This window comes from Syngnathoides biaculeatus, chromosome 2 (assembly GCF_019802595.1).
Source record: "Syngnathoides biaculeatus isolate LvHL_M chromosome 2, ASM1980259v1, whole genome shotgun sequence".
Lineage (NCBI taxonomy): Eukaryota > Metazoa > Chordata > Actinopteri > Syngnathiformes > Syngnathidae > Syngnathoides > Syngnathoides biaculeatus.
This window is the reverse complement of record NC_084641.1, coordinates 3120002-3173019: the sequence shown is the minus strand read 5'-3', so window position 1 is coordinate 3173019 and position 53018 is coordinate 3120002. Positions and strand designations below refer to the sequence as shown.

Genomic DNA, 53018 nt, shown 5'->3' with positions numbered 1-53018 from the left:
CAAGGACTGCTGTGCTGTTGGTTGTCACAATAGACGACACAGTTCTTCAAATAGATCATTCTATGGAATACCAACTGAAAAGATGAGAAAAGATCAATGGATTTCGGCAACTAAACGGGAAGGATGGTGCCCAATGAAATACATACCCCTGTGTAGCATTCATTTTATTTCAGATAGGAATTATTCTTCTCAATCTCAAATTATCAAGAAGTATTTATAACGGCAAATTGAGAGAATAATGCGTACTTATAAAAAAAAAAAAAAAACTTACAGAGAGGTTCACGGAGGTTAGCGTGTGGCAGGAATATGGTTCCGTGTACGGATGAGAGGACTCCCTGTCCTAGATTTATTTTTTCCATTCATAGGTAATAAATGCGAGTTTGTGTAAAACCAGGAGAAATATTGGTATTCGTATTGGAAAAAAATCGAAGTGGGTCCATCAGTATGTGGGATTTATTCTTGATTGAGAAGAGATCCAGCAACGAAGTATTTGTATGTGTCCAGACTTTTATACGCTTTGAAACTCTTCTGTGTAAATCTCGATGACTTTTTCACCAGATCCATGTGTAGATCCAGTTGTCCAAGACAAGCGGAAGCCAATTAACAGGCCACTTTCTTATTGACGAAAACATCAACTTCAGCATTAAATATGGATCCTCTATGCCAAGTGTATCTAATTTTTCCACATACCTTCGTCTGTTATCACGTTTTAAATGTTTAACGGTATCGGGCAAAACTCTGCTTGTCGTTCTATAAGACATATCTTCGTTTCGTCTCAACAAAATTAACTATCAACAATGGTTTGTTTGACCGGCATTATGGCGACGTAAACAAAAATAATGTGATTTTATGACATAGAAGCACGAGCTTTATAGGTGTGAAGTAGACATAACACAAACACTCAATGAAAAAAATATTTATTTTGCAGAGCAGAATTGTTTATACCTGAGCTTTACATCTGATGTACTTTTCAGTATGTTATATAAATAGAAAATAATTTAAATGTGTAGAAAAAAAATAATTCTGGAGGTGCTTTCAAAACAATGGAAGAATCTACATTTTTTTTTTTTTTTGGTATGGCTTCCCGTTCCTCAATTTTGTTATTCTTGCGTCGTCCTCACAGAGCGCTCGTCCTCAGTGCTCAGCTTGTCTTCTCTGACTAGAATACACAAACGCTCGTGCTAGGATCACGGTAGCTGGTTAAGGCAACTACTGAGTCGTTACCTCTCCCCCGAAGACTTGGAGGTCATGACCCAAAGTAAAAACTCCTTGGCTGCCATGGAGTCCAGGACCTTGTTGACGTCGCTGGTGAAGCTTCCGTCCACGTGCCGTCTGCGGTTGGACGTCTGATCATGCATCTTGGCGTCCCATCTGGGTACACGCACAGCATGGAGACCATTACAGGTCAGTTACCTGACCCAAAGAGTGTCCGGATTTTTGCCCATGAGCAAATCACAACTGATGTTTCACTGATATACTAATGACTTTGTAAATGACTAGTTTAATATATATCTTCTGGGGTCAAGACATAAGGAAAGATCCATACTACGTATTCAACACAAAACATATGCCAATGTTGTTTGTGCTGCTTGACGGGAAAAATAAATATTTGATATTGATCTGAGTGTCCTGACTGAAGGATGACCAAAACCTGGACTGGCATCACAGACAACATTTCATGTTTGCAATTTCACCACCAGTGAGAGAGAATTGAATCTACTTGGAAGTCAGGAAAATAACCTGTCACACATTCATTAATCAGAGGAAAAAGCAGTTAAAAAGACAAAGCGATCTGAATGATTTTGAAGCTGTTAGATTTGAATCTGTCCACTCATGCGTTTACATTAGTGCTTGTCCTCACTAAGGTCTCAGGCGAGGTGGAGTCGATCCCGGCTCACGTTGGGCAAGTCGAGTCAGGTTGTACGTACCAGTATTGTATTTGAAGCTACAAATTGGATGCTAGAGCAAGAACCTAATCTTTAGTTTATCTTGCTTGTTCTGAAAAATACACCAGCCAATTACAGCGCACATACGAATGAAGCACCATTCACAAGTAAGGAAAATTAATGTTCCACGCATGTTTTTGGAAGCCGGAGTACGCACAGAAAACTCACACACGCACAAGGAGGACATGCAAACTCCAAAGATGAAGGATTGTGAGCCTCAACAACAGAACTGTGAGTACCATTTGTGTTCACAATCTAATCCTCAGCTTACTTTGTGTTGCAAAGTACAACTTCACTCAACACGTTCATGTGATTTATTTTTGCTTGAGGAAATCATCAAGGTCAAAGGTGGAGGGGGCGGGACAAAAGCAGCCATGGCTGTTGCCATCACGCGAAGGCAAAGAAGCAGGAAGTGACCCCTACTCTCTTCGGATCTGTCCCAACATGAGCCTGGTGACAAAGTCTTTGACGACCTGGTCCTGGAGGTACGAGCTGACGTCGCTGGTGTACGTCCCCTCGGAGTGGCGCTTCTCCACGGCGCTGGGAACAAGACAGCCACGTTCGGTCAGGGCCTCTCAAACTACTTTGTGATATTGAAAATGTGCAGCGAGAGCGTCGGCAGGCTATGCGTTCCAGACCCCGGGTCTTCATTGAGGACTTACACCGTTTAGTCCGCCTCTTAATACCGCCACTGTTAAAAGGCAATTATGGAAAGCATCAATGCGAAAGAAAACTGCAATATTTCAGAACAAGTATGGCATGTTCATTATCTGGAGCAGTTCAGAATCAATATTTATTGAGTAACATAACAGTAACAGTCACATTTGATTTCAGGTAAGTCATACTCACCAAATATCCCAATTTTATTCCCGGTAATGTGCTAGTTGAAGTTAGATGTAACGAGTATTTCAATCAGACGGAGTTAACAACTGCTAAAATCTCATTGGTTAAAGAAATAGTCCCCAACATTATTATTGTTCCAGAAGATAAATCAGACAGCAGATTGTGAACGCAAATTAAACTGGTTGAAATCTGAATAGCCTCAAACCAAAAAAAAAAAAAACAAAAAACCCGGGGGTCCGAGGGCGGTAGTGTGAACTCTGCAAAATAATTGGTTCTCATTTTGAGAAAATAAACATAATAAGCCAATAACTTGTTGCATAAACTTGGGACCAATTAAAAGCTTTGATGTGATTGTAATGTAGTATCACAAAAACCTGATATTCCTGCAAGGGTAAAGTCCATCCATCCATTTTCCTAGCCGCTTATCCTTACGAGGATCACGGGAGTACTGGAGCCTATCCCAGGCATCAACGGGAAGGAGGCGCGGTACACCCTGAACTGGTTGCCAGCCAATCGCAGGGCACATGGAGACAAACAGCTGCACTCACAATCACACTTTGGGGCAATTTAGAGTGTCCAATTAATGTTGCATGTTTTTGGGATATGGGAAGAAACCGGAGTGGCCGGAGAGAACATGCAAACTCCACAGAGGCGGGGCGGGGAACGAACCAGGGTCCTCAGAACTGTGAGGCCGCTTTAGCAAGGATAAAGTATTTTTTTAAATTCAAATAAAAGTTGGATTATGACAGAGTAAAGTCTTCAAAGGACAAAAGGCGTATATTTTGTGAACATCCTATTTTTTTTAGAGTAAAGTCTACTTTTCAGAATAATGTTTGTAATATTTCAAGAATAAAGTTGTTTTTGAAATTTGTACATAATATCGGATTCCGAGTTTATCTCAGAAAAAAATAACTTCAATCTCATAAGTTTCTTTTATCCTGACTAAATGTCTACATGTTTGTCAAGACTAGCATTTTTTTCCTGTTAAATAAAAATCCAAGTTTGTTCTCATTATGTTCATCTTTCAGCAAAATATGAATTTAGTCCAATATTTTTTCCCCTTCTTCTTATAAATATGAAACACAGTGGTTTTGTTTAGTTTTAAGGATTGTGAGGTCTCCTGGCAGGAGGTTTCTGGACTTTAAAAGTTTGAGAACCCCTGTCTCAGACCACTACAGTAGTTGCGCTGCGGTTTCCCTTGGTAGCGACAAGCTAAAAGGTTCAGACAACATGTTCAGGTTAGCTTTGAAAGTCAGCTCAAGCCTTAGGGTGTAGCTTTTACATCTTCTCTGTGTGTGCTGCTGTGGGTTCTGGTTCTCCACCTTCAGTCCTTAAACATGTACAGCATGTTAGTTTTAATTGAATCAGCTGGGAGAAACTGCAATGACCACATAATATTCTGGACAGGATGAGTGATGAATAAATAAATAAATTGTTGGATGGATGGATGATTTTACACTCTGTCAATTATATTTATTACATTATACACACTGAAATAGTCCGACAATATTGTATACTGTTGTTGTTTAAATGAAACATTTTATCACGAATCCCGATAAACATAGCATAAACATAAACCCCACTGTGATCGATAGGTATGTCAAACTCTGCAAATACTGTAAAATTTCAATTCATTAAAAAAAAAAAAAGGGCTGCAAGAACATTAAACTTTCATATTAAGGTGGGAGCCACAAAATATCATCTTGTGACCCATAAATGGCCCCCGAGCCACCAGTTTGAGACCACTGGTTTAAGGACATCCATTACATTGAGAAAAAATAATACAAAATGACAAATTCTCATATCAGAAAAAGCCGATGGGTTGTATAAATGGACCACTAACCTTCTCCGCTTGTTGTTCATTAGATGGGGAGCAAATTCCTGAGCTTTCTGGTCTTCAAGATATTTACTATAGTTGTTTGCGAACATTCGCTCCAAGTGTCTCCTTACTAAATCATCATCTGCCTCCAAGCTTGAGGAAGAAGATCAAGACCTTCACAAAGCCATTCGGGGACATGTATTCTGAATGTTGAGGTTGATGTACCTTGAGATGTCTTGAAGAGGAACCTGCCAGCTAATCTTGACAAAGCTAAGAATGACAACGAGGCCAGCCAGGGAGCGAATGCTTGTCATTGCTACGACCTGTGGCACAGCACCAGAATCAGAACCGCGCATATACAGTAAGTACTATAAAACTTGCATAATATCAGTCAGGTTGACTCAAAGGCTTCTCACCGTTTTCCTCTTTCTGAAAAAGGATGATAGTTCCTGGATGACTTCTCGTCTTTGCTTGTAGCTCTTGAATACCTGAAGGTGGATCTGCTCAGTTGTGATGGTTTCACCCCTATTTACAGCCCACAAATTACTCTCGTCCCATTAGTCAAATGTGTTTCAGTCTCTGTCAAGAAGCCATTGGAGCGTGACACCATTTGGGGCATGGGTGCGAAGTTCAAACAAATGAATGCAACAGTCCTGCAAACAAATCACAGGATGTTGTCCTTTAATGGGCTACCGTGATAACCAGTGGACAGTGAATTTGTGTGTGTGTGCCTGTGTGGGTGTCATGTGGGCACAGTGACTCAGTATTTGAGGATTTTTTTACAATTTGTGTTCAAACAGATAAGGAATCATTGCTTTTGCATTACTGGACGACATGAGTGGGTGTCCAACCAACAGAACCTGCAAGCACAAACAGAACATTTACCGATATGACCTTGTGCTTCTCAACTAGGTGTAGCTTTGGAAGAGATTGGTTGAACCATTGAGGACGCCAGAGAGGCAATGATTCACTGATTTGAATTTGGAGATGGAGAGGAAAGGCCGTGGCTTTCCAGATGGACCTTAGCCTTGAGTCCAGGAGGAGGACACATTTATAAATGAGAGTGTGGGTGCAGAGTCATATACAGTGGCATCTCTATTAACAAGCATCTCTAGTAATGAAAAATTCAGATTACAAAACACCTCCTCGGAATGCGTAATTACGAAAGAAAACTCAGAATACGAAAGGAAAAAATGGGGCATTGCATTCACAGCTCCCAAATTCCACCGAACGCAAACATCCTATATCTTGGTTTATGCAGCGCAGCAGAGCTGTTCTCCCATTGGCTATCGCCGTAGCATCTTCCTGGCATCCTATTGGCTTGGGGAGACGTCAATCTTTACTCATAATGCTGTCGACTGTCGCTGAATCAGGATACTGCCAACTGTGTGGTCTGCATGAAACTATCTCAAAGTTCAGCACCACAACAACTCTCATCAAAACCAGTCACTCCTGGTCAGTGGGTACAGATTCTAAACAGCCAACCACAGTATGAGTCTAACAGACTGAAGTTTTGAAAGCTTTTGAACAGGTGGACCACTGCCTACTGCTGTAACATCAGGCTAACATGAAGATGTGCCCTAACGAACTGACTGGCTAGGATTATGCGTTAGGAATTTAGGGGAGTGTGGTCTGCACATACTTGTTCCTTATAAACATTTCTCCTCAGAAGACAATCTTCAGCAACACCTGGAGATCAGGTATGTGGACAACGTAGGGCTATTTCAATCTTTCGCCATTACAGACAACACCAGCAGCAACACCACCAAGTCCAAGGAGGCAGAGTGTCTGTCAACAATTTGTTGCTCAATGGTGAGAGATCAGTGGAGTTGAGGCTTTCTTTCTCCAAAATTCCACCATGACCTGCTGCTGTCTCTGGGCAGACAAGAGCTCTAGTTGATTTCCACCACCAAAGACCTAGATTTCTACCTTGACAGCAACCTGAGTGGAAACACCCAAAGAAGAGCCGATACTCGGGTAATGGCCCCAAACAGCTCCACTTCCTGTTGGCCATTGCCAGACACAGACTAATAAGTGAAATTCCAGTCTTTTTTGTCTGAAGTATGTTGGTGTCCTCTTTCTCTGATGGAGCAAACAACAAATATTCTTGAAGTTTCAGAGGAGAGCTTTGAGGATGACCTTCAGAGGCTGCTCCACACAATTGGACCCCTCAAGACTCCCAACAATACAAACCAGAAAGGAAAGGGCAGCCATTCATGTGATCAAAGACACAACAAATATCACCCAGCACCACCTGGTCTGAAAAACAAGGGCCACCCACACAGTGACTGCTGAGAAATTACAGCAACATCACTGAAACTTAAAACTGAATGAAAAGATAGAGCTGCCATCGCTCCTCTACCTGAATCTTCTCCTCCTAAATTCCACAATTTGATATTGGGTGTTCCTCATCCTTAGTAGACCCACCACAGCATTCTCCTGAAAGTCTCAGGTGCTACCCAGGCAAATTAGGCAAGGAAGTCCTTGTTGTCTTCCAACATTACCAAAGACAGAATCTGAAAGGCTGCTGCTTAAGTAGTGTCACACGAAACTCCTCCATGTCTGACAAGTAGTCAGTGATCCAGGAACCTGGGGCGGTAGTATTCATCTGAAGCAGCTTGTCACTCATCTCTAGACTAACATGGTAGGTGAACTGCTAAGCGTCTAGAGGAGAATTTACCTGCTCCCACAGGAAGGCCAGTCCGTCTTACCTTTGAGACGTGATGCCGGTGTGACAATTCTATGATTGTTGACATCAGATGGAGTGGCTTGCCTTAGCTACAAAGTAAGAGAGTACAAGACAGGACCTGACATATTTTTCTGCATTAGGCTGCCGGTGGATACGACGATCCAGGGACTGATGTGATAACATGCTGCCGACAAAAATGGTTTCTCTGAAAAGCTGTCCAACTGATTAGTCTTGACCAGTGTGTCCTCTAGCACCCAAGTAGTTTTCATATGACTATTACTTGTTTATACTACTTCACGTAGCTCAATTTTCTCTCCTGCTTCCTATATTGGCCTTCTCAGTCTCTCCTTATTTAACCCTAGAGAACCCAAGACCTCCAAATCCTCTTTTAAATATGTGACCCCATGCGTTCTCTAGGGTTAAGTATCATGTCACCATGTCCGATCTTAAGGCCGTCCATCTTTTACTTCTCGTGTTCTTTATTTTTTTGAGCCATGCAAGTCTACGTAGAAGATATGAAGCATGAAGGCAACCGGTTTAAGACAGTGCTAAAACACCAGAACAACAGTGGCTGTAAAGGGAGGCTTGAGAACAATGGTACAAGCACATACAAAAGGTAACAATGGATTAAATAATTCAAACACTATTCCTTCCATCCTGCTCATAAAAAAACAGTATTTTGGGAAATTAGAAAGATAGGAACATCTTTATTTTTGGATTTCATTTGTACATTACATTACAATGTCCACCAATAGTTTAAAGTCCACGAAAGTGTGTATATGGACAACCACGGTAACATCAGAGATTATAAATACAAACTAGTGTAGCATCCAAATGATTTTAAGGTCACAGAATTAGTAATTATTTTGTTTGACTGGGTATGTATTTCTGGAGTGCTGCTTTTACCTGTTTTTGCTATTAATGCTGCAATGCTGGCCTCCATTTAAATTACAGTACATCATTTGAATAACCAAACAGGTAAACGTGTTACGTGCAATCTGCTTTGTATGAGCCACTGGTGCTCTGGAGTGCTGGTCCAGTCAACTTTATGCAAAGCATCTCTGTAGGAAGTGACTCATGTGGGTGTAGACGTGCTGATACGCAGAACCAGAAAGCCCATGGTTCTTGTCTGTGTACCACTGAAGGACAACATCAACCTGTTATCAATTCAATTTTGACATGATGCTTATCAACACCAAGGTTAGTCTGCTTACCATTGCTTCAAATTCCACTTGCTCCTTTACTAGAGCTTCAGAGATCTCAGCTGCCTGCTGGAAATGCACGTTGTCTAGCAAGAGTAACCAAAAAATAAGGAATGGGAATTGAAAACTGGTTCTTTCTGAAAACCAGTTCACAGTAATTTGGTTCCTAGGAATTTTGCTTGCTTGCTTTCCGATTCCGCTTATTGTTTCCTCAATTACAAATGGCAAAACATATTGGCATCATGTGATATCGGACCCTCTCCCAGCTGACAAGGCCAAGAGGCAGGACACATCCAAGTCTGGTCAGCAGAAAATCACGGACCACATGCACACTGCCATTGACGATTCACACCAATGGACAAACAAGTCACCAGTTAATGTACCACACATGTATTTATTTATTTTTAATCCTTGTTTTTGTTGACTTTGTTTTGATTAGATTGAGTTTCTGTTTTAGGTCACATCATGCTTTTCCCATGTCCCTTGTCAATGTTGTCTTTCTCGTTGGAGTTTCATTTCCTCCTGTTCTCATCAGCACTATCCCATGTGTCTACCAATCAGCTTCCTCCAGCCACTCGTGTCTTATCCAGGTGTGCTTCGTTGTCGTATTGGTTTGCTTGTATTTAGTTCCGTGTTTCCTTTCAATCGGTGCGTTGTCATCAGATGTTTGCTGAGTTCTGTCACATTTGTAGTAGTGGGTGTTTGTTCCCATATGTTTCTTTGTCGCTTTGAGTTCAGATTTGGTAAATTAACATAGTGTTGGGTCCTGAGCTTTGTTTCTCTGTTATTTATTCATTTTTTTTAACCTAACATATTGAGAAACCTACTTTGACTCCCTGCTTCCCTGCACTTAGGTTCTCCAACTTTCACCACCCTATCAAAGCCACGAAAACCCAATTGTTACACATCCAGACCTTCGCCCGCTTGTGTTACATATTTAGAATACGTCAAATTTATCTTGATTTTGAAATCATTCAGCCTTTTACTGTCCTGCTTGTCCTTATTCAGGTCATGGGTAAGCTAGGTGTAGCCTTTCCCACCTGACTGGGTGGAGTGGTTGGTCCTCAACTGCAGTTCATGTTTAAAAGGCACCTAGTGAAAACTCACAAGCATGGCGACAACAACCAAACTCCACAGAGGATGGCCTTATCTGAAATTCGAAGCCACAAACCCTTGACTGTGAAGCAGATGTGTTATGAATTACTCCCTCCTGCTGACCATTTTGTGCTAAATAACCCGGTATAACATGACTCACCATCAGCTGTTCCGTGAACCAGCAAATACTGCACGGAATGGAAGTTCTTGGCCCGTGCAGTCACTGTTGAGTTCTGCGCAAATCGGGATTGGATTGAAACATGTAGCTGGACAGCTGAAGGGTGTGCGGAAACTTACAGTGTAGGCTTCTTGATTGTCAATTGGCTTTGTCATGTACCGCTCGGTGTAGATAGAATCTGGAAAGCACCCAAAGTGGACAGTTGTTAATTGACGAATTGTAATTATTGGAATGCTGTAAGAAATAGATAGATAGATAGATAGATAGATAGATAGATAGATAGATAGATAGATAGATAGATAATAGATAGATAGATAGATAGATAGATAGATAGATAGATAGATAGATAGATATATAGATAGATAGATAGATAGATAGATAGATAGATAGATAGATGATAGATAGATAGATAGATATATATAGATAGATAGATAGATAGATGATAGATAGATAGATAATAGATAGATAGATAGATAGATAGATAGATAGATAGATAGATAGATAGATAGATATAGATAGATAGATAGATAGATAGATAGATAGATAGATAGATAGATAGATAGATAGATAGATAGATACCAACCATAATATTCCCATTTGGAGACTGGAGCAACTGCCATTCCACATTTAAAGACTCCACTTCCAGATCCCAAAGCCATGGAAGCCACATATCCGCCATAAGACTAACGACAAAAATTATTAAAGTCCCATCAGGTACAAAGTGGCTTAAACTTTGTCTACTACTGGACTACTTACCCATCCCCATATTGCAACTCTATCTTTGTCAATAAATCCCATTTTGATGAATTCACTAAAATAGAAATTTAGTTAAGGCCTTCTCATAGGAGGAGTAGAAATGGTCATTAACCCTTCATGCCTCCCTACCTGGCTGCTGTTATCTGATCTTCCACCTCAAAGGTTCCAAGACGTTTATAGATTTCATGCATTAGCTTGTCACCTCGGTAACCACTGCCTCTCCCATCAAAGCTGGCAACGATGATTTTCTCTGTGCTGGCCAGGTAAGTGGACCAGTTCACTCTGTAGATAAAGTCTACCTTCTGGCTGCAGGGACCAGCATACCTGGAGGGTTGATGAGTGGTTTAATCTACAACGTCTGTTGCTTACAAGTTTATCCAGAGGCTGCTGATGTACTCTTACACATCCAGCAATAGGGGGTACTTCTTGGAGTCATCAAAGCCTGGTGGCAAAAACATCTGGTACCACAGCTCTGTCGTGAATAACAGCATAGAAATCAACTGAAAATTAAGTGAAATTTTGTACAAGCTTAGCACAGTAATTATAAGCAATAACTCTACAGTTGTGCTAACTCAACAAGCGAAAAGTCCGAGGTGGTCCAGCAATATGAAGTACATGCTTCATTACAACAAGAGCCGATGAGAGAACTTTCTGCACCTGTCAATCACCTGTTTTGTACACATTCACAACCACCAACAGTTTGGTCTTCAATTAACCTAAACTACAGTCACTTATTACATATTAAATTACAAACATTGGGGTCCTTGCTTGAATGGCACGCTGTGGCAGACCGCACAAATTGCACATACAACCGCCGATGACACATTACATAATTACACAATTTACTTGGAAGCCTCTTACCGCTCAACAGTGCCGTACAAAATGCGCACGCCAGAAACTACCGCTGAATACAGATGATTGGAGACTAATGATAGTAATGAACTCACTGTAACCAGCAATCTTCAAAGTTCCGCGACGCATGGTGGGCATTTGGATATCAGATATCAGTTGGCTGAATTTGCTGTTATCCTCCAAGCGTTTAAGTTCTAGTGATGTAAGGGATGATGGAAAATTCAATACAATCCTTTTCTGTCTTCTTCCATTTGACTAGTAGCACTCACCTTTGCCTTCCTTGTTATCCATGAGAGAACTGAACGGAATTCCAGGGCCTTTGCTCAAAAACAAACAACTCAGTGACATGTCACCCAACAATTAAAGATACCAAACATGCACACACCCAAAAAAAAAACAAAAAAACTGACCATTGCAGCTCATGAGGTAGAATCGCGCATTGTGGCTGAAATAAGCAGAATTATACTGGCAGTTGTCCGTGCTTAAATTGCAAGTTAGACACGTGACCTCCCCCTTGGTCCATCTGAAACAAACGCACCTTCTACGACCCACTACTTAAAAGTAAATACATTGCAGCGGGATAGACGCCTTACCTGTAAATATTCCTGCCGCCTGGTTTCCCACCCTCTTGGTTGCTAGAGTAATATCTGTGAAATATGAAGCGTGTTAAAGCGACAATAACCTCATTTGAAATCTAAAGTTCTATGTATCTAAAAAGTTGAACTTACACACTATCCGCAGTAACTTTCTGAATGGCAACAACTTCCCATTCTCCTTTGGTAATCGCCGTAGCGTTGCCCTGCAAAGGAAAAGTTGGCATACACTTAACACTGACACATACTACAATATATTATTTCACATAAATTTGTCTGCTCAGCCAACCTCGACCACGTGATGGATGTGCTTGTAGCCGTTGGAGTCACTCATCAACAAGTAATAACTCATCTTATCTTCAGAAAAAAATGGATCTGATGGAGAAAACTAGCCCCCCAAAAAATGTTAGTATCGCACAAACTGGTTTATTATACCTGTTTTTTAACTACAGAATGTAATTTTTTTTTTTTTTTACCCGTCCAATCCAACCAGAGGAGCTTTCCACGTCTAGACGCTGCAAAAAGCAAGACAGAAGGTATGTTATAATTCTGACATCAATACTTCTTCACCTACAGTGCATTAGTGTAAGTTTAGTACCACTTTAAATATGTTGTGGGATCACTGGCATAACCGTAAATACTCGTTACAACACATTTCAGGAAAGTGTAAAGAATTAAACATTTTGGCCATGTTTTTTTCTTTAATTCAATGGGCATTTTGGTGTGCTTGACTTGGTCACACAATAGAGATAGTTTGTGGATATATCACAATGCCAGAGTATTACCTTGAGAAATAGTAATGGGTCTTTGCAGAGGATAAAAAAATATAGTCAGAATTTGTATATCATCTGTCTACACGTGTTTCTCCACCATTTGTGTTCAAATATCTGTTGCTTCAAGGGTTAGGGCATAACACCAATACTGCGAATTAGCCCATCTCTGGTGTTTTGCATTGAATTTTGGAAATGGACTTTCCTACAGTGAAGTTATTTTTACAATACGGACAATTCTTTGTTTTGTTTGCTATCTGCCAAATTGCTACTTGTTGTCAAATGAATTGTGTTCTCGACCCACCACGTTATAGTATTATTACATTTATGTATACTAAGATTTGCTAGGACATGAAAGATAACACCACTTGATTTGTACCTCAACTGGGACCCAGGTGAGGTCCTGGAGGTTATAGATCTGAAGGATGAGGTGGGTTTGGAGCCTTTGTAGCCACTGGATGGCAAGACGCTGGTCAGTACCCCAAGTCACTGTGGCCAAGTAGTGCTCCCTGTTTGGCCACAGAAGGCAAACCATGTTCTTCAACTCTTATGCAACTTGAATAGCCTGTAAGGTTCTCTTACTGTGAGCTGAAGGGTTCCGGAACGAGCACTTTGTTGATAACTGTTATGTTATCTGTGTCCACAACAAACAGCTTCACCACTGGGTTTGGGGAACCTGCCTGCAGAGGACAATACATATGACTCACCGGGGATTAGTGTTAAAGGGTTAGGGTGTTTTCATGATGAGCCTTTCCAACACTGGAGAGGGGTGAAGGTTTAGATTCATGGATGGATACTCACCTTTGGGTAAGGGATAGAAACAGTACTGGGATACTGACTGTTCCCGAACCAGGAGAACTCCACAGTGGGGACCTCTGTATCATTGAACTGCACATAGGCCAGATATTTTCCTCCTGGGGACCACCACAGACCCTGATTGGATGAGAACATCTCCTCTGGTAGGCGGGAACAGAGAAGTGTACTTTGAATCCAAATCTTACATGCTTGGACAAAATTGTTAGTACCCTTCTATAAAAGAAAATCCTATATAATATAACAATATCATTGAAATAACCTACAAATGACCGAAACAATAATCTTCAGAAATATAAGGGAAACGATTGAGATTTTTTTTTACCACGCCAGGTGGGCAAACTGCTCCAGCTGGATCAGATCACAAAGGGGATTTTTCTCCAGATGACACATTTCAGCTCCTCCCACAAATGTACAGTAGATTTTCAATCAGGTTACCTCATCAAATAATACTACAAAGCTGCCAGGAGAATATACTTGGAACAGATCTGTTTTTTTGACTTAACAAACAAGAATGATTGATTTATTATTGGCTTTGTCACTAGTCAGCTTTTACCTGAGATACATTTTTTTTTTCATTTTCTTCCAGTGGAAGGGTACTAAGACTTACAGGATAGCAACGCTTATATTTTTTTCTAGCTACTTCTTACTTACCTTCATACACCCAATCTGGAATTCCATTTAAAATATGATTTTCCCTGCCGTCCCATGTCACTTGCTGGGGCAATGACTCTGGGCTGGCCTTCACGTACACGTTATTTTTCCAAACAAAGGCCTAGGAATCCGAAAGAAAATATTCCACGAAGACTGAATAATCCATCTCTATCTGAGAGTTGACATTAAGTGCTTGGGAAAGGCGGGTCAAGCATTCACTAATCAGGTGCCCTCAACCTGACATCGCCTGCTGATGCTTGATTCAGTCACGCTCACCAGTTTGATCCCTGCAGGTGCCCAAGCCAAATATTGGATTTCTTCTGGCAGGTTGGAAGCTTCTACAAACTTGCTGAGATGATATGTGAGAGTATCAAAATCAAGTAAAACAAATCCCGACAATTAAAGGATTTTTTTTTTTTTACACACTTACTTCAAAGTCCGATCGTAAAGAGAGTACGACGCTGTAAATGAATGCCGCCACACCTGTCAGGACAGGACATGTTCACTTGTGATTTATGGTTAACATCAAGCGGAATAAAGAGATAAATAGGAGTTAAGGTGCCTTTGATATATTCCCATTAAACCCCGAAAAGTTGAGATTTTCCATTTAGCTTCACATTTATGATCTTAAATCAATTTTATGCTGTAAAGAAATCATGACAGTGTAGGCAGCAATTTTGGGGACATGCAAAATGTTCAATATGAATAAGAAAGTAGGTAACTAATGATCAAAATCAACTAACGCATTGTAGACAGTGAAACTACGTAAAAGAGTTGATTTGGTATATTTGAACCACTTGTATTTGTATACGTGTGAAGTTCAGTCACTCTAATAAGACCCCAAAGTCTCATTTTGCTTTGTTTTCCTGATGACGAGGGCCTTTCTTGTGATATTGTGTATATTGTGTGTCTTACCATGCGGCGGTTACTCAGAAGTGCCACATATCTGCGGTCAGCAGACAACTGGTAGTCAGAAGCGTCTTTTTCGGTCTGTAGGAATAGGAAAAGAAGACTTTCTCAACAAATGTTCTGATCTGATTCCAATTATAGCTTATTCTTTTTGGGCTGTTTTCTCGCCCGGAGAAAGTTGGACTAGGCTCCAGCACCCCCAAAATCCCAGTGAGGATAAGCGGTACAGAACATAGATGGATGATGGGGGGGGGGGGGAATCATTGGAAAAAAGGATAAAAAAATGGAGACATTCGCTAATGTGAAGGGTCTAATCGGGTTAATAATTTTACGGTGGCCCCACCGGTCTCAATTCAAGCTTTATGCTTTTGACCACGATGTCAACACAAAGATTGAAAGATTGACTTACAAACGTGTCTGCACTTAAGAACACGGAGGATTGTCCCGCAGTCACATTATGGAGATAGACGGAGCCTTCTCGACGGTGCAGATACTCGTCATCTACAAAAAGAAATTAGGTTAGAATTACCAACCATAGCAGTTTGTAAACTAAGAAGCCCACTTTTGTTTGGCATTCAACCTCCAATGTGTCCGACCAGACCACCCACCAGAGATCCATCTGATGCTGTAGGTTTTGGGTTTGAGGTCACTGTTGAACACGTCTGCCAATGTGAAAAACTTCCTGTCCGTGGAATCATCCTGTTCCTCTGAAATAATCAAGACAACGTGATGTTGTTGTATTCGTTGGATCATCCAAAATTCTTCTCGTATTAAATGAACGAAAACTGGGAGTTCTCAAACTTTTGGACTTTTTTCAATGACCACCTTTGAACCCATGAAACACACTGTAATGTTATTTTACAATAAATTCACATTTTTAAAGGCAAAAACTTGTTTTGAAACCAAAGTCTAATTTTTTCCAAGAAAAAGTTTTCATCTTTACAAGAACAAAGATTCATTTAGTAAGGATAACAAAAGTGGTACGCTTACCAGAATGAAGTCAAATTAATTTAGATAAAGTTGCAATATTATGATATTAAAGTCTAACCTTAATGACAAAATAAAAATATTTTAAGATGAATTTAATGTAATTTTGAGGCCTTTATGTTCAAAAAAGTTCTTTAAATAATGTACTTTACTATTGCAGGGATAGTACATCACAATAATTTCCACACCTAATTGGCCCGAAGCTAATGTAGGAAGGAGTAATTGGTTGATTATTTTTGTTTTATTGGTGCGCCTGTCATGTTCTGCCGCTGGTCCCCACATGTACAGTAAATAAAAACATTCTACACACCCCAGTTGAAATGCCGTTTTTATGATGTAAAAAAATAAAATGACACCAAAAATATTTCTAATCGCTCTCTACGATTAATCTGATCCATCATCAGTGTTAATTACATTTTGAATAAATGTATTAACAAGACTCATGGATGGTTCCTTCAATAAAACCCAACAGGATTTAAACCATACAAGGTGCTCATTTTGGAATGAACCACATTTATTATTTACATAAACTGATAACAAACGTGATGAAATGTAAATGCATCATAAATATTAATTGTTGTATTATAAGTCTACAGCATGTGGAAAATTTTTATACCATGTTGACCTAATGACAAATGTGCATAATTTAGACAATACAGTATTGCTTCATATAACAGCCCAAATAAGTGAATCTTCCATAAACAAAAGTCAGAAATTGTCAAGATGAAACGGTTAACTGAATCAGTTCATAGATTGCATCACAGGGAGTACTTTGAAGTCAAATTTGAAAAAATATGCCGTGTTTGAGATGACATGGACATCATTGTGAGTTTAATATGATACTTACATCATGACACCCACCATAAAGAGAATGAACGACATTACGGATGCTTTAAATGGTTGGAAACGGTTCATTACAGCTGATGACACGTAAATGTTAACCATTAACTTCAGTTGACTGTCTGTTTTGTGTTTAGCCTTTAAAAATGAGCACATTCCACTTTAACCCTCCCAGTCCCCCACCCCTGCCAAATAAATAAATTGAATAAAGTTGGTGAATAAAGACTTACCTTTTAGATAAAGCACGGTGGGTACTGTGATCAGGATAACAACGACAACCAGTCCAAGAACCCCGAGGAGTACCTTGGCAATGGAGACCTGAGGGTGCAAAAACCTGTGAATGCGCATGTAAAATGCCAACGAAAAGAAAAGCCAGTACAGTCAATTAACTAACCATAATTTAAATAGGTGTACAAAAAAAATAAATAAATACAAATCACAAAAGTAGTCATGCAGCAGCAGGTAATTGTGCTCACAGATTTGTGCGTCTATCAAACTTTGTTGTTAATTATTAACTTGGGTTTCAAAGGTAGGCCAATAAATGTGTTAACAACCGAGCAAAGTTTGTCAACATGGGGGGGAAACTGTTTTCTTTCTTTAAAGACGTTTGAAATGAGCCCAAATTAAATGCAAGGCAAGCAAGCTCATTTCTGTTTTGATTGACCATTTTGCATAGTTCGTTCGTGTCAGTGACGATGACAACCGACTTGATTTTTAATACACATTCCAGCTAAAGGGAACGAAGTTTTGTCTTATTTAAATATTTGTATCCCCTCTTACTAGAGCTCGATGTTGGTGTTACTGGTGGTAGTAGTGAACATAAAAAGGTTTTGACAGGAATAATGAAAGTAAAAATTGTCCTCCTTTTACCAAAGAAAATGATCCCAGTAAACTATTAATGAGAACCATGGATTTTATTTGGGAAAGTACCAGCCATATAACAGATATATATTCGTGAAACATTGTGAAAAATGAGTTTTATTAACAATATTTAATGATGACTTCTTCTTTCTTTGTTACGGCTTGTATATCTCAGTGCATGTACCACACCGCCCCTCAGAGGTCAGAATGTGAATGGCAGTTACTTAATGTACTCATTAGTTCATAACAAATACACGTATAACGTGAAATAATTACAGTGAAGAAAATAAGTATTTGAACGCCCTGCTATATTGCAAGTTCTCCCACTTAGAAATCATGAAGGGGTCTGAAATTTTCACCATAGGTGCATGTCCACTGTGAGAGAGATATTCTGAAAAGAAAAATCCAAAAATCACAATGTATGATTTTTTTAATGATTTATTTGTGTGATACAGCTGCAAGTCAGTATTTGAACACCTGAGAAAACCAATGTTAATATTTTGTACAGTAGCCTTTCTTCACAATTACAGAGGTCAAATGTTTCCTGTAGTTGTTCACCAGGTTTGCACACACTGCAGGAGGGATTCTGGCTCACTCTTCCACACAGATCTTCTCTACATCAGGCAGGTTTCTGGGCTGTCGCTGAGAAACACAGAGTTTCAGCTCCCTCCAAATATTTTCTATTCGGTTTAGGTCTGGAGACTGGCGAGGCCAAGCCAGAACCTTGATATCCTTCTTGTGGAGCGAGTTTTTGGTTTTCCTGGCTGTGTGGTTTGAGTCATTGTCATGTTGAAAGACCCAGCCGCGTCCCATCGTCAGTGCTTTGACTGAGGGAAAGAGGTTGTTCCCCAAAATCTCACAATACATGGCCGCGGTCATCCTCTCCTTAATACAGTGCAGTCGTACTGTCCCATGTGTAGAAAAACACCCCCAAAGCATGACGCTACCACCCCCATGCTTCACAGCAGGGATGGTGTTCTTGGGTTGGAACTGATCATTCATCTTCCTCCAAACACCGTTAGTTGGAATATGACCCAAAATTTCAATTTTGGTCTCATGTGACCACAAAAATGTCTCCCATGACTCCTCTGTATCACCCAAATGGTCATTGGCAAACTTAAGACGGGCCTTGACATGTGCTGGTTTAAGCAGGGGAACCTTCCGTGCCATGCATGATTCCAAACCATGACGTCTTAGTGTATTACCAACAGTCACCTTGGAAACGGTGGTCCCAGCTTTTTTCAGCTCATTGACCAAGTCCTGTCGTGTAGTCCTTGGCTGATTCCTCACCTTCTAAGAATAAGTGAGACCCCACGAGGTGATATCTTGCATGGGGCTCCACTCCGGTTGAGATTGACGGTCATGTTTAGCTTCTTCCATTTTCTAATGATTCTTTCAACAGTGGACCTTTTTTCACCAAGCTGGTTGGCAATTTCTCCGTAGCCCTTTCCAGCCTAGTGGAGTTGTACAATTTTGTCTTTGGTGTCTTTGGACAGCTCTTTGGTCTTGACCATGTTACAAGTTCGAGTCTTACTGATTGTATGAGGTGTGCAGGTGTCTTTGTGCAGCTAACGACCTCACACAGGTGCATCTGATTCAGGATAATACATGGAGTGGAGGTGGACTTTTAAAGGCAGACTAACAGGTCTTTGAGGGTCAGAATTCTAGCTGATAGGTGTTCAAATACTTATTTGCAGCTCTACCACAGAAATCGTTAAAAAATGGCACATTGTGATTTCTGTATTTTTCTTTTTAGATTACGTTTCTCACAGTGGATGAGCATCTATGATGAAAATTTCAGACCCCTCCATGATTTCCAAGTGTGAGAACTTGCAATATAGCAGGGTGTTCAAATACTCATTTTCTTCACTGTAAATAGTTATTCTAGTAGCGAGCCAGTGATCCTTGCCGTACTTCCCGCGTCAACACGGAACTTGGAAGCACGACGTGATTACAGACAGAATAGAATAAGATACTGAGCTGCAACAATCAGATGTGTCGTCGTCATCCTCGGTGTTGTCAGTTTAGGGTGCTGGAAAGTTGCGGCCGGCCTCGGTCCCGTTGACAGCATTGAGTAGGGGCTGCTGTGCTGTCAAACTTTGAAGTGGTAGTCAAGACTGTTGCGCCCCCAGAGAGGACAGACAGCAGACACGAAGGAAACAACTTAACTTCAGGGATGAGGGACGGATGCAGGGGTGAGGGAAAAAAGAAGGACAGATGGTAAATGAGTGGAAGGGGGGAACAGAGGGAGGGACAGAAAGAGAGATATATAAAATGAAGGAAGAAGAGGTGAAAGGTGGAAGGAAGCAAGTAAGGATGACTGATTGTATAAAAAGGGAGGAGTAAGGAAGGATAGAAAAAAAGGGATGAAGGGAGAAAGACACAAAATGAAGGAAGCAAGGGAAAAATAAGGATGGGAGGAAGTAATTTGTAACAGAGAGGGAAATATAAACTGTGAAAGAAAGAAGGAAGCAAGCCGGCCAAAGTGAAGGAATGAACCCAGGCCCTCAGAACTGTGAAGCCCATACGTGACCGTAAAGACTAATTTACTCCCAACTTCTACTTCCTTATTATCTTTATCCTTAGAAGGATGTGCTTCCTTCCTCATCCGTATCCACCATTATCATCATCATAAAACAGAACGAGTAAGACAAACATTCTAAACGGTGTATACATGAATACAAATGAATATATCGGTAATGCCAGTATCTTCCATTTTAGTGTAAATAAATTGCACATAGTGTAACAACAACAAACAAAACAAACATTCAGAAAAACCTGTGGCATATGAAAAATATAATAACGATAATAATAATCATGCTTCATTTGTTTTTTAATTGGTTGATGGCCATCATTGAAGTCGATGTCACTTCTCAGCATTTAGCAACATCGGTGGCTCCGTCGCATAGCGTTAGCATAACAGCATATTTGTCCCATGTCCTTTTGGAAAACTCCCAAAACATAATATCAACTTTTACCAAGCACATTTATATATTTTTAATTGAAATGGTAACAGTAATTTCAAGCAGATGTGTGACCAAATTGAATTTCCAGACCGTAACTCACCAGTGGAACCCACCGAAACGCTTCTTTAGGGGATTCTGAGCCCGTGAGGCCACCACTTTCACAAAACCCGACCTGTACTGGATTCCCCCGTTGACCCAGTACTGTAGAGCTCAGACAGTTGCACGGCAGGATCGTTAAACGTGTTGAGGCGTCTTATCTTTCAATCAGCCACTTTACAGACGACTTTCGATTTGCCAGTTTTCTGTCGTCGCCAACTGTAATCATCTGTGCCGCAAAATGTTGGGCCAGCAGAGCCACACCGTTTTCATCCATCTTGGAGTACAAATATAAAATGACGCTGAATCAGAATAGCGGTTAGTCTCACGAGCTTCAGCTAGTCCGATTACTGCTCATCTTAAAATATGATACAGACGGGACCGTGGATGAGGAATGAGGGCATGCACCCTCGTGACCAGGACGTTTAGCGCAAAAACTGCGTGACAATGAAAACATTTTTTATATCACAGCACTTGTATCATCAAAGTGTGGAAACACTTGTCGCAGGATGACATGCTTTGTACTATGCTACAACCATGTGGAGATATTTGATTAAAACTGTTAACGGTTACATGCAGAAGATGCAAGTTTATGCTCAAATACAATTAAAAAAACAACTGCAAGGGAAACAATGAAATGAGACGTACTTGATTTTTTTTTTTTTTTTTTAATTTCCGTGGCTGGCTACGGTCTTAACAACACGTGACAGAACACAAGATGAGACTGGCTCACTGAAGCGTAAAACAGAAGCAATTTGGAAATACTTCATCTTCATCTCACTTTGAACAAGAGTGTGTAGAATTTTTTTAATCTGCTGTATTTGGATAATAAAAGTTAAACATGTATTTTCTTGAAAGAAATATTCCCTATTTCTTTCAAGAAACGACTTCCATACACAAGAACCACGTGTTTGTGAGAACAGCTTCTTTCCTCAGAGGATACGCAAGAGCACACCTTATTTCCATCATCCCGGAAGGTGTGAGGTGATGATTGGTCACAGTAAACAGTAAAAGCCAGTTGAAAGCTTAACAAATAGAAAAGCTGAGCATTTATGGGAATAAACACCATTTTCATCACTTGTTCCAGTCACGGCGGACATCCTCTGCCAACAAATCTTCCCTAATGCAGCACGTCTTGTTTGAGGAGTAGCCGACAATCTTTCCATTTACATGCCACGAAACCAAATTGCTTGGAGATGACATTTTGAACACATTTAGTGTCAGTTCAACAGTCGAGTGTTTACAAAGTGTACCAGGATTTTTTTTCCCCACTCTCAATGTGAATCCACTTACCAATATTGTTTGTTTTTCACAATGAAACAGCAGTGTGATCGAATCCCAACAATCGGTTGGGTCGATAGACACAAGAGTCCAATTCTAATTCCAGTTTGCGTTTCTGTTTTTACATTAAGGACAAAAGTCCTGCTTTTGTTTTGATTTCATCATTCAAAGAAAAAAAATCTTCAAGCAACATTTTTCCTCCTGTTTTCGAAATTTTAGGATGAAAGCTGCAGCTGGCTACTCATTTGGACTGAATGGGTGGCAACAGTGTAAAAATGGAATGAACTATGAACTGAAATTTGGACTAGTTCAGGTGGAAATGAATTTTTATGCAACTGCAACCTTCACAAGTACCAGTCCCAACCAGATACCTGATACTCATTAGAACTAAATCAATATATTGTGTTTGCGTGTGTATGGGTGAAAGGAATGTATTAGCTTTGTAGGCTGTCATGTAATGATGTTCATTCATTTTCCATACGCTTATCCTCACTAGGGTTAAACCAGAAACACGGGATACACACCACCACCAAACAAACGACCAATCACAGTCACATTCACACCTACGGGGATTTTAGAGTAGCATGCTTACAGGCATGCTACTCTAAGGAGCTCTACAGGTTGGCCAGACAGAGGCATAGAGATGGGAAGGATGTGCAGCAAGTAAAGGTGATTAAGGATAGCGATGGAAATATGTTGACTGGTGCCAATAGTGTACTAAGTAGATGGAAAGAGTACTTTGAGAAGTTAATGAATGAAAAAAATGGGAAAGAAGGTAGAGTAGAAGAGGCAAGCGTGAATGACCGGGAACTGGGTTTGATTAGCAAGGGAGAAGCGAGAAAGTCACTGATCAGAATGAAAAATGGAAAGATAGTTGGTCCCGATGACATACCAGTGGAGGTATAGAAGCAATTTGGTGAGGTGGCTGTGGAGTTTATTCAATAGGAGACTAGCGGGAGAGAAGATGCCAGAAGAATAGAGGAAAGGTGTGCCATCCCCATTTTTAAAAACAAAGTCAATGTTCAGAACTGTGGAAACTATCGAGAAATAAAGCTGATGAGCCATACGATGAAGTTATGGGAAAGAGTAGTTGAGGCTAGACTCAGGACAGAAGTAAGTATCTGCGAGCAACAGTATTGTTTCATGCCTAGAAAGAGTACCACAGATGCATTATTTGCCTTGAGGATGCTCGTGGAAAAGTACAGAGAAGGTCAAAAGGAGCTACATTGTGTCTTTGTAGACCTAGAGAAAGCCTATGACAGAATACCAAGAGAGGAACTGTGGTACTGCATGTGCAAGTCTGGTGTGGTGGAGAAATATGTTAGAATAATACAGGACACGTATGAGGGTATCAGAACAGCGGTGAGATGTGCCGTTGGTGTGTCAGAAGAATTTAAGGTGGAGGTGGGACTGCATCAGGGTTCCACGCTGAGCCCCTTCCCGTTTGCGGTAGTAATGGATAGGCTGACGGACGAGGTTAGAGTTGATTCCCCTTGGACCATGATGTTCCCAGATGATATTGTGATCTCCAGTGAAAGCAGGGAACAGGCGGAGGAACCGTTAGAAAGATGGAGGTACGCACTGGAAGGGAGAGGAATGAAGATTACCCGAAGTAAAACAGAATATACTGTATGTGTGTGAATGAGAGGGGTGGAGGAGGAAGAGTGAAGCTCCAGGAGGAAGAGATAGCGAAGGTGGACGACCAATACTTGGGGTCAACAATACAGAGCAATGGAGAGTGTGGTAAGGAAGTGAAGTAAAGGGTCCGAGCAGGGTGGAACAGTTGGCGGAAGGTGTCTGGTGTTCTATGACTGAAGAGTATCCGCCAGGATGAAGGGCAAAGTTCATAATACAGTGGTGAGGCTGGCCATGATGTACGGATTAGAGACGATAGCCCTGAAGAAACAACAGGAAGCAGAACTTGAGGTAGCAGAAATGAAGATGTTGAGGTTCTCGCTTGGAGTGAGCAGGTTGGATAGGATTAGAAATGAGCTCATTAGAGGGACAGCCAAAGTTGGATGTTTTCGAGACGAGGTTCGAGAGAGCAGACTTAGATGGTTTGGACATGTTCAGAGGCGAGAGAGTGAGTATATTGATAGAAGGGTGCTGAGGATGGAGCTGCCAGCCAAAAGAGCGAGAGGAAGACCAAAGAAAAGGTTGATGGATGTTGTGAGGGAGGACATGCGAAGAGTGGATTTTAGAGAGGAGGGTGCACGAGATAGGCTTAGATGGAAAAACATGACGTGCTATGGCGACCCCTAAAGGGACAAGACGAAAGAAAAGGAAGAAGAAGGTGCAAGTTACATGCATCTGGGAGGAAACCGGAGTAACAGGTGAAAAGCCACGCAGGCACATGCCACAAAGGCGAGGCCAGATTTGAATCCTCGTCCTCGGAACTATGAGGCAGACGTGGTTACCAATCGCTCATCGTGACGTTCAATGTATTTTGAATTCGTTTATAGGTGACTTGACACATCCAATATGGTGGTCGCACGCGTAATGCAGCAACGGTAGAACGTCCGCAACGGAGCATCTATGTAAATATCTGCACGGTTAGAACCCGAGACAGGATACAGTCGCTCTACTTCTAATGGGGTAGCCGTTTCAATATACAAGTTGTACAAGTGACAAGTTATGCAGTGTCGAATCGAGGAGGATTCTTTTTTTTTTTTTCAATCTTCATTTACAACAATAAAAATGTACCCAACTGGGGGCGGGTGTAAAAACGTCACTCAATGGATTCTACTTCCGCTAGCGTCTGACAAGTAATTACCAGAAATAGAAAAGGGTGCCACTTGTCTTATTCACGTCTGAACACTATTCAACTTGTACCAGTTTTCTTTTTAAGTTACACAAATGGCTTACCCGGGATACGGTGGGGTGAGTGCATCAAACCGCCTCAATGTGTTTTTTCGTCGTAATTTGTGTGCCTGGCAAAGAGATAAACGACTTCCGGGTTGGGAAAACAACTCAAAACATTTACCTAAAATGGTTACGATCGTTCTGCATTTAAATTCTATGCGAGTGAAGAACGATAATATGACGAATACCAGATACAATAAAACAGAAGTAGTGTACTTATGCTGACTAAGTTTGTCCGACTTCAACCGTGGAGTGGAGCGGTAGGACGGCACAGGGATGTCGGCGAAACCACTTACCCTTGCCCATATTTGGCGTTGGTTGCTAAGTGAGTAAAAAGTAGCCTGGTGGATTTTCTGGCAGCTGACAGACAGCTGGATGATTTTGGGATCAGTGGTTTAGTGTTTTTGAGATCCTCGTAAGGCTAAATCAATTTCACTTTTGTATATTTCAATGCAGTTTTAGTCACTGTGATTTCACGGGCCCGTACGCGTGCCATCGCAGTCGCAAACTGCACAGTCGAGCACTAATAATCACGCGTGTAAAATTTGTGATGAGTAGAAATACATTGATTTTGAAAGATGTCGCTTATTTTGTGTAGTCTTGACCAATATCCCCTCTAAGCACAATCTCATAATTATTTTAGTTAGATCCTGAAACATTACTTGTATTATATCCCAGAAATGTTTTAATGTAACTGGGGGGTTCCCAGATTCCCCCCTCCAAGATCGACTTTTCAAGCAGCCTGCCTCTCGCGATCGACGGGCGGGGAGGAGACGAGTGCACGCGCGCATCGCCCCACTGCCGTAAATAGGAGGTCGTCTTGCTAGTGTAGCGCCGGAGAAATTGAGTCTGAGTCGGAGTGTCGGACACAGGAACAAAACTTGTTTCATTGGCAGACATCAAAACACTACTCGCATAACGGCGGGAACTCTTTGAACCTTCTCTCCGAAAGAGCAACAACAAAAACAGTCCGTTCGGAACTCCGTACCCCAACTCGGTGTCCCGCGTAAACACCACACTAGAACACGCCTTTATGTACGTGCTCACGACGCATTGGATCTGAATCAAGCGACGAGGTGTATGATAAACGTTTTTTTTTTTTTTTTTTTTTTTTTTTTGGGCCGCCATCACAATCAACTAAAACTGCCTCGAGATCGACGCATTTAGCACCCCTGGTGTACCTGAATTTCCTTTGACATGGCTCATTGTGTTGATGACCTTCATCGTAGATGCGCTCGCTGTACGTGAAAAACCTCGGAACATGCACTTTTGGCATAGTTTCTGAACATGCTCAGTACGGTTAACTTGCATTTCCTGTTTCCGGGTGAATACTGATTGTTTAGGAGCAGGCTTGTTTTGTTACCAACATTTATGAAATAAACATGTAAATTAATGTCAAGACTACACAAAATAAGCAATGTCTTTCAATATATATTTTTTCTACTCGTAACAAATGTTACATGCGTGATTTTTTTGTGCACAACTTTTGCGCTTGCTGTGCTTTGAATATTGTATTTTCTGCCACATCTCTGGATTTACTCTCCATTTTAAAGCATTAGAGATGATTTGATCTGAACAGCCTATGATTTTTTTGGATTTCTTTATAAGGTAGTCAAACATTTAATCAAAGTATGCTGTTCTTCTGTTGAAGGACCCATTTTCCTCAGGCTTTCATGGAGAAAAGCATGTTCAACAGGTGCTAGCTTCATCCTTCAATAGAGGCCTTCTGATTTACACCTGTTTTTCACAAAATTGATGACCTCATTGATTGAATGCCACAAATGCTATTTTTTTAACACACCCCTTTCAACAAATTGCCCAATTGCACAGACTTGAGACTGTGTATATCATGAATGCTGGGTCTTGTTGATTTTCTGAGAATCTAATCTACCTATTGATAACTTGTTTGACATATAGCATTAAAAATATACTGAAAATGTAGATTAATCTGGTTAGTCACATTGGACTGCTATTGTTTTGAACACTACTATACGCACTCTACACCCACTGAGCTGCACCACCGATGACCCCCATCGCACCTCTGACTCCTCATCCCGTGTTGTCTATCCACAATCAGGGTGTGTGAGGTATCTTAAGCAAAAAAAAAAAAAAAATCAACACAGTGGTGGGGCCAGACCTTGTAGCCCCCCCCCTGCCTCAAAGTCCGTGCGGACCAGCTCGCTTCAGTCTTCACACAGATTGTCAATAGATCTCTGGAACTATGTGAAATACCATCCTGTTTCAAACACCCCACCGTCATCCCAGCCCCCAAGAAACCTACAACCCCGGATCTGAATGACTACAGGCTAGACCATCTGAAGTCATGAAGTCCTTTGAACGCCAAGTCCTGGACCACCTCAGAAGCGTGACGCAGTCAACTTGGGACTGCACTTCATTCAGGAACATTTCGACGCCACTGGGACCTACTTGAGGATTATGTGGAACCAGGAGCAGTGCTTCTTAATCAATCACTTAGCAAACACTCATGCCACTCGTACATATTTTTTCAGTTATCACATCTGGGCACATACCCATGTCAAAGAGTTCCTTGGGGGGCTGACGCAGGGCTGAGGAGGTGCGGGTGTCGGATTGGGCTCCAGCACATTGGTGCCGTTTCCTGGTCTGGGCACCCTGCACCACTGCTCTGCCCCCCCCCCCCCCTCCCGGTTTTAAATGCACAACACACACTCATCCCCTTTTTCTTTTAATACACCGCATAGACCAATCTATGGGGGGCGATGGGTGGATGAATGGTGGTTGGCTGTTTTGGAAGTAATGCCTAATCGACATCCCAAATTACCAAAATACTAATCACTTTAAAGTGGTTCAGTTTAGTGAGGACTCTGCACCATTTGGACATTGTTGCCACATTATCTGTAATCTTTCATGGCTCAGTGACTCTCCAAAGTGTTTTTTTTTTTGTCTCAAAAATATATATTTTTGGTCACAATGGCGTTTTCATATGAGAGCAGCTCCAACTACTATGGATTTTTGATATGGAGTACTTGGCAAATAAGTGATTCTGATCATATAATAAACACTAATTTCTGCGTGAAGATAAATTGTTTTGTTGCAGCAGCACTTCTGGAGGCAGTTTTATTGTAGAGTAAACCTTCCCCCTGTAGTGAGGGGTAAAAATTGAACTAGGACTTACGGGAGGGGGGACCTATATTTGAAATGCAATGCACAACATGTAAAACACTTTAATAGAAATTGAGTTTTGTGAGTATTTTGAACACTAATAGTTAAACGTCATAAAATAAGTAACATCTAACATCTCTTTCCAGCTCAATAAAATGATAAAAAGCTCTCACTTTGTAAATTACAAGGTGCCATGCACCGTTTCACAATTTACTTGTTTGTAGCATGAAGCTTTTGTGAATAATTTCCAACCTTGAGTCTATTTCCTTACTTAGTATGGCAGCCCAATGCTGCCCCAAGGAATGCGTGGAGGACCAATGGCAAGACCTGCACTGAATCACATGGTTGGACCAACGCTTGGACCAATGGGAGGTGCACCGCCACAGGGTGGCGGTTATGCCCCTTACGGAGTAGGCTATCCGGGCACATATGGTGGTTTGGCCCCAGCTGCCAATGACCCAATGTGGGGTTACTTCACAGCCATTGCTGGCCAGGTATGAAAGGAACAAAACTGTCATCTGCAGCATCTTCTGGCCAGCAGACAGAACCTCATGAGGTCTGACATTTGTGTATAGGATGGTGAGGTGGATGCGGTGGAGCTGCAGAGGTGTTTAACTCAATCTGGCTTCACTGGAACCTACAACCGTGAGTGGCCTTGCTCTATGCCAAGCCATGAAAAAAAACTGTGGTTATTTGTACAAATTGTGTTTTCTTCTTGTTGCAGCATTTAGCTTGGAGACATGCAGAATCATGATTGCGATGCTCGATGTATCCTTTTGCATAAAACTGCAGGTAACTGCAGCGGTAAAGTAATTGTACATGTTTACGCAATGTTGAACCTTCACCACGCCATCACCAGAGAGACTATACGGGTAAGATGGGCTTCAATGAGTTCAAGGAGCTGTTTGTGGCGCTGAACGGCTGGAAGCAGAACTTCATAATGTTTGACCGGGACAGTAGCGGTACTGTTGAGCCCCACGAGATGAACCAGGCAATCAGCTCTATGGGTGAGAGACAGATGAGAATATGAAACATTGCTCTTTAGTGCCATCCGGTGGCATCTTGAGGCCAAGAACCTATGTTGAAGTGAGGGGGATGAGCTTCATTTTGTAAGGCCGTAACTTTGTGAAACAGTAAATATTGCTTTGACCCAATTACAAAGCTTTATTGTGAGGCTGGAACATACCAGTGTCATCTCAGTTCATCTCAACTCCCCCCGAAAATTGGATATTTGAATACATTGAGTTCAACCTGTAAGTCGAGGTAACACTATATAGCATTTTATTTTTTTTTTAAACCAGGATACCGCATCAGTCCTCAGGCTCTGAATGCTGTCATCAAGCGCTACAACAAAGGGGGCCGCATCTATTTTGACGACTATGTGGCCTGCTGCGTCAAGCTTCGTGCGCTCACAGGTAGCACGCGTACTATGTGAGAACCAGCTGATTGTCGCCCTTCGACCGCTTCCACACTTCATGTATATTCTCATTGCAGATACATTTAAGAGGAGAGATACCATGCAGCAAGGTTCTGTACATTTTGGCTATGATGATGTAAGTTTCAGTACCTCCCACATGTGTCCGTGTGCTGTCTTCAAAATCACTTCGGTTCTCTTCAATTACCTTTGATAGGGATGTTTGATACCACTTTTTTTTCAGACCAATAAAACAGTATGAGTATTCACTCTGGGGTACTCAAAGTTACTGTCTACTAACACCAAGAGTACTTTTGATAATATCAAATTTCAACTAACACGATAACAGACCTTTCTTTCTTCTTTACGCACGTTCGCTAATGTGTCATACCCTTGCAGTGTAGCGCCAACTACAGATGAGGAGGACTTGCATGTTATCCCCCCCCCCCCCCACCTTAAGTATCGATGGCTGGTGTCCGCAGCCTTCACAAGTACCCAATAGTTTGAAATAAGGCTGGGATTGACCCGATACCTGGTATTGCCACTTGCTTTTCCCATCCCAAAGGGGGAAAAAAATACACTTTTACAATAACGAATTACTATGCTTGATCCTTAATGTATGTCATGTAAAATGTCAAAAGCATAAGATGGATCCAGTTGCTTGAAATGAACAAAATTATCGTCAAAAAGATATTTTCTTGAAACATAAAAGGTGGTTTCTATTTTAAGATCTCTATTTTCAAATGTAGTAGCTTGTTGTTGGTACACTGATTTTAATAATGTGAGACTTTGACTTTGAAAGGTTGGGCTTTTCTATGTAGACTGAACAACATCAGGAAATTTCATTGCTTTGCGTATTTGTGAAACGATTACACAACATAGAGACTGGTTTTCGTGGTTATAATCGAAAACGTGTATAATGGCTTTCTCCTGGCATATGTTCAGTAATAAGTGAATGACAAAGTATTCTCAAATATAATCAAAATATAACTTGCTTGTTTAACTGTTAACTGTCTGTTATTGATTTTATGAAATTGTGCTGTCTTACAGTTCATCCTTTGCACAATGTCCATTTAAGTGATGCTGGTGGGTGGAGCAACCGTGTCAAAATCCTTTTGGTGAGCCAATTAGGGATTGCCCCTGGACCAATCACTGTACAGCAAAAGCAATCATGGCCAGTTGGGTGGGTGGAGGCATTATAGACACGGAACCTTTTTGCTTGTAAAGCTTGCGCAAACATTAACAATGTATTTGCTTATTATGGGATGTGCACATACTAGTATAATTTTTAAATGGGTAAAGCCAAGGGTAGAGGAATAGTTTATAAAAGTGATTTGGTGACACCTGTGCCATTTAATGAATGTGCCAACGTGGAGTGAAGATCATGGGGTCTTATAGAAAACTTTATACAAAAATATTTTCAATACATGGACAGTATCAAGTTGTATTTTTGTAGCCCCTAAAAGAGACTGCACGTAACCGGTGCTGTAGTATATCTTATTTTGTTACTCACAAGGTATTTTATAAATCCTGTATTCTTTGTGTTTATTGATTTTTGTACAATTGTGCAAATTTTCAAGTCTCCTTGCACATTCTGTTCAATTTCATTAAAGAACAAACATTCAGATCAACTTTGGTGAAATTATGCATTGTATTAGATTTTTTCAAACAACAAAAAAAATGCATTACATGAATTGTGACCAGGATTGGATTTTAAAATGTGGCATTTATATTATTTGGTTCAGCATGTTTTTTTTTTTTTTTTTTTTAATGTGCAAATATTTGTAAATTATTATAAGAGACTCTGGGAAATGTGGTTCAGAAATGTACCAAGAAAGTTATCCATTAGTAGAGCAACTGGCAGAAATGCCATCATTATTTCGGACACTTAGACTTGGCTTGAGGGGATGAGGACAATAGAAACTTAGATGTCTGTGACGTGTTTTTGCGTTTGGGCACTCGACTGTGGTTTGCTTTTGCAATGTCGGCATGCACTGCACTTCAAATTCCAGAAAGGAGATCTGATGCAACCCTTTGACCAGAACTTGAACAGTGGAGTTTTGCAAGTCCACCTGAATCCAATGAATAGTTTTTCCACAGGTTTGAAAGAGATTACCACCCCCCCACCCAAAAAAAAAAAAAAAAAAAAAAGCTTAGAAAAATAAGTACCAGTTTTCAGTTAAGGCTATTGGAGGCCAAGCTATGTTGTGAATCTAGAATGTTTTCTTTCTGACTACACCACTCCCAATTATTGAGGGGCATTGGGCTTTTGGATGAAAGGCATTTGGATTCATGACTGGAGACTGGAGAGAAATTGACGTTTTTGGGAAATTTTGATAGCTCCAACTCAAAGTTGCTAATTGGACCAAGTAATGAAACACTGAACTGTTGGATGTGGATTCAAAAGTCTCAAATGTAAGTTCACCTATAAAGGTTATAGTGCATTTTACGTCCCTGAAATTTCACCTGAAAGCCCAATCTCACCAAACCTTTGTCTTTAGTATCATCTTTGGAAGAAGAAAAGCTTGACTAGTGACTTGCAGTGGTTCTTACATAAGTAACCATATAAACAAAGAAGGCTAACATTCTTGATCGGTTAGTAGTCCTGTGTTATGTGGCGTGAGCACATCTGTTTAGCAATGTTTATTTGTGGTGGCAATATGGTGCGCTAAGATATACTGACCAGGTGGGTTAATCGAAGCTGCTGTGAAAACCACAAAACCAGAAAGGAGTTTCTTTCAGATGATTTCCCTTGTGAGGAAAACAAAGCAAAGGAAAGTGGACTTTGCTAGCTACAGTCGTGATTGCTGTGGGAACTGATGAATTCAGGAACGTGCGTCACAAACTTAAAATTAAAAAAAAAGAATCACGCACATCTCACTTCATTGACAATATTGTATTTAACATACATTTACCATGTTCTGTACACCCTAATTGCAATTAGCAATGGATATTCTGGGAAGAAATGGAAGTTTATATTTTTTGTTCTTTTGCATATTGCACTTCTTTGACCCTGAGTCAAACTTAGAAGAAGGACCTTGGTCGCCTTGGGTACTTTGGGGAGGGCAACTTGTAAGGAAAACCGCAGGTCACAAACGGGTCTGCGAATTCGCAATGGTACTAAGCTGCAGGGAGGGCACGCAATCTGAAGACGGCCTCGGGGAATGCTGGCACTGGCACGCGCTTTGAGTGCCTGCTTGCGGCCGACCATGTTCACACCTGCAAGAGTCTCTTTGTGGAGCAGGAACGGGGAGGTTGCGCCCAGTCCGACCTCTTCTTGGCCAGGAGTCTTTAAAAAAAATTCAGCATGCAATTATGGAATGAATTTGAATAGGAATTGGTTAAATATTAAACAAAATCCTTTCTAGTTGGGTTAAGTTTCTTTCTACTAGACAGATCATGAATATAAAGGTTGAAAAAATACATATTTGTAGTCCACAGTGTTCCACTACTTTTGTATAAAGTTCTCCATACTGTTAGGAAACCGTTCTGATGCTATAGAAGCTCTTGCAAACTGGCTTTTTCTGTAAAGTGACTACAGAAATGTCAAGAAAAGCTCTCTAGAACATCAGAACTTTGATTTGGGTTAATCAGGGTCATGATTTCATTATTCACTCGAGTCCCAAACTATGTGAGAACCCTTGTTTAGTATACCAGAAGGGATGGCAGAGGAGGACTGAGTCCGGGAGTTGTCTGGATGGGCAAGGGCTCTGGCTGTGTCCTGGTGCTCGGCCTCGGACACACCAGACCGGACAGTGCTGTAAGCGGGCGGAAAAGCGGTAGTTTGCTTCTGGAGGAGATGGAGAATGGCTTGTACGTCGGCCGTCATTTGGGACTCCAACCTGTTACCCAAATTCCACAAGATTGCACAGAAACTGAAATGCACATGACCACAGTGTATCCCACTGGGCACTTCTAGAATGTAGTTTCCCTTCCCAACCTGCTGAGGTGCTGTTGCAGTCTGTCCAGCCGCTGCTCCACGTCAACATAGCTGAGGTTTGTATCGACGTTTTCCTCCCCACTAGGCGTTGCGAAGCAGCGTGACGACTCCTTTATCTCGACCACCCCCTGAACTGATTGCCAGTCAGTCACAGTGCACATACAGACACTCTCACTGAGTGGGAACGGAACCCATGCTGCCTGCACCAAAGTCAGGCAAGTGTACCACAACACCACTGGTGACATGATTGGTTATTACTTGATTAAAGGTGAAATGTCATGCCGATAAACATTGTAAAATAGATATTTTAATGAAAAGTACATATTCACTTCAATGCCTATATGAAAAAAAATAAATAAATATGACCGGAGAGTACGTCATCCATGCACAAAATTTTGACACTGAAGCTCTTTGAAGATTAGAACATCTCACAACCAAGTGAAGTGGCCGGCGCAATATAACCCTATCGTTTGGAGCCATATTTAGATGATATGCGGCTCACGGCCAAACCGCATTTAGCCAAACCACCTCCCGGTGATAACGCCGCCTATGAGTGACGACGACGGCCAGGCCAAACCACTTCCCTGTCTGATCCACCACTGCGGTAGTCGTAAAAACAACGCCGCTCTCGAGCGACGACGACTGCACAGCCAAACCACCTCCCCGTCCGTTCCACCTCCACAGCGAAGATGAGCCACCACAGCCCGGCGCCGCGACGAGGCACCCCGGTGGCGCCGTATCCACTGATCACGGCTTTGGCCAGGGTGGCACATCGACACATTTTTAGTAGCTCAATACACACCTACCTGTCATTTGGAACCCAAGAAGCTCTCGTCCTTTGCACCCATGCAATCCATTTTTCACGACGAACCAGTTTTTTTTTTTTTTAAACTATGAAGAATGAATCCATCCTCCCAAGTGTTCGAGCAATGTCCAGCAATACAACAAATCAGCATTTTGGCTAACACGAAGGAACAAAGAGCTACCTTCCAGCAGGTAAAACTAGTAAAAACATACAAGACCGCTTGAGTACGTGACTGCCCTGTACGTCACTTCCTGGTCCTTGTGGAAAACAAATCCCTCGAGAGGATTTTCATGGCGGGAGTTACAAAAAGCCATATACGTCAACATTGTGTTTTGTGGTGAAAAAAAAAAACGGATGGGTCAATACAGCCTGGTGTTTTTTCATTAATAAAAAAATCATGCATTTCATGACAGTGGACCTTTAAAATAATCTTGAGTAGATTGGTAAAGTCTACATTGGAAATTGGAAACATTTCTGAGCTGCAGAGAACTTCCTTGAGATGAGCAGGACTCCAACCATCATGAAGACAGTTTTGTTTTGTTTTGTTTTTAAATCCGCTTTTACATAAATAGGTTTTTGCAAACAAAAGTAGTTGTCTGACCAATGTATTCATTATTTCAAACGAAGACATTGAACAAACTAGGAGAAAGATTTCTTGTCTGGGACTCAGAAAACCCCGAGTCCAGAAACTTCTGCTATGAAGCAGACGACATTAGTGGAATCATTTTCATATTTGTGTGCGTACGACAAGAAAGGAGAGCAATCGAGGAGTTAAAGGAGTTGTACATTAAAGCAATCATTTAACCACTTGTTGCTCTAATTTAAAGTTGAAGTTTGCAGGAAAAAAAAACGGTGTTTTTTTTTTTTTTTTGGGGGGGGGGGGGTATGTTAAAACTTTCTCCATGACCTGACCGTAGAATGTTATTAAAAGAATCTTTTGAGAGAGAAAAGTTATAACTCTTGACTAATGAGCTGGTGTATTGCCAAGAGGCATGATTGTGGCAATCATTTTCATCACTTTGACATTTTGATTTTACCCTCGGACCAAAAATGATATGGTGATTAATAAAAGGTAGCTGTAACATACCAGCGGAAGACTTCCTGGTGCATGACACTATCCTTTGAGTTCTTATCTCGGCAATGTTGGAAGCGATGTCTTGTGGGTTGGTTGTCTGTTTAAAGGGGATACAAATCAAATGTATTGTTATAAGACACTCTAGTAAGGAATTTTAAAATTCAATTTATCCATCTAGAAGTGTTTGAATGTTGGCCTCTCTTGGTTTGAGATGCACCACTGTTGTAACTACAATATGCAACACAAATTTTTGTTCCATTTTGCTTTTCATGTATTATAATTATTATGATGACTGTAGATGAATCTGTGGTGACTCAAATTTGGATTTGAGTAGCTGTGAAAAATCCATCATCAAATCAGAATTTTGGGATTTGAATCGGAATGACGCTTTGAACGTCATGCTACTTACTTCATTCTTATGAGAGCTTCAAATGCCGCATCGCTGCATTTACTCCAAAAAATGACAAACGATATCACAATTTTTAGCCAGCCTGTTGGCTAGTTAGCTAGAAAAGTGGCAGCTGCTCTCAGCCAGTGAAGAATTTACAGCACCAACCAGGACAAAACCGACTTGTGTTCTACTTTTGGCCAAGATACAGTGAGGGATTCTAGTTAAAGTAAGGCACTTTAAATTCAGAAGAATAACGTTTTCAGAGGGAGGAGCGGCAGCCAAAATGTGCCAGTGTACTCTATGTCCAATTCAGTAAAAAGGTTTCAAATAATTGTTTTGGGTTTCTCATTTGGTGCACTATGGCATGTCTTTATTATGGAATACCTCAAGAAGTAACGATTTGATTCTGATTCACAAGTCATTCAGTCAATGCGAATAACGAATCTGGATTTGATTATTATGGAGTCCTTACGATTGAGCAGAGTTGTGGACGTGATTTGGTAGCCCCCAAATTGAATAACAGTAAGTTGAGGCTTTTGTCATTTCCATGTGTAATTTTCAATATAACTTAAGTGTCAACAACGGTAATAGTTTGGGAAAATTCCATTTTCACTCTGATGTACAATGAATCACAGCTTACTTGTGCTTCATTATTCACATATTCACTTTTTCTTTTCATCTTTTTGCATTAAAATGAACCCATGCCTTGGCTTTTTCATCACAAAGATCGAAGGTCAGCTCCAGGTTAGTGATGAAATGCTCAGCAAATTCTGGATACATATCCAGAACTTCCAAGAGCTCCTCCCTCTGGATGGTGTGCAGGTCGCAGTAGCTCAGCACCCGCACATCAGCACAAGATTTCCCCGGCTTGGCGGACAGGTGGATCATTTCGCCAAAGATGTCGTTTTTGCCTGCAGAAAATGAGGTTGAGCCACTGAGCGTCTCAAAGATCAAAGATGAGGCAAAACAAGAGGCTTTGAATCTATCAGTCCGTCCATCTATTATCTGACCCACTTATCCTCACAAGGGTCGCGGGAGGGGTGGAGCCTTTCCCACCTACCTTTGGGCAGGAGGCAGGGTAGATCCTGAACTGTTCGCCAGCCAATCGCAGGGCACATAGAGACAAACAACAAGATGCACTCACAATCACACCTAAGGGCAATTTAGAGTCTCCAATGAATGCGTGTTTTCGGGATGTGGGAGGAAACTGGGGAGCCGGAGATACCCATGCAGGCACGGGAAGAATATGCAAACTCCATACAGACGGGGCCTGTATTTTAACCCCAGTCCACAGAACTGTGAAGCAGACGCTCTAACCAGTTGCACCACCGTCCAGCCGGAGTCTTGCAATCTTTGACTTGAAATTTGTGTGAAATTGTCCATCTTGAGAAATAACCACAAACCTTAGCACTGATTGAAAGCAGATTTGATACACTTGTGGATCTGTGCCCTCTCTGAAAGTACTTACCGATGATGACGGCGCGTTTCACAGGTTGGTTGTTCTTTGCACATTTGATGTTTGCTGGCGTAAACATGTAACTATTTTGATACAGATTGGTCGAATTCCTTTGGCCAAAGATGCTAAAAATATCTACAAAGACATCTGCAAGCTACAAAGTACTGCAGTCCCAGCTCAACTTCTCATAATTCCCGAAAGGCCCCTTTGCCTCTGTTATTAACAATGTAGCAGAGCTCACTTCATGTGGTGAACTTGTGGGCGTTCCTTCAAAGCGGGGATAGAAATGATTCAGCTCTGCTTTGTAAATTGCCTGTGAATATTCTCGATTATCCAGCTCATTTAATTCTCAGGGCATTGAATCAATCGCTAGTGGACTGATTTGATTTTCTTCGAAGACGTTTGGCCTCTCATGCGAGCAGAATTCATCAGTTCCTGCAATGAGTCTTAGCCAGGACATTGCTCGCTTCACTAAGTTCACTGGTTGTGAGTTAGTTGCAATTTCCTCTCTAACAGTGATCTTCTGGATGCTATGCCACACTCATGTTGGTCTTTGTTGGTGTCTTGTGATCCTCAATCTTTACCATGTATGCTAACATTCCTCGATTTCTTGTTTCAGGTTTTGACTGAAAATTTCTGATTTGGCCTCGATACATTCCTTTCGGAAGCACTTCATTGTAACGAACATTTTGGAACATTGGCCTTTTTTCCATATTGGTTAAATACCGAATGTTTATGAGCGATGTAAAAATATCTTAACTTGAATTGGTCATTTGGAAGGAGAATAATGCAGAGGTGTAATAGTTTCTGACCCACCCAAGATGGCTACGACAACGTCTTCTCTGAGGATCTCAATGGAGCCGCGTGTGACGAAATATAGCATGCTGAGCATGTCTCCGCTATGGACCAGCGTATCTCCAGGTGGGGCATGCGTGGTCTTGAACCTCGTAGCCAGGGCTCGGAGACAACCTTTCGTGGCACCGTGGAAGGCCTTGTAGCTCTGGAGGAGGTTCTTGTTGAGGTGAAGGCAGATATCTGCCTGTAGGCATTCCGGGAAACCCTTCAGCACCTAAAAGGAGACATATTTGTGAGCAGAGCTAATCCATCATTTGGTTCTTGCGTTAACTTCTATGGTGGGTGAGAGTGCTGGAGTGACCTAATTGGCAGTTCGTATTGGTTTATGATAATTTGTTCAGAAAGGACAGTTTTTCTTAAATGATCCTTAGTTTTGTGGGGATTGTTTATTATTACTATACTGTCCAGAATCAGATAACGCATGCTAACATTATAATTCTACCTTGGTGTTAAATGATAAAACCATAAGCTAGTATCAGACACAGCTATTTAAGCATGTTGAAAACCTACAAAGACCTAAAAATATCTTTCTTCAACTAAGTCAATGACTAAACTAATTTTATTAATATTAAAATGAGCCTTTTAACACCAAAGTGATGCTAATAGGCTGTAAAACTATGGGCCACTAGTTCCTGAAGTGGGGGACGCGTTCCTTGGGGGTTGGAGAGGTGCAGATAAATTGCTGAGGGTTATGCGAGGAATGAATAAAAAAATGCATTAATAGCAATGTTGAATATTAAAAAAAGAAACCTGTTAGACTGAATATTTGTAATTATACAGTTAAGGTGTTTGAAAACAGACATAATGTTGTAGTTAATTAATTACAATGTGTGAAATAAACTGCGATGGTGTGTGTATATAGGGTTTTTTTTTTTCAGGAGGAGGTGATGTAAAGAATTTGCATGAATTAAAATGGGTCTCAGCAGAAAAGATCTTGGAACCACTGCTATAGGTTATGCAGTGGTCTATCATAATATGAACAGTAGCAGCGTTAATTGTACCAATATGTACCTCCTGCTCTCACCACAGTGGTCCGATCGTTCCATTTCACGTGAGGCAGACATGAAAAAGACAAGTAGTTGTAAGTACTGTCAAGATGAGCGAGTGTGATGAACATGACATACTGGAAGTAGCAGAGATGCAGTAAGAAACCAACTGAAAGAAGACAATATGTTGACTATATTAACAAAGTTAAAACTAAAGACCCATGTTTTTAAGAATGAGGTCTGATACTGATTCTGATTTTTATACATACTTAAGGTGTCTCTTTTTCCATTGCATGCCACACTGAAATTAGTAGAAGGGGCTCCTCTCATACCATATTCATATCAATCCCATTGGTGTACGTCCAGGCATGCTGAAAATATTCCTCGAGCCGCTGCCGAAGTGGGTTCGGGATCTGGTGAAAGCGGATGAATTCTTTGACACGAAGCATCTGGAGGTGATAACGCGCCGTGCTGGAGTATAACCTCTGGATGATGGCCGACACATTCCCGAAGATGCTGGCGTACATTAGCGCTGACAAACGCAAAAAGGGCAGAGAGGTTTTTAGACAGCGCAAGTGTTCCCTCGCTATATCGTGGCACCCATTGCGAGATTCACTCCATTGTAGATTTTTTTTTTTTTCATATTCACATCGGACATCCAATAATTCACCATATTGCATGATTTAGAGGTTAATGAAATGTATGTTAGAGGTTCATACGAGTGTGGGGAAGATCGGTAAGAATCTGGGGAAGGTCATTCAGCTTCAACCTATCTATAAGTAATGAAAGAATATGCGTATAAATGTATAATATATTTCATCTGTTGCAGGGGTGGTGTTGGTGGTCCTGCTCTAAAGGAGAGATTGCTGTATTCCAGCTAGACTTCCTGTTCGCCAAATCCACATGGGCAACTGAATGTGCAAAAATGAGCTCCTGAATGAATTCCGATTGCACCACTCACATCCGATGAGCATGACACAAATGGAAAAGATCTTCTCGGAGTTGGTGTTGGGGGAGACGTTGCCAAAGCCCACGCTGGTCAGACTGCTGAAGGTGAAGTACAGCGCAGTTACATACTTGTCTTTGATGGACGGCCCTGAGCCCGGGTCACTGTAGTTATATTTTTTCCCTACAGGAGAGAAAAAAACTGAGTATAGGTATCATAAAATGTCAGGGGTTGCATGAAATAAAACTAACAAGACACATTCACCTATGGACAAGCCCAGGTTGTCCAGCCAGCCAATCTTGTGATCCAAGTAAGGCTTCTCCACATTGCCGATGGCATACCAGATGCAGGCCAGCCAATGAGCGATTAGGGCAAAGATACACATTAGCAGCATCAGCACGGCGGCGCCGTACTCGGAGTAGCGGTCCAGCTTGCGTGCGACACGCACCAGACGCAGGAGGCGGGCGGTCTTTAGCAGACCAATCAGGGTGGTGGTCTGAAATGGAAAAAAAAGAAGACATTTTTAATCATCCAGAGCAATTCTTAGCTCCAGTGAAGCACAGAATATGCACAAAATGGTGCCAAACCCATAATAATAAAGTATTAATTTGAAAATTAATTAAGTGTCTAAAAAGTGTGTTGAAGTGACACACCTCAGCAGTGAGAGACTTGCATCTTTATATGTCAGCGTAGAGCTAAATTTAGCCTGGGTTGTTAGTGGAAGTTATTGTTATTATTTTTGTTCCATGGACATACATGCAACCTTGCACTTTCACTGCACTTTTCAAGATCATCTGTAAGCCATTTCTCATTGAGAGTAATTTTGTCAAACTGGTTTGAAATTATATTCATGCAGAACCTGTCGGAGAAGCGCAAGTGGATGATGTAAATAGTCTAGACCTGTCATGGCCTCTTGTAAGAGGACAGGATTAGAATCAGACATCTCTCATCAGCTTTCTGGAATCATTTTCTTTTATGTATGTATAAAATATTTTGGTTGTGCAGTACTGTACTTCTTTGAGTAATTCAACAAAACTTAATGGGTAATCTGCTCGCTAATGCTAGCTAACGTTTGCCCGTAAAGAACATTTCAGGTCTGGGCCCAGGAAAATAAACGGCAATTTTAATTGCAATTATTATTTGCATTGGTTTCATCATCACCACCAGTTAAATTTAAGTGAATGCCTACCTCAGCAGTCTACAGCGGGGTATCCATTTTACCGTCACAACATCATATCTGAGACGTTAATACAAGCGTCAGGCAAGTCATTTAATCAGCCGCTCACTCCGTAATTGCGCTTATTACTTTGGAATTTGGCCCGTGTCTATTCAATCAACCTGTCTGTTGAAATATAAATAACAGGCATATATCTGCCTTCATCTCTTCTCTATCTGACATTCAAGGTCCAGTGAAGAAGACTAAAATCATCATTTGAGCCAAGTCCTTTGACATGTAAGGATTTGTCTACTTGTGACGCAGTCGGATAAAGCTCCACCCAGAAGCTTTACTTTGCACAGGATTATTAGTGTCTCACCTCATCAGATCCCGATCCGAAGATGAGCAGGTCAAAGGGGATGGCGGCCACCATGTCTATGAGAAACCAGCCTTTAAAGTAGTGGATGGCTATCTTGCCCGGATGGCTGACCACCTCCTCGTTGGCGTTGACGTACGTGGTCCGGAAATTGATGAGGATGTCCACGATGAACATGATGTCCACCATCAAGTCCACCACATTGAGCGGGGAGCAGGAGTAGCCGCACTCGCGTCTCCCCTGCTCCTCGATGTCGTTGAGGAGGAAGGCGGCCGAGTAGGGTGTGAAAATGGCCGTGTAGATGACCAGCAGCAGGATGAGCCAGTCCCACACGGCTTTGAAGGGGCTGTAGTGAAGGATGGTGCACTTGTCTATGCGCTGGCTTTGGAGTTTGTACTCAGGCAGCACATCGGCACCCAGCGAAAGAACCTGGCGACGGTGGTCATTATCAACCCAAGGTCAGACGATCTCATTTTATTGGCCAGAAAACTCATTTTCATATTGCCTGTTTTCTTGTCGTTTTAGTTTTAACCACTGGATTCCTTTTTTTTTCATCTGAGCACTGAGCAACTCCACTTTAGCAAAGGGCATCACTTGGTTTAACAGATTGGGGCTGGGGGACTTGAAGTTTTGCCAGACAAAAACACAATCCAAATTACAACAGAGGGGAAGGAAGGTTTTTTTTTCATCTTTACTTCATCTATACTGTATCTTATAAAAGCAGACGCACCCATTTTTTTTCCTCATAAGAGCAACCTTGACATCAACTGACATTTACAAGTTACTGACTGAACGGACCACTGTTTGATTATGTGATTAAAATGAGAATACAAAAAAATAGCATTTACATGCTTTCTTGGAGAGGGGACGGGGTAACATACTATACTTGGATTATTTTTCTTTTACTATTCACTGCAGCGCTCCAACCTTCGCCTGTCAACAGTTTACTATAAACCTGTTATGGATTCACATGACCTTACCTGTGTGACTTTATCCGTGACATTGTGCGTGCGGTCTTTGACCTTGGGTGCGATCACAGTTTTCTCCGAAGACGGTGGGGAGGGGCACGTCTTCCTTATGTTGGTGTCCGAGAAGTTTAGCGTGATGAGGGGAATCCTGTTGATTGTGCTGTACTTGTTGAGGTTGGAGTCAGAGGTGGAGCACAGCAGACTTGATTTGATCTGGATGAGAGGCCCTGAGGAACCAAAAACACAAGGCAGACATCACGTTCGTCCGTGATTGCAGTGAAGCGGGAAGTGAAGAATGGAGTGAGCACAAATGCATCATAACGCAGATCATACACGATCAGTTCTGACACACTTTTATGGAGGCATCCACGTTGGACAGCACTGACCTTTTACACAGCTACTGTACATGAGCCCACTTGTGTTGGATATGATCAGAAACAAGCACAATAATACATCACGAAAAATAAACAAATCTGCGCTACCTTGACATACAAGTGCCCCAGTCATTTGGGTTTTTGAGTTACGAGCCAATACTCGGTGCATTATTTTCTTTGTGTTGTGTGCCAATGTATTAATTACAAGCAAGCTTCAGCCCCCGACCCCCCCCCCCCACATTAAACAAAAAAGTAATTTAAAAAAGAGAAGCAAGTTTTGCACATGTACTTTCAGCCATGTTTTGAAAAGTACGAATGGACAAAATCACAAAAACAAACTGAAGCCCTGTCAGGCAGCAACTGTCTACTTATCACAGAAACCAAAAATTTCAATTTGGTTTGCACAGCCGCCTCACAATTCAGGTTCAAATCCTGCCTTGCCTGTTTGGAGTTTGCAGGTTCTCCCCCTGCCCTCGTGGCTTTTCTCCGGGTTCTCCGGCTTCCTCCCACATCCCTAAAACATGCACGGTAGGTTAATTGAAGACTAAAGTGCCCCAAAGGTTTGAATGTGAGTGTTGTTGTTTATGCGTGATTTGCGATTGGCTGGCAAGCGGTTCTGGGTGTACGCAACTGTCGTGACGATAATCAGTACAGGAAATGGATGAATGAAGTCAAAGTAGGACTGTACTCACTGTATTCAGGGCATTACCTGCATTTGGAAGAATATAATCACACAGTGACACGAGGGACAAAAACTGAACCACCCCCCTGCTGACCCTGCCACAATGTAGTGATTGAGGGTAAAGGACAGCTGAGGAGGAAATGTGCATGCACAGCTACAAGCCACAGTGAGGACACGTGCACTGGACGAGAAGGAAAAAAACAGCCAAAGCCATACCACCAGCCATCCAGGTGCGGGGCACGAGAGTTACAGGGGAAAGTGGGATTACACAAAATACGAGCTCTGACACCACGTTACCATCTCATTACCATTGGATTGAAGTCAGTTCAACGTTTTCAGTGATTGCTGGCACAGGATCACATTTCTCTGAAGTCATTTTTTTTTTCTTGTTGACAAGCGAACACAAAATGGCAAAATCGCATTTATTGATTCAAACGTACGATCAATCAAAGAACTTTCCATCAGCACAACATGTGCTGCTGGCGGCATGCTCGAATTGTTCAATGACGGCGTGTTCACCAGCATATGTCTTTGAAATGTGACACATTAGATGAACAATATTTATTACTTTGTAGATGAACTATAACTGTCAGAGTCTTATGATATATTGATTGTGTTGGAGCCAGATGCAAAAAAAATAAATCAAAAATCAAAAATCTCAAAAACAGAAACAGGAGTGGAGCAATGACAACTACACTTCTACTTTGCCTTTGGGCTGAACTCTGTCCAGGCGTCACCACAGTGAACCATCATCTTAAAGATCCTCAGCTCTTTACTTCGGATATCTGCAAGTTTTCCTTAACCACAGTCACGAAACTTTTCTTTAGACTTCCTCTTTGTCTCCAATCTTCTGGCTGGATTTCCAGGATCCTTCTAACGATGTATCAATAGTCCCATCATCAACACGAGCAAATATCGCAATCTGGGCTCTCTATCTTTGGCTCCAAACCTTCCAGTCTGTCAACCTTCCGATCAGTTCAATCCTAATCCTTCTTAAATCCATCCATCCATCCATTTTATTTTTGCCACTCATCCTCACGAGGGTTGCAGGGAGTGCTGGAGCCTATCCCAGCTGTCAACGGGCAGGTGGTGGGGTACACCCTGAACTGGTTGCCAGCCAATCGCAGGGCACATGGAGACAAACAGCCACACTCACAATCACACCTAGGGGCAATTTAGAGTGTCCAATTAATGTTGCATGTTTTTGGGATGTGGGAGGAAACCGGAGTGCCCAGAGGGAACCTACACAGGCACGGGGAGAATGTGCAAACTCCACACAGGCAGGCCGGGATTGAACCCGGGCCCTCAGAAGTGTGAGGCCAACACTTTACTAGCTGATCCTCCGTGCCGCCTCTTAAATCGGAAAATCCAAATTTAAGATCTTGAAATTTCTTGAATTCACTTCCGTAACCCTTGTGAGGATAAGCAGCTCAGAAAATGGATGGACTGGCATCGTAAATTCTTTTAAGCAGGTCTTTATTTTTCTTATGTTCATTTAGCAACTACATGAGCCCAACAAAGCTGCTTATCTACTGAGCGTTTCCCCCCTCTCTCAACATTTTGAGTCTCCACTTTGGATTTAATCACCACTGGTTTCATTCAAACAGCCACGCAGTTGCACCAGACACATTTCACGGTCTCGGAAGGGAGCGTCACTCTGATTCAGACAGGCGTGAGATGAGAGAAGTGAAGATTGAGTGCTACAAAACATCCACTCATCCATTTTCTGTGACCAGTGAGCAGGGGCCTATCTCTGCGGACGTGGGGCAAAAGGCAGACTATACCTTCGATCGGTGACTTGGGACACAAGGGAGCTGGAGCCTATCCCAGCAAATATCGGGTAAGAGGCGGGGCACACCCTGGACTGATTGCAGGCCAATCAAAGGGCACATGTAATCAAGGAACCATTGACACCGTTGATCGTGATGATGCTATCTCCCAAGTTGTGTATAAGATGCAGTGGTAAATATCTGGAAATAACTGGACTCATCTTGTTTCTTTAGAACAGCCACACCCCCTTTAACACCAAGGTCAAGCCAGTCTCCCTTTGTGGATCCAAGATAAGTAGAGGTACTAACAACTCCACCAACAAACTACTGCTCTTCATCAACAGAACCCTAAGACATATTACGAATAGGGGATGGATTTACAGGATTACAACAGTCTACAGAAGAGAATAGAGCAGAAACCCACCAGTCAGGATACGAGCATGAGAAAGTGGGGGTGGACTGGACACACCTTACAAAATGCAAAAGACAACATAACAAGGCCGGCACTGGATGGTAAGCCACAAACAAAAATGGGCAGAGCAAGAATGGCTTGGGGAAGATAAGTCTCGAGTAAAGCCAAGAAAACAGGCCCATCTGAAGATTACTGGTCTAAATAGAATCTGTTGGAAGCATGTGGGGAATTGGAGCCATTGTCGTAATAAAGTTAGTTTACAAAGAAACGCAGAAATGACATCATTCTATAACATCATTTGTTGCATGGGTACAAAAAAGCAAGGTCCGTCATACCTTCGCTAGCGTGCCGATCTCTTAAGGCCATCTTGGGGTAGGATCTAAAACCATCCACGTCATAGAGGGAAGAGGCCCGACGAATGCTACATACACTCTCCCTGAATGCGGTTGGAGTGAGCCCTGGGATAGATGGAGGCGCAAAAAGTCCATCACCCGGCGTCCTGACAACAGTCTCATCTGGGTATAATCTCTCCCAAACACCTTTAGGTGATGAGTGGTCCAAAGGACCAGACATAAGTGTGGAACAAAAACTTGGGGCGATAAGTGTGCAGGTGTCATGTGGGTTTGGGGGATTCCAGCTGTCACGGATGTTTGGGATTTGTTCATTGCACATTGCCACCGAGTCGTCGCTGTGGGACGGAGACTCAACCATCAAACCATCGGGGTCTTCCTGAGGCAAGGATTGCTTGCCGATGCCAAGAAACGGCAAATCTGGCAAACGGAAATGGAAGGATGTCCTTTTCCCTGGAATAGAGAACAGTAAAGGTCTGTGGTTCTAGTTTGACAGTGGTAGTAGGAGAAGAACATTGATTGTGCCCGTTCACAAACTGATCTAAAATGTTGTCTTGCACATTTTTTAAGGCGAGTCATCTCCAAATAAGATATCGGTAGAAAATGACCGTGGTGTTACAATTTCAAAGAATGAGATTTTGATCATTGCTAAGGTGATATCAAAGACAGGCACCTCAGTTAACTTGTCATTTGATGATGTTAATACTTTAATATCAGCAATTGTATCATCTTTTTTTAGTTTACGCTGACCATCTGGGAGGTTTTTCTCAGGTTTTCACTTACGTTGGTCAGGTTTGGAAGGGGAGGCGGACTTTGGCTGCTCATCCGCGGCAGCGCCCACGTCCAGAATGCAATCAAAGTTGAGGATGAACATCATGACCACGCCTTCTTCATTCTTCACTGGGATGATATGTGTTGCACAGAGGAACTTGGAACCTGACCAAAAAGAGATCAAATCATTCTTCGTGAAACACGTCAGATGAGCCTCCATTCCCACAGACCCACATCTATAAATCAGTTTAAATAAAAGTACTTAGAGATGATACAGTATATTGAGCATTATAGTGTATCTCTTGATTACATACTGTATATCTTTCATGGGACAAGACTGAAGAAATGACACATTGCTACAATGAAGTCAGTGTCCAGCTTGTACTGTATAACAGCTTGTACAGTACTCTCCCCTCAAAAAGCTCAACACATTTACTGACGTCGAAACCCTGCAACAAGACGTCTGCTGGCATCTCAGCTGGTCAATCAAAGCGAACATGATTGATTTCTTTGTAGACATTTTGGCTCACTAGAGACAAAAACATTCAACGTCACAAATTGCACTTAATTGTCAGCAACTGAGCTGGCATAATAATGACACAGGTGTGACTGTGTGTTGTATACTTACATCAATGTAAAAAAAAAATCTAAAACATTTATGGCAAAGTAAATTATTTCAGAGATATACAGTAAGTGAAATATTATTATTTGAGTTGACGTGTCCGGTCTCTTCATTTGAGGTTCTAGAATAAACTTCAAGTATGTAATTATGTGTACTGTATATAGATATTTATCTTTTAAAAGATGAGTGTTTTGACTTGCTGTGACTGCACCCAAAAGTGTGCCGGTTGCCAATTGGGCGATCCTAGGGAAAACCCTTGCTCTATTTAGGAATACTTTTCTCCGGATTTTAATTTTTTTTTTCAAAGCTCCTTCAGTGAGATGGATGCTCATGTCTGTCTGACGATGCCACTCCAGTATTTTCATATATTGATGCAAATGACTCATTCCTACTCAGGAAGGTCTCCAGTGCACATCCCGTTGTAAAATGAACAATTCTTGGAGATCCTCACGGTCAAATCAGGCTGCAATTCCACTGTCGACAGGAAGTTATTTATAGCTCACCCTCCCTCATTTCATGCAGAAGCTCTTCAGGAGGAGCTTAACATTCTGTCCAGCAATTCATTACAATGCAGAAATGGACAATTGTTTTTTTTTCACCTCAACTGCAGAATTTGTGCTATAAATATTAAATCATGTTGTGTGGCCAGATAATAAATGGAGTGGTCCACTTGACTTTAGTAGGTGAGGGCTCGATTTATGCCTTGGTGGGCATCGATTCTGCTGGGCTAAGTAGTACGGTTCCCCTAATTGTACGTCACTGTCACAAAAACTGGGAGGAGATTTTATTAGTCTGCTGACATGAAGAGGAAGCAAGCTGTGGGGAAAATCATTTCATCCACTGTTGATTTTGTAAATTTGCCCATTTCCAAAAACAATAATGTCTTCCATTGGTTTCTGTTGTTGATGGCTACCAACTGTATATTACAACAGCACCTCACGATCGGTTTTCAATCTACATTGAAAAATATCTGAGCGGGTTTTTCTCCACATCTTCTAGTTTTTTTCCTACTTGCCAAAGAATCTGCATCCTCTGTAGTGGCAACGTATGTTCAAAAACAAAACAATAATCCCCAGTAATTGGTGTCACGCTGATATGATTGCGATGAAGACAACACAGCAACATTTATTTGACACGTACACATGCTGTAAGTATAATGGCAAACTGAAATTAAATTGTTAAATGCTCCGATGTAATGACTGTGACATTTACTCACATTCAACTTTGGTGAGACCAAAGGTCATGTGACATCCAATTCAAACATAACAATTACAGCTGGATCTATTTACAACGGAGCCACTCGATGTGGAAAAGTCATTCACTTAAGAATTGTCAGTCTGTCACCATATTGCAATACTCCATTAGGTCGCCAGAAATCAACCATTTTTACTTCAAAATCAAACATTCGAGAGAGAATTGAGGTTCTCATTTTAATTTGTCATTTGACCAGCACTTGCTTCATTTCATGGTAATGCAGTTATTACCTATAAAAACAAGACAAGACAACATTGCAACCACATATCCATCCATCCATTTTCTGAGCCGCTTATCCTCACGAGGGTAGCAGGAGTGCCGGAGCCCATCCCAGCTATCTTTGGGCAGGAGGCGGGGTACACCATGAACTGGTTGCCAGCCATGTCCAAAGCGATAATACACCAAAGAGCTAATCCTCCCTGATACAAGATTTATATGTAGCACATGCTTAACATTCCTTAGATATGCAAAAGCTATAGAGTGTTCCAGTGGGCAGACGACCAACAATGCTTACAACCATAAGATGTGGTCTTGTCCCTTGACATAGTCCTGACAGACAATGTCGGGGGGGGGGGGGGGAGCGTAATCTGGATACTGTTAATCAGATATGTTATTGGATATTTCTTCTTGTTGTGGGGATGTAATCAATCTGTCTTATGGAGCCCTTGCACGCTGTAAAACTCGACGGGGTGAATGTAGCCTGCGACACAGTGAGCTCCTCATTAAGGGACGAATAACAAGACCCAAAGGGGGAAGCCAGGAGCCTTTGTGGGAGTGCAAACCGGGATACGGTCAGTATTAGTCGGCGGTAGCTGTGTCACTTAATGGCCTCACTTGGGGGCTTTGCTTCATACAGCCAACTTTAACTACACGTGTCCTCTTGAGCCAAGCCAATGAATTATTGCTGTAAAATTGATTCCATGACTCCAGTCTCTAAGTTTGAAGCTATTAATTTTAATAATGTTGGAAATGTAATACTGCATATGAAGCAAAAACTATCCAGCGAAGCTCGTGTCCTCTTGGTGATGATGCCACATGAGGGTTTTGCTCTGAATACCAGCGATCTCATTAAGGGAAAAATATCACAGACGTTCAGACAATGACTAGACAACCACACGAATCTGTAGCAATATTGGACTGAGAATTAGTCAAGAGAAGACAAAAGTGATGCAAATTGGCAGGAAAAGTCAGCAGGGAGTCAATGTTCAAGCTGAACCAGCAGAAGAAGTTGACCTATTTGGGTGGGATCATTTCCCATGGCCGTTTCACTGATATTGATCGAAATTGAAGGCAGCATGGGTACGGATTCCTGCACGTGAATCCTATTTGGTCATCAAAACATATTTCCATCCACAACAAAGCTGCATGTTTTCAACTGCATCATAATGTCACGACCCATCGGAACGAGAGTCGGACCCAAATGCAGGACTCGGACGATGCCAGGTAGTTCAAGGAGAAACGTTTATTATATCCCGAGGTCGGGGATCGAGCAGGCAGTCCGGTGCACCAGCGGTAGTTGGGACGTCGGGCGAAGAGAGCAGGTGAGCGGCCAGGCAGGAGTCGGTACACAGGAGAACGATCAAGGCAGGCAGAAGTAACGAAGGAGTCAGGCTTACAAGGTTGGTCGGAGAACGGGCGAAAGTCAGGGATACTGGAGCACACGAACAGGACTTGAAGATCAACGAACTGGCGCCGGCCAGTCGTCATCGCGGTCATATAAATCCACAGCATAATCAGGCTGCATGAGGCGCAGGTGTGCACCTCCCAATCAGCGCACCCGCGCGGGCACCCGCACAGCTCGTGCTGGAGCGGCTGGATCATGACACATAATGCCAGCGACGGCCCTTTAGGACAACTTTCGGCTGTGAGTAAAAAGCTGGCAGAGATGTACGACGCTCACAATTCACAGATCAATATTCGAGTTGAACGCTTTACTCTCAAATGATGACTGCAAATATTTGATCCGCCATAAACTGGGGGGGGGAATGTAAATGAACCAACACTAGAAAGGATCCTGAGGTTCTTTTGAAATCGTTAAAACCTGTATTCTGCTGATTATTACTTATTCTTCTTTTTCTATCTTCTAGAATCAACTTTACGAACACTTTGACGTATTCTCGCCCTGGCTGGTGACGTTATCGTTGTCTGAGCGTTTTGTTGTGGTCGCTGTCTCCTTGGGCAAGACACATAGCCTACATTGCTTATGAGATGATGTAGTTTTATATTTGGTGGAAGTTAGAGGGGCCGTGGGCGCAGAATGGCAGCCACGCTTCTGCCAGACTGCCCCCTACAAGGCAGCTGTGGCTACACAAGTAGCACAACAACCTTAGAGTGTGTCTGTGGTGCTGTAAGCTTAATGCATTATTAATAGACTGATTTGGGACCTTAAAATATAAAAATTCAAATGATTTTGAACGTGTTGGTACAACTAATTCACACAAGTATAGATACTGTATGAAAAATGGTTAAGTGTTGAGACAGGGCAAGACTTATCACAAGATTGCACGAAGTCAGTCCGTGTCACTCACCATCCTTACGCTGGTACATGATCTCCACCTTGCGCTCCTCCGAGCCCAGCAGGGCCTCGGTCACTTGGGCGATGGCGTAGCGGCTGGTGAAGCGGCCGTGCAGGAAGTCGCAAGTGCACGACTTCTGCATGACGTCCGGCCTGGAGAAACCGGTCATCTCGCAGAAGCCGTCGTTGCAGTAGATGATGGCGCAATTTTGCACACAGGCATTGGCGATGATGAATTTCTTATCTGGCGACAGAAAGTTGAAATATTTTGTTCATTAGACATGTCATTATTGCTGTTTTGGCATTGAAAATCAATGTCACCATTGCAAAAAGAAGTACAGTATATTGAAACTGAGACAGCGACTGCTGCAACATATATTCCACCATTTTTTTCCCCAGTATTTCAATTGCTATGGTCAAAAAGACAAACCAAAGTTTGCTTCACACACAAAATCAGGAGCTATTAGGTACACGTGGGTTCATTTCTGAAACCTGATGGCACTCGGACTACCTGAATATACAGCATAAAAGCATAAGTGACACTATCAGAGATCTCTTGTAATGTGGGTATGGTTGTGTTCAGGTTGCAAATGTTGATTTTTTTTTTAATTTTTTTTTTTGACTTCACTTCAAAGTCTCAGACTCCCAACTTTAACTTTAACTCCTCAGCGATCATTTTTGATGAAATTCCAGTTTTGTTAGGGTGAATCTTATTCTCCCAACTGCGTTTTTGGAAAACATTTTCCAACCAGCCAACGCATACAGTTAATCCCATTTTGATCTCAGGGTAAATGTAACAATTGAAAAAAAAAAAAATGTAATTCATTGATTGACTATATTTAAAGTGAAATGGTGAAGCCTATCCCAGCTGCCTTGGGTGAGATAGGTGCCAGTCACTGAGAGACAATTCAACCTACTTTACCTTCACGGAAGTACATACAGTACTCAGTAGCCATCCATTTTCTTCCGCCTATCTGTTGTCATGTTGCAGAGAAAGCTGGTTACGAACTTAAGACTTTCCTTTGCCCAATAACATCATTGTTGTTATTATTATTTTAATCATGAAACACAAAGAGCTACAAATCTCAAAAGAAAATGTGTCCATTAAAAAAAAAGAATTTGAATTTTTTAAAAAGATGCAATTCTGGCACCTGTGCCACTGAGAGGAGGTTTTGGTTGTTTAAAATGACAAGAGAACATGTATTTTGGGAAGGAAATTAAATGAAATTCGTGAGCAATGAGATATGCGTTTTATGTTTTTCTGAAGACAATTTCAAGGATGCAGCATGCAACACAGCACAGGACACGCGATACACTGTACTTACTTTGTCCTTCGAATTTACGAATTAGCGCTCCAAGAAATGTGTTCTGTGGCGCCACGTGACCCCTCCGGACCGGCATGATTCCCTCTCCCCACTCCCCCCACCCACCCCAAAAAAAAGCCTCCTTTTGTCACTAGTCAGTCATGGTGGTCAGCAAATCACACCCTTGCTCTTTTGTGTCGATTCCTGAGTGTGCGTGCAGCCACAGGAGCGCACTGCATTGTTTGTGTCAACGTGGTGAAGGGGGATGGGGGGATAAGGGGGGGGCGATCGGGATGGATGGTCGTTGTGGCTGACGAGGGAGGGAGGAAGGAAGGTGGGGTGCTCTGAGGGATGAAAAGTGCTGACGGTTGTAGGGTGGGCGTGTCTTCTTCCCAAAATACAAAAAAAAAAAAATATTTTGTATTGTAATGGAAATGTCTGACA

General features: G+C 41.8%; 4 protein-coding genes and 1 long non-coding RNA gene across 12 annotated transcripts; 2 read left to right on the top strand and 3 right to left on the bottom strand.

Moving 5' to 3' along the window:
- Positions 1 to 901: 901 nt before the first annotated feature.
- On the bottom strand, positions 902 to 5165 carry LOC133497336 (glucagon-1-like). The gene is made up of 6 exons (XM_061813357.1): positions 5025 to 5165; positions 4834 to 4931; positions 4633 to 4761; positions 2370 to 2486; positions 1225 to 1371; positions 902 to 1159 (listed from the first exon to the last, which is right to left on the bottom strand). Exons 2-6 carry the CDS (start codon positions 4920 to 4922, stop codon positions 1135 to 1137), a joined length of 507 nt encoding a protein of 168 aa, XP_061669341.1. The 5' UTR covers positions 4923 to 4931; positions 5025 to 5165; the 3' UTR covers positions 902 to 1134.
- LOC133497240 (dipeptidyl peptidase 4-like) lies at positions 5145 to 17447 on the bottom strand. 3 transcript variants are annotated; one of them, XM_061813342.1, is made up of 26 exons: positions 17341 to 17447; positions 17177 to 17264; positions 15728 to 15826; positions 15529 to 15620; positions 15126 to 15200; positions 14641 to 14693; positions 14487 to 14559; positions 14211 to 14331; positions 13545 to 13699; positions 13326 to 13423; positions 13123 to 13252; positions 12450 to 12488; positions 12263 to 12361; positions 12109 to 12179; positions 11974 to 12027; positions 11791 to 11903; positions 11650 to 11697; positions 11476 to 11574; positions 10931 to 11000; positions 10658 to 10852; positions 10529 to 10583; positions 10356 to 10455; positions 9892 to 9950; positions 9755 to 9827; positions 8512 to 8585; positions 8091 to 8436 (listed from the first exon to the last, which is right to left on the bottom strand). In XM_061813342.1, the coding sequence occupies exons 1-26, from the start codon at positions 17341 to 17343 to the stop codon at positions 8344 to 8346; spliced, it is 2229 nt and encodes a 742-aa protein (XP_061669326.1). In that variant the 5' UTR covers positions 17344 to 17447; the 3' UTR covers positions 8091 to 8343. The 3 variants fall into 3 exon arrangements, with proteins under 3 accessions (XP_061669331.1, XP_061669326.1, XP_061669330.1); XM_061813346.1 differs by having other exon boundaries at positions 11791 to 11825; XM_061813347.1 differs by lacking the exons at positions 8091 to 8436; positions 8512 to 8585 and adding an exon at positions 5145 to 5261.
- Positions 17448 to 24870: 7423 nt separating this feature from the next.
- On the top strand, positions 24871 to 31198 carry LOC133497309 (sorcin-like). Its single transcript, XM_061813355.1, has 8 exons — positions 24871 to 25030; positions 28429 to 28647; positions 28729 to 28798; positions 28878 to 28921; positions 29013 to 29160; positions 29455 to 29568; positions 29648 to 29706; positions 30618 to 31198. The coding sequence occupies exons 1-8, from the start codon at positions 25007 to 25009 to the stop codon at positions 30642 to 30644; spliced, it is 705 nt and encodes a 234-aa protein (XP_061669339.1). The 5' UTR covers positions 24871 to 25006; the 3' UTR covers positions 30645 to 31198.
- Positions 31199 to 31329: 131 nt separating this feature from the next.
- Positions 31330 to 52696, bottom strand: LOC133497193 (potassium voltage-gated channel subfamily H member 7-like). Of its 6 annotated transcripts, none has more exons than XM_061813332.1 (15): positions 52596 to 52696; positions 51284 to 51514; positions 46892 to 47044; positions 46094 to 46561; positions 42534 to 42748; positions 41557 to 41982; positions 40286 to 40517; positions 40037 to 40204; positions 39408 to 39607; positions 38051 to 38303; positions 36484 to 36689; positions 35400 to 35484; positions 33508 to 33640; positions 33222 to 33442; positions 31330 to 32856 (listed from the first exon to the last, which is right to left on the bottom strand). In XM_061813332.1, exons 1-15 carry the CDS (start codon positions 52669 to 52671, stop codon positions 32657 to 32659), a joined length of 3267 nt encoding a protein of 1088 aa, XP_061669316.1. In that variant the 5' UTR covers positions 52672 to 52696; the 3' UTR covers positions 31330 to 32656. The 6 variants fall into 6 exon arrangements, 4 of the variants coding, with proteins under 4 accessions (XP_061669316.1, XP_061669321.1, XP_061669317.1 ...); XM_061813337.1 differs by having other exon boundaries at positions 33222 to 33409; XM_061813333.1 differs by lacking the exon at positions 46094 to 46561 and having other exon boundaries at positions 38051 to 38305; positions 39407 to 39607.
- LOC133497337 (uncharacterized) lies at positions 39993 to 41660 on the top strand. Its single transcript, XR_009794030.1, has 3 exons — positions 39993 to 40128; positions 41426 to 41474; positions 41565 to 41660. It is a non-coding gene; the product is annotated as an uncharacterized LOC133497337 (long non-coding RNA).
- Positions 52697 to 53018: the final 322 nt, after the last annotated feature.

Bases quoted from the DNA above. Each gene is read 5' to 3' on its own strand.
- LOC133497309 (XM_061813355.1), top strand. From the start codon at position 25,007: ATGGCTTACCCGGGATACGGTGGG. The intron at 25,031-28,428 runs GTGAGTGCATCA...TTCCTTACTTAG, and splicing joins CTTACCCGGGATACGGTGGG to TATGGCAGCCCAATGCTGCC. The intron at 29,161-29,454 runs GTGAGAGACAGA...TTTTTAAACCAG, and splicing joins CCAGGCAATCAGCTCTATGG to GATACCGCATCAGTCCTCAG.
- LOC133497193 (XM_061813332.1), bottom strand. From the start codon at position 52,671: ATGCCGGTCCGGAGGGGTCACGTGGCGCCACAGAACACATTTCTTGGA. The intron at 40,205-40,285 runs GTGAATGTGTCT...TCTCTCCTGTAG, and splicing joins CAACCTGGGCTTGTCCATAG to GGAAAAAATATAACTACAGT. The intron at 32,857-33,221 runs GTATACTAAACA...TTTTTTTTAAAG, and splicing joins CTCCTCTGCCATCCCTTCTG to ACTCCTGGCCAAGAAGAGGT.
- LOC133497240 (XM_061813342.1), bottom strand. The intron at 12,180-12,262 runs GTTGGCTGAGCA...TTTCCTTTGCAG, and splicing joins ACATCCATCACGTGGTCGAG to GGCAACGCTACGGCGATTAC. The intron at 11,904-11,973 runs GTAAGGCGTCTA...CGTTTGTTTCAG, and splicing joins GGCGGCAGGAATATTTACAG to ATGGACCAAGGGGGAGGTCA.
- LOC133497336 (XM_061813357.1), bottom strand. From the start codon at position 4,922: ATGACAAGCATTCGCTCCCTGGCTGGCCTCGTTGTCATTCTTAGCTTT. The intron at 4,762-4,833 runs GTACATCAACCT...TTCTTCCTCAAG, and splicing joins CCTCTTCAAGACATCTCAAG to CTTGGAGGCAGATGATGATT. The intron at 2,487-4,632 runs GTTAGTGGTCCA...TCTTGTTCCCAG, and splicing joins ATGAACAACAAGCGGAGAAG to CGCCGTGGAGAAGCGCCACT.